This window comes from Pseudonaja textilis, chromosome 2 (assembly GCF_049901715.1).
Source record: "Pseudonaja textilis isolate UNSWEBS1 chromosome 2, rPseTex1.2, whole genome shotgun sequence".
NCBI classification, from domain to species: Eukaryota; Metazoa; Chordata; class Lepidosauria; order Squamata; family Elapidae; genus Pseudonaja; species Pseudonaja textilis.
Window position 1 is genome coordinate 127,554,067 of NC_141991.1, and position 72,089 is coordinate 127,626,155.

Sequence of the window (72,089 nt, forward strand, 5' to 3'; positions counted from 1 at the left end):
AAGTGGTGTAGGGTTTCCTGCCTAGGCGGGGGGTTGGACTAGAAGACCTCCAAGGTGCCTTCCAACTCTGTTATTCTATTGCATAAATGTTTACATTTTTCCAGATAGCTAATTTCTTTGATTTAAATGTACTTTGGAAAGGAACAGCCAAAATGAATTCAGCAAATAAAAACATATTTTTAAGTGGGCTCAGAAAAGAAAATTAAAAAGAATAGAAAAAATAACATAAGAACACAAAAATCAGAGAGAAAGCAAGCAAGACCACCAAAAACACGGCGGGGGGAGGGGGATCACTCAGCACAATATTACTCATCCTTTGACAACATGAAACAATTTTAACTTATTTTTCCATTACATCAGTGCAGGATCTCTTCATAAACAGAGAGTGAACAAATGGTAGTCTTGAGGTTGAAACTGTCTTTCCAAAATCAAGGAATAATCCTTTTTTACTGCACCCCATACTTGGTAAATATACAGTTCTTCATATAATAGTAAATTTCATATATTAAGTATACTGTATAAATAAAAATACATTCTTTTTTTTAATAAACCATATTAGTCTTTGTAATAGCATACCAGCTTATTGATATTAAACGAACAAGTGTCTGTCTCCCAGGTTGGAACAGAACCAGATGGATTTTTCTTCCAACACTTATATAAATAAAGGGTTGCTGATTAAAAACCCAAAAGGAAATTGGTTTTTTTAAAAATTAGCTTCTTCCTCTTCCATTTGCTTTATTTTCCCCCTATTTCTATAAATTTTCCAGTCAACTGAAGTACAAGGCTGTCAAGCAGCCTAAAGTTTATTTGGTCTATTTAAAAGCAGAGCATGAAAACCTTCTATTTTTGGTGCTTTAAACTTGTAAATATAAATTTAAAGTTGATTGTTTCTCTGTGACACATGTTTCTCTGCGTAAATGCGAGAGAGGTAGAGATCGATATATCAGCCTGAATCAACCCACTGCAGGATGTCCTCTTCATTGAAGGCTATGGGCCATAAACTACCAAAAGCAGGTTGGTAAACAGATGTTTTCCAATTTCCTAGTCCATAGCTGAAAGAAAGTGACTCAAAGTTGGTTTGACTTCCCTACACAGATGGGAAGGGCAGAAAACAGGGGAATGAGTGGTCAGGTTTTGCATTTGAACAAGACTGTGCACTGCAGCCCAGAGAGTGGAAAAGATTGGTGCATATACCTAAAACAAAATTTAAAAAATGCAAGAGAATGTGCCAGATCAAATCATTACAAGCAAAACAAGATCTTATAAAATAAAACAGAGCTCCATATGAGAAGAAACGACAAACGAAAAGGCAGATTTTTAAAAAATGTCCCATAGGTTTTTTTTTACACAATATGCTCAGCTTCAATCACCTTCTTTGTAGCTTCAAACTGGTATTTCTTCTGTACCTGATGCTTTCTTATTTGGGAACTAGTTTATTGCCTGTTGTGCTTTACTTTTCACAGGTCTAAACAGCATTGTCTGAGGCTATAACTTTATAATGCTAGAAGGCTAGCAACTGATAGTTGGGGAATCAACTGATATTTCTAGATGGACAGGAACAACAACCTGATAGCCAGATTCAAAAGCTTCGACTGTTAGACTTACCATACTTTTTTGAGCTACAAGGGATAAACATCAGATATAGAGCTCTTCTTGAGATTCTTACCCAATTACTTTACCTTATAAACTTATATTTGAATTTTAAGAAAGGATAACCAAAACCAAGACATCTCAAACAAAGCAACTGCAAATAATCTAGCTGGGAATTCTTTGTAAGTTTCAGAAAAAGGACTGGTGTTTACAGGATAGATGCTTGGAAAGAATTTAAGCCTAAATTTATGAGTCATACATTTTCCCCATTTTTCCCCCCATTATTATTAATTTTCAAGATGAGAATTGTGCAAGTCATGGTCCTCCACAGAAGTGAAAATTGGACTTTAAAGAAGCAGAATAGAAAGGCTATTTATATTTTTGAATCACTTAAATATGAGCCAGCAGTGTGCAGCAGCAGGCAAAAAACTCAGTGCAATCCTAGGTTGCATTGACAGATAGAATTAAGATCACATGAAGCATGAGTGCCACTTTATAAAGTCTTAGTAAGGTCACATGTAGAATACGACATCATGTTTTGATCACTGTATTATTTTGATCACTGTATTATAAAAAAGATGTAGAGTGCAGAAAAGAGCAATAAAGGTGATTGAGGGACCGGAGACTGAACATATGAAGAATAGTTTCAGAAGTTAGTTTGACTATCCATAGTATTCTCAGGAGTCTTCTTCAACACCAAAGTTCAGAATAACAGAGTTGGAAGGGACCTTGGAGGTCTTCTAGCCCAACCCTCTGTTCAGACAGGATACCATTTCAGACAAATGGCTGTCCAATTTCTTCTTGAAAACTTCCAGTGATGGAGCACCCACAATTTCTGAAGGCGAGCCATTCCATAGATTAATTGTTCTCATTGTCAGGAAATTTCTTCTTAGTTCTAGGTTGGTTCTCTCCTTGATCAGTTTCCAGCCATTGATTCTTGTTCTGCCTTCTGGTGCTTTCTGAGAATAGGTTGACCTCCTCTTCTTTTATGGCAGCCCTTTAGATATTGGAACACTTTTATCATTATCACCCCTAGTCCTTTTCATTAGACTAGACAGTTCCTGCAAAAGTTCATCATATGTTTTAGTCTCCAGCCTTCTAATCACCTGCTTCTATCTGGGAATGCAGCATGTATTGCAGAAACTTACATTCGCACCTAACCTCAATATGAAACCAACTTTTCTTCTTCTTCTGTCCACCAGGTTTTATTTCTCACACAGCCTGGTGGTACTCTCTTGCTTGCTGTTTTATTACCGTTTGATTTATTCTAACGAAGTAAGGCTCTCTTGTGGCTTTTAAAACTTGTGCCAGAAATATGTTCCTGTGTTATTTTCCTTTCAATAGTTTAATTTATGCATTTATGTTATTATAGAGATCAAAGTCACGACCAAATTTTTTAAACCTTAAAAAAATGTTCTAGCGACCATGCAAATTATAACAAGAACGCGATTTCTTCCAAACGTTTAAAAGTTCCCCGTTGTTTTTTCATACCCGCCTCCTTTTCCTTTAAAAGGAAAGGGGGCAAAAAAACCCGATCCTGGATAAAACTGTTCTCAGAGGAACACCTCCCAACTACAAAGGAATCGTTACCGTACTGGGGTGGGCGGGAGAGAAAAAGGTCAAGTATGGGCAACCGTGCTCTTGAAAAAGAAGGCGCCCCCGTTTTCAGCTTGCCTCTTCGAATAGCGATTGGCCGAGCATGCTTCCTTAACAAGAAAGAGGTGGCGGTGACGTCACGTTTGCCCTCGGCTACGCCAGTACCGCTCAGCCAATCACGATTTAGGAGAGGCCCGCGGGGGTTGCGATTCAAACTGAACGGCGGGTGGGTATATCGAAGCCGTTTCTGCTGGAGTGGATGCGGCGCCCTAACCCGGTGTTGTCCCAACGGCCTTTCCTCTCACGCGCCTCCTTGGTAAGTTAGAATGGGGGAAGTAGAAAGAAAGCGGCGCGGGACGCTGGCTGGGATTTCAGGCGGCGTTTGGGAAGAAGAAGGAAGATAGAAAGAAAACGGTTCGGTTTTTTTCCACGTGCTGCGTTGTTACGGACTTTGCAGTTTCCCTGGAGTTCCCCGGCTCTGTTAAGGGAAAAAAGCTGGGGTTGCTTTTATGGCCGTCCTGAATCTTGACGGTCAATTTTTAAATTTTATTTTACACGGTCCTCCCTCATTAAAGCACAGGGTACTGTGGTTTTTTACCGACATCGAAACTGTCAGTCTTCACAGGTTTTCTTGTCCAGCCCTCAAGGGGAGAGATTTCGAAACGGCATAACGACGACGAACCAAATACAATAATACCTTGACAGAAATATAATCTATTGTAATACTCTTTTTTTGTTGTTGCAAGATTCCTTGTCATATGCAGACTGTAATCTGCTTCATGTGGGAAAGCAACTGAAAACAGGAGTATAGAAATGGTTCTGATGAGGTTTATTCTCAGGAATGAGATCAGGTCAGAAAAATAATAGGTTTGGAGGAGGAAGTTGAAGGCGAAGGAAGCATGAGGGGAGTGAGTCATTTTTTAAAAAAAGCAGGGGCCATTTAGGTATCTAAAGGCAGCAGAACTGAAAGAGCAAAGGTTGTGTGATACGGTAGGTATATGTTGAGGGTGGTCTGATGAAAGAAAGCTTTCAGAAGACTTTGAAGGTTGGAGTAATGACCTCTTAGATTAAAGAGTAAACAAAAACTCAGGGAGGAATTTAGTGTGATCTGCTCAGGATGGGAGGTGATTATGTCATTTGACTTTGTTTAGGTGAGGTCAGTGGAAAAGGAGAAAGAACATTGGTCATAGCATGTAACATAACATGTAAGTGCTGTTGAGCATGTAATATAACATGTAACTGCCATTGGACATGGTGCAAAGAAGGAAGCAAAGATGAAATTTGGGCATTCCTTTCTTTGGGTCTAAATGACTGATTTGGTTAATACATTATATAGAAGAAGGGCTTAAGGAAAGACAATTTTGCTCTTGGTTTTAATGGCAGTGAAATATTTAAAAGGAAATATATCAGGACTTAAAGAGATTTGGGGATGAATGGCAAAGGAATGTTCTATAATTGGAGCTACAGGTAATAAATATCTAAGCCCTGATGTAGGCCTTCTAATGTAACAAATTCATTCATGGATAGGAGAGAGAATACACAGGATACAAAACACATCCTTATGAAACACCAGTGGAAGAAAGAAAAGCAAAAGCCTTCCTCTACCTAATATTAAATAAGGACAGTATTACAGCAAGCAGCTGAACGTGTCAGCTGGTACTGAAAGTGGCAGTGCTGAAAACATTGAGGTCATTGTATTTTTGATTTAGATAAGAACAGTTTCATTGGACCTTAAAAGCCAGAGTCAAATTCTGAGGACGCAAATGGAGAGGGTCAAAAGAGGTACTAGCAAAACTAAACTAAAAGGTACATTTAAGGAGCTCAGAAGCAAAGGTAAAAGGCAAAATTGGGCAGTGATTTAAATGGGTTGGTTTGCTGTGCCTCAAGTCATACTTGACTCCTGATGAATGCCTGGACTAATCCTTGCAGGATTTTGGGAAGTGGTTTGCCATTGCCACTTTCCTAGAGTTGAGAAAGAGTGACTGACCCAAAGTTATGTAGCTGGCATGCATAAGGCAAAGTTGCCTTAATGAGTACCCTAATCTGGCTTGTGCTTTAAATATATGGTACAATCATTGATAATATAATGGCATCATTAAATACATTAGAAGAATTGATAGCTGATCTTATGTTGGAGAATGATAATAGTATGGTAGATATAGAATAAAAGCTGGGAGATAAAAATCCATGGAAAGACAGTAATCAGTTTGTCTAATGTAAGCTTTGGTGCGTCTTGTTCCTATTCCTTTTCCGATCAATAACAATAATAACTCCACTTCTTTCTTACACCAAATCCCTTGGCCTAAGGGCAGCAATCTTGCTTGCAATTATTACTTTCAGTATCTGATAACTGCTACTTTTCTGTGTCTTTAGAAAACACATTCTTTAAAGTCCTTATCTAGTAGGTGCTTGAGGCTGCGAATGTAGGAATTGAAAATCATGTTTTGTCTTTGCTTCTTTATAATTGTGAAACCATGGGACATTATACTTTTAAATTTGTGATTCTCTAAATAAGTATTTAATAATAATGGATATTTCAATTATCCCCAAACCACTATGAATCTAATCTGCCAAGAGGTAAAGGTACAATAGTTCTTGCCCTCTTACCAACAACTTTATTTCTCAGAAAATGGACGACAGAACAAGGGGGTCTGCTTATTCTGGAAGTGATTCTCATCAAGGGGAGGTAATTGGTGGAAGAAATGATTAGTATCTTGGGAAAAAGACTACCTTGCGAATTTTAATTGAATATTACCTTTAAATCTGTGATATTTGTGAAGGACCTAAGGTGAGCCAAATTTATATATTGGATTTCAGAAAATAGGATTTTGATAAGCTCCAGTGGAAGGTAGGTTGAATTCAATGGTTTGAAATCCTGAAGAAGAAAAGTGTCCAGGAAGAATATGAAGAAATCTTTTGGAAAAAAAAATATTGAATACATAGTTACATTTTTAAAGAAGAAAAAATAGAAGTGATCTATAAACATACTGAGAGCCAGTTTGATGTGGTGGTGAAGGTTTCAGACTAGAAACCATGATTCCTGAGTTTGAATCACACTTAAGGCACAAAGCCAAGTGGATTCCAGCCAGCTGGCCTCCTAAGTCTCCTAAGGATATTACATCACCCCCAGCAAACTTCAACCAAACTTATCTCAGACAAACATGACTCCACATGATTCCATGGGAGTTGACAACAGCCAATGGAATACATTTTTTTACAGGAGCAGGAAGCTCAAGTTCAAAGCCCAAGAGAAGGTATAAAAACCCCTCACTCAACTCCATGTGGTCAGCTGCACCAGAACCACTTGTGCTTCATCAATAAACCATCTTTCCAATCAGCTTCCATGTTTCCAGTGTCTTTCTCCCACCTTGGAACTGAATCAGATATTTCTTCCAACACTTCTACATAACTAAATTAGTAGAAATTAATTAGGCATAAATGTCAACCAGGGGAAATTTGCAGACAGATATTAGGAAACTGGCAATGCTAATAGTGACCTAAGGTATGTTCATGTTGCATAAAATGGAAAATAACTAGCTTAAATTCTAACATATAGGTAGTGGTGGCTAACCTTTTCAGTACCAAGTGCCCAAAGCACATGTGCAACGTGCACGCCTCCGCACATGTGCCCAGCCACCCCCCCACGTATGTGCGTGCGACCCCCACATATGCAACCCCTGTGCGTGTGCCCCTCCCCCTGGCCAGCGGAAGGTGCACGCGCATGTCCGGCAAAGCTGAGCCGGGATGATGGCTCGCTTGCCCAGAGAAAGGGCTCTGCGTGCCACCTCTGGCACATGTGCCATAGGTTCCCCATCACAGATATAGGTTGTGTGTATTTTATATGACCAGATTCTGATTTAAGCTTAGAATTGTTTTGTGACCTCACAGAACCTCTGAATCTGGGCATTCCTAAAGATGTTTCTCATTTGGAAGAGAGCTACTGAGATTTTTCTCATTTGGAAGAGAGCTGAGTATTTGAGAGGTTAGTTTTGACTTGTAAAACAACTAGTTGTTAGTTACTATTCATTTTGTCTGTGTGAATATTATAGGTTTTTTTCTTTAGCTCTAAGACAGATGGATACAGTATATTATTGATAAATATCCAAATTTACATGAACAGATTTCCACATATGAAACTACTTATTGTTTTCTGTCTAAAATTTGTTTTGAACTTTTGAGTTTGAACTATTTGAAACATATTTGGAGGATGGTTAAATATTGGTTAGATTTAAGAATATTTAAAGAAGAGATGGATTAGACAAGAGGGGATTAGAGCAGCAGTCCCCAACCTTTCTGGCTTAGTGACCCTGGGATGGTTTTGTGTGAGTTGTGGGTGTGTGCAAGTGCGCACAGCTCCATTTGCAGAAACTGGCATGCATGCCTGCCACTCAAATGGAGCTTTGCACGTTAGCACTCGTCGTTCACACAAGTGGACTTAACACAGGGAGGGGGAGGGAGGGGGGGCAGGCTTCAGTCCACTGGTGGGCTGGAGCTTGGGGGCTCCTGGATTAGAGGGAGGGTGGAGCACACTCTAATGGAATGACATTGGATACTGCTATTAATAATATAAGTAGTCCTTGACTTATGATCATAATTGATCATAGTAGAATTATAGTCACAAGTCATTATGGTTTTTCAGCAGGTCACCACACGATTGTGCCCAATTATACAACCTTTTCTGCAGTTGTCATTAAGTGAATGCAGTGTTTAAGTGAATGTATCCAATGGGTATTTTGTTGTCAAGTGCACAAAACGTGATGAGAACTACAACATCGGATTGTAAATATCTTTTAAGCGGTCTGTGATAACTTTGAACAGTTGCTCAGCGATTAGTTGTTAAATGAGGACTACCTGTATAGAACTGTAAATTTATAATACTGGGTTCTGAAGCTATTAAACTGTATAAATTGCTTATGATTTGAGGTACCGAAAGAAACAGTTCAATTGTTTTTTTGGTTCATGTTTCCCAAATTATATACTTTCCAGGCAGATTTAGTAGATGTGTAAGCAGAAATTTGATTCACTGAATTTTTCTTATCTTGCAATATTTGTCTTCAGATTGATTATTAATAGACATACAAGCTGACTATATTGGTTATTTTTTTTACTTTGTTTTAAATAAGTTTTATTTCTTTTATAAGTTTTATTTGCTGGCTGTATTGGTTGTTAAAGTAGCTGTCATTCACTGCAGAGTAACAGTATATGGTAGTACATGAGTGTGTGTGTTTGTGTGTTACGGTACATGGTACATGTATGGTGCATGCAACTTTAAAATCTCTTCTTTCTTGAAGAAGCTCTTCTTCAAGAAATGTTCATTTTTAGCTACATGGGAATTTTTGAAGCAATATATTTTTTCATTTGTCAGAATCAGAAGAGTTCAGGTTTGTTATGTTGTCATTTAAAAGGCTGCAACTAGTTATGCAAGCAGAGGTGTTTTTAAATTAATACCTTAGAAGGGAAAGGTCAAATATACTTTTCTTTAAATTATTTGCCGTGCTTTGATATAATGTAGTCTTTTCCACCCTGATATTCATTGAGTGTGTTGTTTTATAGCTTGCTTATTTTCTAGCCAATATAGCAAATTAATACTTATAGGAACTGAAGTACAGAACTCTGAAGGGCAATAGATAGAGTAGGATATATTTGCAGGCTGGAAAACATTAATGGTAGTGATTCTGACTGATAGCTGTGATGGAGAGAAAACATGTTTTAGTGATGAAAAAAATAAAGGTCAGGAAAAAAAATACAAAGAAAAAGAGTGACAAAGGAATGGATCAAGACAGTTTGTGGCCTTTGAAGTTGGGTTATGTTTAAGGAATTATAATTATTAAATGTATGTATTTAGCCTGACTCCTAACTACTCTAGACGGATATGGCAATTCAATGGGGTTTAGTAACACTGTAATTTAGTAATTAATAACACTGAACAGTATTTTTATCAATGTTCATGTTAAGCCTTAGAGTCTAGAACATACTTCTGCTAAGCTCCCTTGTAATAGGTAGATCAGGGGGAGGTTTTCCTTGAGGGAGGAGAGAAGAATGCCAAGAGTGCGCCAAGAGCATAGACTCAGCAAGGTCACCAAGGTATGAAAATCATTCCAACTGTCGAGCTGAAGTAAGAAGGTACCTCTATTGGGATGTATGAAGATGATGGATGCAGATTATAAGTTTAGTGTCAGTTACACGAGCATCATTTCATACTATGCAGAAGAACGCAATGGAACAGCTTTGCCTTCAAAAGTTATGGGAGCTTCATCACTGCAATGAGTCCTTCCTTCTCATTAGGTGGCCAATGTATTTGAGTTTCATCTTCAGGATCTGGCCTTCCAAAGAGCAGTCAGGGTTGATCTCTAGGATTGACCGGTTTGATTGTCTTGTAGTCCAAGGGACTCTCAGGAGTCTTCTCCAGCAACATAGTTCAAAGGCCTAAATTCTTTGCATTCAGCCTTCCTTTTGGTCCAGCTTTCACAGCCATGCATTGCAACTGGGAAAAGCATAGCCTTGGCTGTACACACTTTTGTTGGCAGGGTCATGTCTCTGCTTTTTAGTACGCTGTCTAGATTTGCCATAGCTTTATTTATGCAACCTGTATACAGTATATATCCGTGATGGTGAACCGATGGCATGCATGCCAAAGGTGGCACACAGAGCCCTCTCAGTGGGCACATACACCATCGTCAGCTGTTCTTCTGGTTTCTGGTGACAGTTGGTCTTCATGGGCGCCGGAGCATTGAAAAATGGCCCCAAAACATGGCCGAAAACAGTCCAAAAATGGCCTGAAAATGGCAAAAAAACAAAAACCCAGGTCGTTTTCAGGCTGTTTTGGGGGCCATTTTTCAGACTGAAAACAGCTCCAAAACCCAGCAAAAAACAGGCATGTGTGCACTGGCCAGCTGATCTTCAGTTTTCCAGCACTCCAGCACGCACATTCCAATTTGGACACTTGGTGCCGAAAAGGTTCGCCACCACTGGTATATATACTGAGATCAGAAGAAGATGAGTATGATTTTAAAAGTGGAGAGAAAAATATCAATCCACTAGCATTATGCTTATGACACTACTCTGAGAGCTGAAAATGCAAATGATTCACAAACTATGTCTATAGAGATTCTTAGTCATCCAGGTCATGGTTGTCCCAAAGGTGCTTTTTCAAGAGGCAACTGGACTTCCTTGTTTTTCTTTGAAGACATTTCGCTTCTCATCCCATATGCTTCTTCAAGAAGCTTCTTGGATGAGAAGCAAAACTTACCTCTTGAAAAAGCACCTTTGGGACATTCACAAGCTCTAGTAATAAAAGTCATGGAGGACAATGAAAAATAGAGTGGTACTAAGATGAAATATAGATAGTCCTCAGTGACAATAATTGGGACTGGAATTGCCATTGCTTAGTGATGAGGTCATAAATTACTCTGGGTGTTTAAGTGAGGACATCATATGCTTGTTGTTTGCAACCTCATGCCAGCTTCCCCATGGTCTTTGCTTGTCGGAATCTGGCAAATAATGTTGCAAATGGTGACTCCATGATTGCAGGGACACCAGAACTCTGATAGGTCATATCATTTTTCAGCACCAATACAAATTTGAATGAGTGATCATTAACCAAGGACTGCCTCCATGAAGAAGACCAAACTACTGACAACAGTTCAGCAACCAATAATGATAGGATGATATGATAGCTTCTGAGTTTTAGGATCAACAACCAACATCAAATGGTCCAGCAGTCAAGATATTTGGTGTAGACTAGTTTTGGTATGATAAAAAATACCTTTGTTTTTCCATTGTTCAGGGTGCCTCTTTCTTATAAAACAAGCATCCAAGGAATTTTGTATTCCATTTTCAGACAGAATTCCACAATGCTTTGTTATGTGATTGTATGCTGTTTTCTCTGAGTAGAATAGATGACAACAGTCTTTCCTAAGTTGCTATCCCACAGAGAGGAAAACACCTTTTATCTTTTGGTCCTCTTATACTTTAAAACATTTATATTTACGTTTTGATATAGTTAAGGTACATATATTTAGTTTGTTAATAAAGTACTTTGTGAAGCTGTCTGCAACTGGCTGAAGTGACCAGGTCTTGAAACTGAATTGGAATCAGTTATGTGCAATTGAGTGTGATTTGTAACATCAATTTTTTGCAATTTAATAACTTTAACCAGTGCACAGACAGAAATATTTTAGTTTCCAACAGTGATCCATGCAAACATTGTAGACAAAATAGAAGCTAATAACCATCTCTACAGGAAATTGTGTGACCTCATTACTTTATATATAATTTGATTTGGAATAATTTTGTGTACCTGCATTGTAGTATATTGTGTACTATTTCATTAGTAGTGGCAAATATGCAAAACAGATAACATTTGATCTCTTATTTTCAGCAGGTTAAGCCAGATGTTCTTTGGGAAGACACAGCTTTTAATTCTGAGCCTCATGCAGTACAGAATTTAAGAATAAGGTATTACAGGTATTAATAATATCCATATATTTGTATACACCTACAAACTACTGTAATCTTACTCTAATCTTTATTTAAGAACAAAGGTTAGCCAAAATGTTATTAAGAAATATAACTTAGTTCTTGTCAGACTTCTCAACAAGCTCAGCCAGAACAAATAACCATTCATGCAAGAATATAAATATTTCTGATTATGTAGGAGAGATGAAAAGCCATTACAAAAATAATCCACTTGACTGTTCTCTTTGACTATAATCTATGTTATATTCTTGAAACACTTTCTCCTGCTTTATGTAAGGTTACAAGTGACGTGTTTTTGAGAAAACAGGCAGGAATCATTTATTTTTTTAAAAAGCAAAAAAGAGAGAGGGGGAAAATGATACAAAGATATACTATCTATAAGTGACAAAGAAGCTGTGAAAGTTACACCATTAAATGCTCAGTATTTCATTAATGAAATTTAACCATGAAAACTGGGACTAACTACTGAGTATGGAAGAGTTGCATACCTCTAGTTGGCATCATGAGCTAATCAAAAGATAAGCGAATTCATCTTGATAAGTCTTTCAGTTTGATGACAAGACCAATAATGTCCAATTTGGGAACAAGCTAATACTGACAAATGTAAACACCTGCACTAGAGAATCAGTTCCAGCTTTTTAAAGATCCTCCATAGTCTCCATCTTTTAATTTGATCAGTTTCAAGGAGTGGAGGGCTATCTTGGTGAATGCTATATCACATTTTTTTTGTTTATTTACCAGACTTATCAAGAATGTGGTTCAGTGCAGCATACAATAAAATTGAACAATTTAAAATAAAACTTTAAAAAACATTAAACAATTAAATCAACCACAGGAAAGTACCTTCAAGGCCTTTCATTCAATGTAGTAATTTCATGGGCTCTCCACTTAAATGGGATCCCCAAGCCTACTGACAAAACCACGTTTTAAGGAATTTCTGGAAAATCAGGGGTGCAGCTAATCTTACCTTAGTAGGGGGGTGAAAAGTCATGGTGCAGCAATGCTTAGAATGCAGTACTAGTCTTAACTCTGCCCACAGCCAGGAGTTTGATCCTGGTTGCTCAAGATTGACTCAGTCTTATATTCTTCCAAGTTCCGTAAAATGAGAACCAGATTGTTGGGCAATATGCTGACATTGTAAATCACTCTGCAAGTGCTATAAAGCACTATGGAGTGGTATATGGGTAGTCCTCCATTTAAGACTACAACTGAGCCCCAAATTTATGTTGCAAAGTAAGACAGTTGTTTAGTGAGCTTTGCCCCATTTTCTTGGCACAGTTATTAAACGAGTCATTGAAGTTGTTAGTAACATAGTTGTTAAGTGAATTTGGCTTCCCCGCTGACTTTGCTTGTGAGCACATTGCAAAAAGTTGATCCTGTGACCTAGGAACACTGCACCTGTCATAAATATGTGTCAGTTGCCAACCATCTGAATTTTGATCATGTGACTACAGGGATGCTGCAGTAGTCGTAAGTGTGAAAACTGGTCATAAGTCACTTTTTTCGGTGCCATCGTAACTTTGCATGGTCACTAAATGAGCTGTTTTATGTTGTGGACTACTTGTATAAGTCTAAGTGCTATTTGCTACAGGGTGGATGCCTCAATAGAGAAAGCTCACCTGGATCTTGTCAGATGGAATTCCTTAGCAGACAGGACCCATAATACACCCTTTCTTCTGGACCTGATGGGACAGCTAGATGGTATCTGAGAGAGGCAATCCCTCAAATAACGCTGCCCTCTGCCATGTATGACTTTAAGAGCTAAAATTAAGAGCTTGAATTGAGATCTCCCACACAAAACTTTGCAAGCAGTTTTTAAAATGGAAATGTTAAAAGCAGTTTGTTTTATGTTTTAAAACCCCTTTTTGTTCAAAAAAGTATTTTAAAAAAGCCCCCAAATGTAGCATTTTTCTTAGCTGAAGTAGTGAGGTTTTATGCCTAGATGTTTCCAGAAACAGGGGCAATATTTTCTCCATTACATGAAAATAAAATTGTATTTGTCCCGGATTGTAGTGATAACAAATATTAATAGCAATATATAAATATGCAAGACGCATAATGATTCAGGTTGGTTTCAGAGTTTTACATTAAAATGTTTATTAAAAGGTGGTTCTTACAGGGGTATGAATTTATAGATTTTAATTTAGATTTTAAACAAGTTGCTACCCAGGTTCATTATACATAGCATGTAGTATTGTTAAAATATTTTGTGTCCATTCTATTTTAAATTGAATTTATTTATTACATTTTCTTGAAAATATTTACTCCCTTAACAACTTAAGCTTTCCGCTTCGCAGCAGTACTACTATGTGTTTTCTAGAGATATTCAGATATCAAAGAGTCTGAAGTACCCCAAGGCTTGTCTGCTAAATGAAAGAAAGACAGAGTTGGTTGTGTTTATTCCTTCCTTTCTTTATGTTTGGGGATTTAAGTTTAGAGCAGCTGAAAGGATTCTCTATTTTTCCCCCCTGGGATTGAATATGGTAGTTCCTATGTCAGAAATGCAGTGCCTAACTATGTTTTTTTTAAAAGACAAGAAGAGTTTTTCCAAGGTCTGAAGTCATTATCCAGGCTTGGAGGGGAAAATTCAATCTCACATAAGTCAATCAGATTTATCAGAGATAATTGGATTGTACCTGGGTCTTCATTTCCAGCTACTGTACAGGACAATTTACATTATTTTTTGCTGGTTGGTAGCCTTTCCTATTGCCTATTTCAAACTGTAAATCCTACGTTGCTTATATAATTCCATGAATCTCTTTGTACACAGTTTTGAAGTATACTGTTCATAATTTTTGCAAGATTTCACACACACACACAGACACGCACAAAATATTGAATCAGTGGCTGAGTTATTCAAATTACAATTTTGTTATAAATCCATACATGATTATACTTGACTTTAAGATCTGAAATCATTGACAAGGATTACTATGCCTGACAGAAAAAGAAGACAAAAGTAAACTTATCTCCAAATTATTTCAGTTTCATGTGACAAAGATGGAGACGACAATTCTGAATTTACGGAATTTCTTTGACCAACTCATGTGCCAAGCAGAAATTCTAAATGAAAGCAGTGAATACCGTAAGTGATCATTTTTTTATGGATGTTATGAAGGTGAATCGTGTTAGTCACTTGCAAATGTTAGAGACATACAAATAAATATATTTGAGGGTTTCTTCCTGCTCTGTAATTTCCTTGAAAGATAGGCGTGAATTTTTCCAAATTTCTCAGATCACCTAACAAATATCTGTAAAGTAATTCAGGAAGCATGATTAATTTGTTGGATGTCTTATGTAGAAAAGTAACCTACATAACAATTAGTGAGTTTGTACAATGTGGTTTCTAGGCAACAATGTGTTTAAAATATTATGATTCCAGTAGTTACACTACATTATTGTCTCATGAAATCAGGCTACCTTGCTATATATTTTTGCGATTCTCAAGAGTCCAAATGAAGTCTATGCACTGTTAGAGTCACAACATCTGTAATGTGTTGGAAGGTTTAAGAAGAAAATATTGTTTATTGAAATAACTATCCAATGTTTTATTAATATCACTTATCAGGATAGAAAGTTTATATCCACATTAGGCAGTGTTGAGCATCTAATAGAAATTAGGGTTTTTTTTCATCTTTGGATCAATATTTAGATAATTGTCCATCAAGCTGCTAATCCAAACATCTATAATACTAGTCAATGTCAATGAAGTGTATTTTAAACTTTTTGTTGAATGTCTTCCTGATATCATAATCATTGATTATAATATAATCTGTTCACAATTTTGCTATAACTGCAGTTTTGTTTGCATGACAGTTGTCTGTTCATATTCTATAAAGTCCTTTAATAAGGTTATTGTTTCTCATCACATGATATAACTGATCATGCTTAACATGGAACTACATTGAATACCTGAACTGAAATCCTTGAATTGGATTATAGGGGGAAATGTGTTGATTGAATTCATGTTTAATCAATAAGTTCTACTGTCTTCAGCTGGATTTACTGGCAGGAAAGCTTTTCTTTTAGAGATAACTATTTCTCTTTCTGTACTGTGTTCTGATTAATTGGGGTTATTTTAGCACCTGGCATTATCTATTTAAATCAATTATCTCATCCTTTTCTCCCACATGGACCCCCTTTAAATATATTTTGTGTCCACAGACCAAGGCACCCAAATCTTAACTCAAGATTTAAATCACAATAATTATTTACTGTGATATTGCACACAAACCCCAGCGGTCCGTGGACTACAGGTTGATAACCACTGATTTAGATGATTATCAGTCCTAGAGGATATTTAAGGAGGAAATACAAAAAAAAAATATTTTAAAAATTAAGTCCAAATGGAGTAAAAGTTTATTTTTCCCAGAATTTATCCAACTGGCCAAGAACTTTGAAGAGTTTAGGAGAAAATGGCAGAAAATGGATCACGAGGTGGCCAGATACAAAGATTTACTGATGAAAACAGAAACTGAGCGTAGTGCTCTTGATGTGAAACTGAAACATGCACGCAACCAAGTAGATGTGGAGATCAAGAGAAGACAGCGAGCTGAAGCAGATTGTGAAAAGTTGGTATGTATAACATTTCTGAGCTTGTTTTTCAAAAAGTGGTATCTGATTTAGAAGAGGAATGCAACAGCTTTGTTAAATATCCTTCCATTTATGGGATAATAGATATAAGCCTTTTTTTTTAACCAGAGGGTAAAAATATATTGCAATAAAGGTATGAATGTGGGTTTATTTGGCTGATAAACTATAATTTCTTGGTTTAATAGACCTTAATTTAGTATACTTCAGATATATATATTTTTTAATCCTGCAGCACACTAAGGATTATTTGGGGCAGCAGTCTAAACAGTAGAGACTGCTTCCCTTAAAAAATGGATAAGTTTCTATTTGAATTCTAAATGAAGGAGTGAATGTACTAGGACAGGCCTGTCAAACTGGTGGCCTGGGGGCTGGATGTGTCATGTACAGGCCATGCCTGCCCCAGCTCCGCAAAGGCAAAAAATGTTACAATATGTCACGTGATGCAATCCAGTTTGACACCCATGTACTAGGGTGATTGGATTGCTAATGGAATATTCATACATTTAATATTAGAATTTTCACTGAGAAGAGAGGAATATATTACAAAGATCAGACAGCTGGGTGGGTTCACAGTGGTGGCTTAGTCAAGGGTAGGAAGCAAATGGGATAATACTGGGAAGATCAGCAAGTAGTATGCTGGGCAGTGACTGGGATAGGAAAAACCCTAGGAAGAGAAAGAAAATAAGTGTTGGGAACATTTGGATTTAATAGATAAATCTTTTACCTGAACAGTCTGTTGAATTAAAGTTTTCTTGTAATGCGATTATTTGACTGCAATGGATAAATGTGTAATTATTTTTAATTTCATTGGTGACATGGACTGTTTTCCAGTTTGTGGTACAATAAGAGCTCTTTTATGAAAGGAAACCTTTTGCTCAAGGCAAAGTAAAGAAGCTGTTTGGAAGCTTAACAATGATGAATGAATCCTTCTTCTGCACCTATTTCTTAGATCCCTCCCATCTAATGTGAATCATAGTTTTGAAGTTGGCATTTACAAGTTTATTCCACAGATACAATAGCCGCAATTACTCTTTTCTCTTTTGTGGGACTAAAATGGTGAACACTGTTGTGATTAGTCAGTGGAATTGGTAAGATACCAGCAAGTTGCTTTCTAGCTGAAAGACATCTATGTAGACTATATGAGCTTTTATCCTGGTTAGCAATTGGCTCCAACAAACTCCCTTGGCTGTTTTATTCTCATGCTGTAACTTGAGAGATCAGTGTTATGTGCCTTGCATAGGGATTAGTATGCTAGTGGCATCATGGTAGTTGTGTTTCTCAGGAGGTTTTGCATATTATGTGCTTTCTGTGCTATAAATGTAATATAAAGCTACTTTTAATGTTTCTTAATTTGTAGGAGCAACAGATTCAGCTGATCAAAGAGCTTCTCATGTGTGATTCATCAGGCAGCATACAGCTGAGCGAAGAACAGAAATCAGCACTGGCCTTTTTAAACAGGCCTCAGGTGTCCCTTGGTGGTAACAAAAGGTAGATTGTCCATGGATTATTTCAGGTGGATTAGATTGTAAAAATGTAATGGTTAATATCTTTCTTCATTTTAGTTAGGAAACATTTTCCCAGTCTGTTGATTTTTTTTTCTTAGAATCAGAAGTCAAAGATTCAAGCCTATGTTAATAGAAGATACTTAAAATAACAAGATGCAATCCTAACACATTTTTGTGCATTTTGTTATTTAAAATTTTCAAATATTGAAGTACATGGGTTGCAAGTGGCATTGTTAAACTTCATGATGTTTTTACTAGTATATTGTGGTAAGATACAGAGAAAAGTCATGGAATATATAGGCACATGAAAGAGGTAAAGAATAATTGGCAGGTAAAAGTCACCACAAAACTCTAGTTTCATTACTTGAATTATTTCCAAGAGGTTCTGTTTATCAATATGTTAAGCTTATGAGAATTGAATAGAATGGGACCAAATTGGTGGGCAAAACTCAAAAGCCCTTGAGTTGGGAAAATGGCCCGGATCTAGGCAGGGGCTGCAGAGAAAAATATCCACTAGCTATAGAAGAGGAGGAAGTTGGGCACAGCTCAGATAGTTGCTGACTGTCCCATTATTAGCTACTACCTGCTTCCTTCCTGTTCATGTAACTCATATTTTTATGGGATTGGAAAGAATTCCAGGAGCAATGTGCTATATTCTTTATCTTGTTTTTCCTGGAAAAATAGGATTTTCAGAATTACAACTTGTATCTCAGGAAATATGTATTTATATATATAGGCAGGACGAATCCATTACTGCATAACTCTGGGTATGTTTACTCATCAGCTACCCAAAATATACCCAAATTATATAAATATATTAGGGCTTTTATAGTTTTTTTTCCAATAGGCTTTTGGTGTTATTAAGACAAATTTAGGGGATTAGAGGGTACAAAGAATATGGTAAACATAGTACTTGTTTTATTGTGAAGAAAATTTGACTCCCATTGAGTTAGGCAGTGGCATAAAGGACATATTAAGTGTTATCCCGCTAAAACCACTGAAATATAATGCTTAACCTGAGCGGTTATGTTATGTTAAGTTAAGTTAGCAGTTAAGCAGTTAATTATGTTATAATATTCTTTTCAAACTATGCTAACTTATCAAATACTAGATTACTATCTATGATAAGGTGAGATTTTAAAATGTATGTGTGATTTTTATTTTAGGCTGTCAACAATAGATGAATCTGGTTCAATTTTATCCGACATCAGTTTTGACAAAACTGACGAATCATTGGTAATGTAACCATTATCTGAATTCAATTCTTGTACTGTGTTACAATAAAAAAAAGTTTAAATGATCCTTTGTAAGATGTCTGTTATTATGGGTGTATATTCAAAGTTAGGCATAAAAAATGAACAGACTGAAAATTCATGTTTGCCATCTGTTTGATACTAAAGAGGGTTTTTTTTCTAATATCTAGGATTGGGATTCCACAATGGTAAAGACTGTTAGGTTGAAAAAAAGAGAAAAAAGGGTATGTATGGGTTTTTAAAAATGTATTTGTATTATCTGATACAAAGAGCAAGTTTCATTTATTATTGAAATTTACATTAGTCATTGAAGTTATGCCTACAATGCAAATGTTTTCAGCTTGGGTACATTTAAATCATATTTCAGTGTATATAATTGTTATTTTTTCATTAGAGTTATACTCTACTTTTTTATGCTCGCAAAATGCCCTAACAGCTAGGCATTATGTAGATAACCATTTAATTGTGCAATAAGTGGGACAAATATATTTAGGAAAATCTGATGTAATAGAATAACAGAGTTAGAAGGAGCCTTAGAAATCTAGTCCCACCTCCAGCTCAAGCATTTCCAATAAATGTCCAATTTCCTATTTAAAAACTTCCTGTGTTGGATGTCGATGTGGAAATTGCCATAACAGTTTTGCTTTCAGTTAATATACAGTTGAACTTTGGAATTACTGTATTTTTCAGAGTATAAGACACACCTAGCTTTTGGGGAGGAAAACAAGGGGGAAAAAAATTGCCCTCTGCCTCCCAGCAATTTTCCTCCTTGCAGCAAACAGTCTGGTCAGCTTCAGCACAGCTTGATTAGCACAAGCAGCTGATTGTCGGTAGGATCGGCCTCCCAACAATCAGCTGTTTCAGGCTGCTATCGCCTATTGCTGTCTCCATATGCCCCATTTTTGGCCTCTGCATCCCGTTTTCAGCCTCCACGTGCCCTGTTTTTGGCCTCTGTGTACTCTATTTTCTGCCCGTTCCAGGTCAGGGCTTTGGCAACATTCGCTGTATAAGACATAAGACATTTCCACCCACTTTTGTATACACCCACGTATATATAATATATACTTGAGATAATCTACCACCCTTCCCATTTAATTCTCTTTACTTTCAACTGTATGGGTCACTAGGTAAGGTAGGCAAAAAATCGTATTGTCTCTGCATGTTCTGAGTCAGAAATGATAATTTAGATAAATTAATGACTTCATATTCTGCTTAGAACCATTATAAATAATAGAATTTAATACAGTATTTCTCTAGAATTTTCACTTCACTCAAAAATGCTGTCATGCTGTCACTCAAAAGACTTACAAATGTTTCTTTTACAGCGCTCTTCTAGACAGTTTATTGAAGGCCCACCTGGTCCTTTAAAGAAAACTCGTTCCATTGGCTCTACAGTAGATCAGGTATGTGCTTTTATAAAGACTGTTAAATTCCTTCCAGAAGTAGGTCTCTGATCTCTAAATACCACATATTTATATATATAGAGGGGGTGTTCATTAGTATTCAATGCTTCATAGCTTTTTACTCACTGCAGATTCATCAATCTCATGTTGCCAATAGGAGGGCTCTGTTTGTGTGTGTGTGTGTGTGTGTGTTTTGTTTATTGTGCCCAATTCTTGGAGAAAGCCTGGGTCAAGTCCTTGCAGTTTTTTGGACAGGGTTTTTCAGAATTGATTTACACTTGCTTCTTTCCTAGGGCTGTGAGAAAGTGACTGGCCAAATTTGGCTTTGTGCCTAAGGTGAGACTAGAACTCGCAGTCTTCCAGATTCTAGCCCTAACGTCTTAACCACTACACCAAATTGCTCTTGAGGCCAAAGTTATAAGATAGTAGTGTTCTCTAAGATGCACTTTCTAATGTGATGACAGCTATTCCTAAATACGCTTGCAGGTTTTGATTATGGTGACCGGCAATTTGGGGAGCTACAGTCTCAGTGTGTCTGGAGTATACAACTGTGAGGAATCTGTTGGAGAGTATGGGATTTATTGGGACCATGTGGAACTTTTTTTCTCATTTGAAACCAGGTTTTTTGCTGCATAGGATGGTTAATAGGTGTCCAGATTGCATTATTAAAACATACAGATCTTAACTATTCTGAAAGAAAGGGCTTTTTGCTTATGTTTCCTACATGCTTCTTGCAACTATTTTATTTCAGGGAAATGAATCAATAGTTGCAAAAACAACTCTCACAGTTCCTAATGATGGAGGCCCAATTGAAGCAGTTGCCACTATTGAGACTATACCTTACTATGTTGGAAACCAGAGAAAGGCAGGTAAATGTGTCTGTATGAAATATTATTATTTCTTTGTCACAGTTTTTAATCTGTTTTTGCCAGTAATAATGCAGATGTGGATAGAAATGAAAATAAGAGCTTCTGACAGGGTTCATCTGAATTACAGTTAAAATTTGTTATGAATCACGTAGGACCATATTTTCTTTTCATGTATAACGCTACGTACTTTTAATTGAAAGGCTTTTCCTTCATTGGATTTTATATAACAGGAAAAGAAGAAACCTGCCAGTGAAAATGTATTCATTCTGTTAAATCCATCCCACACATTGGTTCTTTAAGAAGGTTTAAAATATCCTTTAAGCCTGAGCTCTTGTGCTGAGGAAAGGATCTAAATGTAACCATTTGCTTCCCCCCCCTTCAAAAAAAGTGAAGTATTACCTAGTGTAATAGAATTGAGAAAAGAAAGCAATAACTTTTATCAGGTTAACAACACAGGTTAGAGTAGGTGTATTAGTTTAAACCTGGAGTACCTGCTGTCGGTTTAATCCTGAATCAAAACTTGATTTTTCAAATGGTCTTTTTTTCCACCCAAGCCATCCTACAGCCTTGGAACAGTGACTCAAGCCTGGGAAGCAGGAAGGTAGGAAACAAATCCGAAACAGATGGATCTAGCACTCCTGGAAGCACTGGAATGAGACTACACGAATTTGTATCAAAAACGGTGAGTGAGAAGAAACCTCTCAGTTCTGGGCCCAATTCAAAGCTCCAGTTATTTTGGGTCTAAGATACCAGTCAGCTGACTTTTTGTAGTCAGTCATACGCATTCTCTGATTGTCAACTGAGGTTATGTTCTGAAAAAAGAGAATGAAACATGGCGTTTGCTATAATAGATACTGTTCCGAACACTGCGCAAATTTGTTTAATGATTTGGTAAGATATCAAATGTGATGTAAAACCTTATTTTGGTTTGTCAAGGCTTGCCCAGAAAGCCATGTTAAGGGAGACATTTGCACATTTTTTTGCAAGAAGTCAAAGGTTGGAAGAAAACCATTTTGAAAATATTTAACCGTACAGCTGCAAACTCGTGCCCTATTTTCATTTCATTTTCATTCATTTCATTTCATTTGTTAATCAAATTACATATAAAAATATAGTTAAGGGAAAACAATCAGCTTCACATTTTGCAAAGAGTTTAAATAATGATCCCGCCAGAGGTGGGCTGCTGCCAGTTCGCACAGGTTCTGGCAGACTGGTAGATAAGATTAGGCACAGTTTGGCAAACCAGCAAATCCCACCATTGGCTGGTTTGGGGGCTGTTTTCAGGCCATTTTGGGCCCAGAAAACGGCTTGAAGAATGGCCTGAAAACGGCCCAAAAGACAGCCTGAAAACGGCCAGGGGCGAGGCCAGCCAGTGATGGGATTAGCCCCACCTGGCTGAATCCTACCTCTTCCTTTGAGGCGAGTAGCCAGGAGGCAGGGCTAGGTGTGATGAGTGACATCTCATACCCAATCACATGACCAACCGACAATGCTTACCCAGCCAGAGAATCAGTTGTTAAAAAATTTGCAGCCCATGGCTGGATCCTGCCATAGTATTATTCCTAGCTGCCAAGTACCACCAATGCCTAGGTAATGTAATATAGCAATCTTGCTGAATAAGAAGCTGGTTAAAAGAGCAGTACTGTTGCTGCTATAATTTGCTTTTGTTACTCATAACTGGGATTTTAACAGTTCAGAATTAGTTATGATTAAATTTGTGTTTCAGAGGGATAAACTGATGCACATCTATGCATACACCCCCCCCTCACACACACAGAGCCAATAATTAAACAAATTAGGGCTTGTAGTTTGGATACTATGATACCTACATTAAAGAAGCAGCATGATCTAATCATAAATACAAGTAAAAGTTATTTTACAAAACCAATATGTTTTGCTATGCCTGTAAAGAATAGAACAATAATTATAGTAAAAGAAATCAAGTCTTATTTTCTCTCTCTCATATTTCTTTCATTCACTCTCTGCTTGTGATTTATTGTAAGTTTTTGTATCAATTACTGACACTGAAATGTCTATCAGTTTTTCTCCTGGTTGCCTTTAACTCACAAATTTCTACATCCAGCATCCAAATCTCACTGTACACAACATAGTCCATCTTCCTAGTCTTTCCACACTCTCACAAACTGCTACAGAAACTGCTGGTTTTCCTCCTCGTCCTAGAACTGGCATCTCTAGGCTTGGCAGTCCAGGTCATCCCTCTGCTCAGCTCTTCATAAACCAGTTGATGTGCTCTCCAGCAGCATATTTTGCAGCATCTGAAATGTAACCCCCACCCCCTTTCTCCACTTTCCCTTTCTCTCTTTTTAAAATGTTTTATATCTAAGACATGTATATACCACTTTACAGATGCATTCTGCCATTTTCCGTTTTTTTCTGTCTACTTGTTCTTGGTCTCATGAGGGCATATACCTTTTCTAAAAAGAAAAATACATGACCTTTGTAGAGACCCAGACACTTTCCCCCAGCTGGGCATTCAACTGGTACAGATATATAATTTAAATAAAATAAACCTGTATGCATTAATGTCTTCACATTAATGTATCTTAGTGGATAGTTTCATCTACTTGTCTATGTCTATTTATTGAACTCAGTATATTTCATTGCTTATTCTCGATCAAGTTAGTTTACACATATTCTCTCTCTCTCTTCCCCCCTCCCCCCCAACCTCTCTCTCTCTAGGTTATTAAGCCCGAGTCATGTGTTCCATGCGGGAAGCGGATAAAGTTTGGAAAAATGTCCCTGAAATGCAGAGACTGTCGAGTAGTTACACATCCAGAATGTCGAGATCGCTGCCCCCTGCCCTGCACCCCTACTGTAGCAGGAACCCCTGTCAAAATTGGAGAGGTATGTTTCTAAATAAAATACCTTAGTGCTGATGATTGTATATTGGACCTCAAAAATAATAATAATATTGAAGATTTAAATAGGTGAAAGAGTCTTAGTTCGCTGTGAAAATATTTTTGACATAAGCGGCAGCAATGTCAAGTTATTTTCTGGTAAATAAGGCTAGTGTTGATACATCCACCAACGCTTATTATACTGGAATTGAAAGAAGCTTTTTAGATTCTAGATGCTGATAGAAAGAAACGTGTACACTGGAGACTGGAGTTTTAATATAAATGTAGTGTGTATGTATGTGTAAAGCTTTCTTGATATCTGTTTTTAAAGCACATTGGTATCTAGAAATAGAAAAAGAGAGGAGAACAGAAGAAAAAATGACAAAGTAACCGTGCCTGGTATTTTGGAAAGAAACTGTTTACTTATATCTTAGTATTCATTGCTCATGTCTAAGATTTTTCACAAGCATTTTATGTTCCAAATATATTCTAAGCTGGGAAGAAGTAATATGTAACATATGCTAAAAAAAACCCTTGCACAGTTACTGTTGTTATACTATTAACATATATACTCTTTTACAGCACTCAGAAATATGTTAAATTTTTATTGTTGTATCTGTTATATTGAATTACTGAACATTTCATGCCATGTTTTTTTCTTTTCGTATCAGCGCTATGGTAATTTAAAAAACTAAATTAATTTGGTTTATGAGTTAGAATCTTTACATCTAAGCTTTAGAATCTGACACTTGGTCACACAAGTTAAATGAGTTCCTTGTCTCTTGTTTTCTTGCTGTGCACTTACATGATATATTTCTCAAGTGATTCTTACTAGTTTTACTGTCAAATTATATATTAAAATTCGTGCCTTTGTTTTCCCTTTAGTGAAAATAATAATAACAAGAATAACCCTTGTTATTTCCCATTTCCCATACTTGTTCCTTTCTCTTTTTTTTAGGGAGTTCTGGGGGATTTTGTACCTCTGACGACTCCAATGATCCCCTCCATTTTAGTTCACTGTGTAAATGAGATTGAAAGACGAGGCTTGAATGAGGTAAAGTAAACTTAAAAGGTATAAATCTTATGGAATTGTTGGGATGCAGAAAATGCATATGGTTTCTGCTAAGACCTTCTATATCAGGAGTGTCAAACTGGCAACCCACATGCTGGATGTGTCATGTGCAGGCCACGCCCACGCCAGCTCCACAAAGGGAAAAAAAATGTTGCGATATATCACGTGACGTGGCGACTTTGACACCTGTGTTCCATATCTATCAAGATGTAGCTACTTTCAGAATTGCTGGGACGATGATTATGGAAGTCAAATGCTAGCATATATTACATTAAAGCTGGAGGTATTTCAGAGAAACAAGTTTGGGATCTTGCTTTAAAAATCATTGTTTCAACAGACAGGCCTCTACCGAATTTCTGGCTGTGACCGCACAGTGAAAGATTTGAAGGAGAAATTCCTTAGAGGGAAAACAGTACCTCTGCTTAGCAGAGTGGAAGATATCCATGCTATCTGTGGCCTTCTTAAAGATTTTCTCCGCAATCTTAAGGAGCCTCTTCTTACTTTCCGTCTCAATAAGGACTTTATGGAAGCAGCAGGTATGAGTAATATAACACATTTGAGTATAAATGTTGAGCACAAAACTTTTCTCCACTAGGCAAACTAAAAAGTTGATTTTTATCTTTTTCATATGTTTCATCCATGATATTAAAACATTGTTTGTATCCTGAATTTATTATTTTTACAAAGAGCCCAAGGCAGCAAGCATATCTAACATATACCCTCATTTCCCCTCAATAATCCTATGAGGCGGTTTGGACTGACAGAGTGACTGGCCCACTAGATTTATAATACAATAAACCTATAGAATAAGAAAGGAATGACAGAGAATGAGGTGGCTGGATGGAATCACTGAAGCAGTAGGCGTGAGCTTAAATGGACAGAAGATGGTAGAGGACAGGAAGGCCTGGAGGAACATTGTCCATGGGGTCACGATGGGTCGGACATGACTTTGCAACTAACAACAGCAACACATATAGTATAAATGTATAGTTCTCTTCCCCCGCCGACCCGCCCGCCAGAAAGTTTACTATGATTTAGTACTTATTTGCTAAAACTTCCTTTGAATTCCTATATATTGACTTCATTCTATTTTTTATTTTCCACACGGTCTATTTGAAAATCAGTTTTCTGTTTTTGTTAATACAGGACAGAGCCAAAGACTAAAAATATAATTATACATTAGAACAGGATTCTCCAATCCCCACACTGCGGCCCACTACTGGGCCATGGTCTGATAGAAACCAGGCCACTCTAGTGATGGGCAAGCACACACAAGAAACTTGCCTTGCACAAGCAGCAGGCAAGCGTGCATGCAAAGCTCCATTCATGCGAGTAGATGGCACTCACGCGCAAAGCTGTACGTGTGAGCCTGTTACTCAGACACACCCCATCACACTGGGCCAGGCCGCCAAGGTGGAAAGGTTGGAGATGCTGCATTAGAAGTCCCTTTCTTATTGTTTCCTATTACTCAACATACTTATTTTTGTAAATTTTGGTAGTTCAATTCTTTATTTCAAAAAAGTTTATTTTCATAGAGAGCAATAGATGTTAATGTGTTGCTGATAGAAAGATATAGAAACTTTGGTTGGGAGAAGATCTTGGAGATAAAATGCTATGTAATCTTCCAAACTAGTCTACAGACTAGTCTAATCTTCATTAACTCCCCAATACAGTTTGCAAACACAGATTAGAGGGGGACCCTGTCTCCCATGAAGACTTTTTGATCAAAAACTTTTTTCTTGCCCCAGATTTGGAGAGTTATATCATTCTTGTTTAACAATTTCTCTCCCTCGCTCCCTCCCTCCCTGCTAAAAGTTTTACTAAGAATTAAGCTATGCACCACATTACAGAATGATTTCTTTGGGATTGATTTAATGGTTGCTTGAATCCAGCAAATTGCAGTTTATTCAGCAAATAATAATTAAGCAAACAATGGCTTAGTATGATATATGAACTTACCTATATGTTAAGAAAGGCCCAATATGTTGCCATTTTAAATTAATTCCTTCTCCCTAACATGAAGTCTAAAGTCTTAGAAGCCTAAGCAGTTATAATTAAGGTACCTGCAGAAAATTCATTATTTTCTCCATTGTAATAAGTTGGAAGAGGTCATAGAAATTTCTTTATGTTTTCATTTAAAGAAATTCTAGATGAGGACAACAGTATAGCAGCCATGTATCAAACTGTTGGAGAGCTACCACAGGCTAATAGGGAAACTCTGGCGTTCCTCATGATTCACCTGCAGAGGTAAATTCAGTTATGTTACAAATTCTTGAAGAGGTGATTTAAAAAAGGATTCTTATACTATAATTCTATACATCTTGGGGATTGGGGTTGTAACAATGAAAGGAATAAGACCAAATTTATTACTCCTCTTTGCACAAATGCTCCTAGATGTCTGTCTTTTCCCTAGAGTGGCTCAAAGTCCAGACACCAGAATGGATATTTCCAACCTAGCTAAAGTCTTTGGGCCTACCATTGTTGGCCATGCTATACCAGAACCTGATCCCATGACACTACTCCAGGATACAAAAAGGCAACCTAGGGTAGGTCACAAGTGTGCATAACAGAATGGGAATGTTCAGTATTTCAAGTGGCTGGAGAATGCAGCCTATGTTTGTTTTTGTAAATGCTTAGCATTGATTTGTGCCATCAAGAAAGAAAAATATATTCTTTATATGTCAACGTGAATTTGTAGGTTGTGGAACGGTTGCTCACTTTGCCAGTGGGATACTGGAGCCAGCTCATCATGGTAGAACAGGAAAATATTGAGCCAGCTCACATCATTGAAAATGCCAATGCTTACTCCACACCCGGCACACCTGATGTTAAAGGTAATTATGCCTGTGATCCATCTGCTAGCTGAAATTTGGTAATGTGAACAATAGTGTTGCTTCTTCACACCAAATGTGAATATGAGTGATGATACCCATCCTGGATCCAGTGGGAGATGTTGTAGAAGTCCTGTCCAAGTGTCCAGAAACAGCCACAGTCTGGACGGCGGGGGGAAGATTCAAGCCAAGCAAGTTGGAGTGACTGTTAATTTGAAAGCTTCTTAACATTTGATGGGAATTCTATGGAGATTTTCAGTCATCCAGGGTCATTGTTGCCCCAAAGGTGCTTTTTCAGGAGGCAACTGGACTTTCTTGTTTGATGGGGAATTCTCCACCATTCAGTTAGAGCTGAAGAAGATTCTGGGGTGAGAAGTGAAACGTCTTCAAAAAAAAACCCCAAGAAAGTCCAGTGGCTTCCTAAAAAAGCACCTTTCGGACATTTGGTGGGAATCTGTTCCTCAGAAAGTGCAAATTTACAACACAGAGTTCCTCCCAGACTCACCATTCCTACTACATTAGTAGGGAGAAACTGTGACCAGGAGACCCTTCACATGATACCCCATTTACAACTTTGTATGGAACAGGACTGAGGAAGATCACTCATGCCTTTGTCATCTCCCAATTAGATTATTGTGATTAGTTCTACATGGGCTATCCACAAAATCCATCCAGAAAATTCACCTGGTCCAGAATGCAGCAGTTCAACATGCTCTCAGACCAATCTCTGTATTGCCGCCTTTCAATGCTGTGGGAACTATATTGGCTGTCGGTGTATTTCCAAGTGCAATTCTCGATGCTGGTTGCTCTCTTTAAAATTTGCCTGTTTGGCTCGTATCCTGTATATTTAAAGGACAGTCTTTCCACACAGTCTCTGCTCATTCCATCCTGATAACTAGAGAGAGTTTACTAAGAGTTCCCACCTATCAGTAACTTAGGTGGCAAGAGGGGGTTCAATATTGGACATTCGTAATGGCAGTTCCCCTCCTGTGGACACCTTGTCATTTGTCACAAGAATGGCCCCACATGTGTGATGGAGAATCAGTAGAAACTTGGCTTTTCTGGAAGACTTGGGGGGGCTAATTGGTGAGCCACAGATAAAAATACATACACACACACAAAAAAAGCACATAGAATGTGTGTGTATGTGGATTTGTATTTTTTTTTCTTATTTGATATTATAATTTTACTGAAATTTCAAAATGTAACTTTATGGTTATTTTAATCTCTGTAAACTGCCTAAGGTCTGTGAAGAATGACGTGATAGATAAATTGCAGAAATAAATAAATTCCACAGGGTTGCCATTCTTGGTGAAAAACCTCTCATTCTTTCCATTCATATACAATTTTATTCTCTGCTCCTGTAGTGTATAGTCCTCAACATATGGAGTGTGTCTACTCATTTTCTGTGTCTGCTACTTCAATCTGCATAAATTGTGTTTCGGTATTCGGGGATTTTGCTTGCCAAAAAAATTGCAGGACAATTGTATGGCTTGAAGTTATTTGCACTTAAGCTTTTTTTTTTTTTTTTTGAGCAAAGGCTGAAAACTTGGTGAGAATTAGATTCAGATTAATTGTGATATTGTTTGAGAGAGAGAAAGTAAGTCATTCTCATTAAGATTTTTCATCCCTTATAATGAATGCAAAGTTCTGAAGCTATTTGAAACATGGTGGCTTAAGAATATTAACTGTAATTGTTCTTATCTCATAGTGAGCATGTTGGGACCACTCACTACTCCAGAACAGCAATTGGTAAAAACTCCTTCAAGCAGCTCACTGTCTCAGAAAGTCAAGTCTACATTTAGCAAAACCACTCCCAAGTAAGTTTAATTATTTATTTGGTCTAATTAGCGAACTATCTAGTCAAATCCTTATTGAGGTCACAGACGAGAATAAATTAGCAAAGTATGTTTTTTTTTTCTATCCTTAGTATTTTGGAGCTATAAATTGAGTTTGTGTAAAAGCTGGTGAGATCAGAGCAAAATTTGGGTGGGTGGGTGGGTGGATTCTGATTCTAAATATATGATTTGGAGTACTGGGGAATGAAAATTGGTGAGACTACTTGAGATGGAACAGAATATGAGGAATAATTGAAACATATCCAGAGGGAAAATATTCTAAAGGAGCAACACATTAGTTGTGAATACTTAAAAAAACATTTCAGCTCAAATGGTTGCAATTTTTAATTTGAAATATAAGGCTATCTTATCAGTTTACCTGTGAATTGCAGGCTCCTTACATGGACTTTTTATGGGGTTGTGATTTTTCCAGAATGTGTTATATAAATGCAACACAGAATAGCCCAACTGCTTCTACTGTACAACTGTTTCTGGACTATATAGGGAAGCCAGGGGGAAGATTATTTGCATTAGTTTCAGAGAATTTGAGTTGTATGTTTTTGTATGTCATGGAAAGTAGAAATATGGATCAGAGTTCAACAGATATTAATGAATAGGTTATTTTTCTATCAAACAAATGCTAAAACATACAGATATTTGCCAGTATTACATACTGAAAACTGCTCATAATGAATCTTTCCACTTATTTCCCAGATTTGCAAGCAAAAGCAAGTCTGCAACAACCTTTGGACGGCAAGGAAACTTTTTTGCTTCTCCAATGCTGAAATGAAATATCCTGGTGTTCTGATTATCTGCTTGCAGTGCAATTATAAAGACCAGCAATAAAATCTCAAGTTGTTCCTTCACTTCCTAACAACAATGTGTAATAACCTCAGTAATATATATCTGCTTTTTAGCTTTTCTTAAATTTTAGTTGAATTTTATTCAGTGTAAGATGTCTAGTCATATCACATTTATTGTAGGGTATAACTGGCATATAACCCACTCAGCGTGTAAGTAGGGAATTTGCAAGTTTGCTTGTTTCTGAAAATATGTCTCTAGTTGGGAAGGTGCCATCATTGGAAAGGAATGTAGTTTGAAAACCTAGTAATTTTCTTCATTTTACAAGCTTTGGATAAAGTAAGTGCTGATCCATTACAAAGGTATCTGCTTGAAACTATATATATTCAAAATGTGGTCATATGAAAAATTGAAACCATGGTCCATTAGTGCATGTACACATTGTATAAGATATTTCTTTTGATATCAAAGGAGGATATAATAAATGTGATAAGTAATTGAGTAAATGATATAATAGTATGTTGTCACTTTACTCTCACTTAGATTATTTGAATTATATACGCTTATTAAAGTCATGTGCTTAGCATTGGGAAGACTTAAGGTTACAGTCATGTGAATTTATTTTTGAATGTATATCTATAAAGCTTTCTGACAAAGGGAATTCTTGAAAGAGCTGTCATTAAATAGGAGTTGAATGTAATATCCGTTGATAGATGTATGGGATAAATCTGTCCATTTGACTTTTTAATTAATTTCAATCGTATGTTAAAAACCACTCTATTTAAAAGCATGTTACTTTGCAGCATCAAAACAGCATAGATAAAAGTGACTTAGATTTGAACAAGGAAATTAGTAAGCTTAGATAATCTTCCCAAACAAGGAAAGAACGGGTGCAAGAAAATTTATTGCACAACTTCCATTCCATGTGACTCCATTCTATACATGTTTCAAATTGAGGCATTTTCTGCCACAGTAAATACTGTTGCTATCAGGAACTTCTATACAATTGGAATGTGGACATGGGTGTCAAAATTCTCCGAAGTATCTGGATGGGAGGGGGGAACACTTTTGCCTTTATTTAGGGATATTTGATCGGAATTTCTGGTACCTGGTTGTAGATAACTTTGGATAGATAAGGGGAAAAATAGCCAGGGATCATTCTCTCAAAATTGTGTAAATTATGAGGAAGGATTACTATAGGGTTTTATCTTTGAGGATAGCCTCACTATATTGGGTATCCAGAAAGTTCTATTGACTCTAATGGATTACCGTGTCTACTACCGTACTTAAATGAGATTTTGATATAATGTTAGGACAACAGTTCCTAGACAATGTACATACAATTTTAATTTATTTGAAAGAGCACAGAAAAGAATATGTTAAAACTGCAATGTCTAGAGCATTTGGATATACTGTAGTTCTGGACACTAGCCAAGTCAAGATTTTTCTGAATACAAAGATTATTGCAGGTTGGTGTCTTCCATTCTGACATATAGCTGATGTATATAATGGCCTTCAGGGTAGGATGAGGTAACAAGGTCTGGGTTTTTTTGGTCTTGGTTATCAGGATCAAGAAAAGAGTCAAAAGGGTTTTGAAAAAGTGGCAGTGATTTGTTCTAAGGCTTATCCATTTATTATTTAGAAAGTAAATTGGACTTCATTTTGGGGGTTTCCCCTTTGAGCTCTACTTGCACTTAATCTAAATTTTTGTACTTGGGAGAGTATGACAAAAGTGTGCAAGTTGGGAATACCACCACCATAGGAGCATCAAAGCACATTCAGAGGTTGCAGCTTCAGCAACTTTTGAGAGGAATTCTTTTAATAGAAAAAATTTGTAGAAATGTGATTTGGAAGTCAGTACATATCTTTACTAAACATTATAAAACCAATAAGAGTACAAATGGGTTTTCCAGTAATAATGTAGTCAGCAATTTTAGAAGTCTTCCTGTGGGGATATTGCTCTGATATATCCTTAGGTAAGAAATGTTGTAAACAACTGCTACCCTCTACGAACGTTTTCTTGCATATTATTTCCAGGGCAGCATCCCATCTGTACTAGTAGATTTATTTTCTGCTTCTTAAGTGAGGTTTATATTTATGTTAAATTTTATTCTATAATATTTGATCCATTTTAACTGAACAATAGTATTTCAAATTTTTTAGATGATTTTGTGTTAACAAAATTCAATAGACATTCTCTGTAACCTTTGCATCCAAGCTACTAATATACATTTTGAAGAGTATGACTGAATGTTAGCATCTATTCAATGTCTCACTCCACACATGAAATTTTTGAGCTATCAATATATCTACGAGTTATTGGTATTCATCCCACATTCAGCTAGCTTCCTGATTACAATGCTATATTTTATGGTAGTCTGCTCAGGTGTGTACTAACATCAAGATAGGTTATGTAGCCCTCCCATGATATATTAGGAAGATTATCTAGTTCTTTAAAAATTGATCAAGTTAGTTCATTAGGATTTCTCTCTTTCATTTATGATATGGCCAGACCACCAGCATTCTAAAATGGCAATTGATGTAATCTGGAAATTCAAATTAAAAAAGTATTCCATAGTTTGAATCCTACCTCTTATTCTGTTCATGTGTTTTTTATTATTCTTAACATCCTTTAGCAACTTACTTCTGAAGTTCAGCTTTCCTTACTTTAAGTTTAAGGATATCTATAAGTACTTATTAAGGAATAACCTGGACTTTTCCTATGTGTCTCTTTTTTTTGGTCCAAATTATTGATAATATTTTTTGTGTGCAGCCATATTGATTTCTTCTGCCCCCTGTCCCCCCCAGAATTGTTTGTAATTATGCTTTAATATCTTCTTCTTGCCTTCTTTGAGTGCTTCCCCCAAAAAAAAATCCTCTGCCATGAAATCCTACCTGTCATTGCACTTACCTTGTTCACATTTAGAAAAAGATATATGTTGATCTTAAGCCATCTTAAAGTCTGTAGAGATTTTCAGTCATGCAGGGCATGGTTGTCCCAAAGGTGCTTTTTCAGGAGGCAACTGGACTTTCTGGTTTTTTCTTTTGAAGACATTTCACTTCTCATCCGAGAAGCTTCTTCAGCCCTGACAGGATAGTGGGGAATGGAAGGATTTATATCTGTCTGCAAGGAATATAAAATCCTTCCATCCCCCACTATCCTGTCAGAGCTGAAGAAGCTTCTCGGATGAGAAGTGAAATGTCTTCAAGGAAAAACAAAGTCTAGTTGCCTCCTGAAAAAGCACCTTTGGGACTTAAGCCAGCTTTCATTTCCCCTAAAATCAAGAAGCCCAATGTTACATTGTCAGTTTCCCCCCAATGTTCCTTCTATTTCCACATCATTGATTAAGTCTTGCAGGATAGAATAAACCCTGTGATTTCCTCAGTTGTGTGAAGGTAAAAATAGCAACATAGGAATTCCTGTTAAAGATCTTATTTGGCAAAAGGTTTCTCCCTTCAGAATCAGGACACTTAAAATCTCCCCACTCCCCCCCCTCCTCTTATTTATTCATGCCTATTTTGCTTGTGGAAAGCATGTGTGGTATTCCTATCTGAAGGATATCTTGAATTGTTCTAGTATACATATGAAAACCTAGCATGATCTTATAAAAAAAAAGACTAGCTAGAATCTTCTGCACCTGTCACTTGTCAGGGGAATACGTAACTCATTCAGTCATGGTTGGTGAAGCAACTCTTAAAAAGACGATGGCTTTGTCAAAAATGAAAAAGGCAGGATTTACAAGCTTGACTTTCACCAAAGAGAATAAAGACTTTTCTATGAAATTAGAAGAAACAATTGTTCCATAACAACTACCACACTCTGTTATTAACCTCACTCTAGCAAGGAACATTTATGTTTCTTTCTACAAAAGCTCAATATACTGGCTATCATCTCTTGTAAATGCACTGGATTATTGGGAGGAACACCTTAGGCAAGTAGACAAAAGGCACCCATTTACCAGAAAGTGACCAAAGCCCTCCAGCTACTTGATGCAATTGAACTTAAAAGGCCAGCACAGCCTTCTAATTTCAGAGCAGTGTTTTATACCAAACCTATGTCTGTTTCAGGCAGTGAGAGAAATCCTACTGATGTGTTGATTGGTAACCAGTCTGCATGTAGAAACATTTTTGAAAAGCTATGCATTAGAAGTAGATGCCTCAAGGTGCTTTTGTGGTTCCTTCTACATGGCAAGCCATTTTTCCTATATAATATTGGTGGTTGTAGATTATATTTGGGTCAGAAGAACCACTGCATACCAAACAGTTCGCAGAATTAGCTCTTTTTGTGTCCAGTATTTCATCCCCTAATACATTTATTTTAGCTCTCTTGAAAAAATGTGGCTATGTGCTATGTAGCATTTTTGGTGAATATAGATGTAGAAATGTAATTCAGTTCTGCATTTTCCTGGACTTGCTCAATCCTCTTGTCATTTAATTGTTCAGTCTTTTCCCTAGCGAGTTATTGCTGATACTGTTCCTTAAAATCATTTTTATAATTCCTGTTCTGCTCCATTTCTTTAATGGAAATGTGGATTCCTTTTTTCAAACATTTTCTTTTAATTTTTTTTTTTCTGACGTAATTTTGTCAATTGTGGAAGTGGCTTCTAGGACAGCTATTTTACCCCTAACATATTATATGCATTCTTTTAGAGTTCCTATTAGCAGCTTTCAGGCATCCTAAAACTTCCTGGAGAATTTTTATCCTTTTGGTTTTTGTCTTTAATCTCTTCCACTACTCCCTTGTAAGCATTCTTTTTTGTTTAGTATATAGTATTTATATCACTGTTTGGGAAGTCATGTCAGCAGACTGGAACTTCTGAAAGCCCTAAATATTTTTTGACTTTCAAGAGTATTTTCATCCATAAAACTGTTTAGATTATCTTGGACAAAATTTCAATAATATACCGTATCAACTAACATGGCAAACCATATTCTAGGATCCATTTGATTTGTTGCTGATTTAATGGAATTGTTTTCCTACTTTTATGAAGCACTTTTAAATGATCTAGCCACCCATCTTTGTCACATAGAGACTAAGAAAAATAAGTTAATTTTAACTATGGTTTGCTGAATATTCAGCTCATAATCAAACTATTTACTTTCTCCATATTCTGATTGTCTTGGTACTTCTTGGCTCATTTCATGGCCATGTTTATAATTTGTTTAATGTTTAAAGCCATAAACCCAACATCTAATTGCTACTTTCACTAGGATATACTGTATTTTTATGACCTTTGGTTTTTATTACTTAACCTGGTTTTAGTATTGTTGGTTTCCAAATCCTTTATAACTTAAATGTTTTCAATATAGAGAGAATGTTTGAATTACCGTATGTTTATCTTTTGATTGCTTTGCCATGTTGCTGTCTGTACCTCTATGTATTTTCCAAAAGATTTTGCCTTTTTTATTATGCTTCATAAACACAATAGTATGTTATTAGTGCTATGAATGATGCAAGAGGTACTAAATGATCTTTGGGAATAGCACAGATAATATGAGAAGGTGGTTAATTATTTTATACTCAGTGAAATATGTCAGCTTTATATTTCTTTAAAAGTAATAACTCTATAGAGCCGTTTTAAGGATCTATTTGTCTTTGAGAATCAGGCCAGGAGAAAGATTCCTAATCGTACCATTTCAAGATTGTTGCCCTTCCCTGAGCTTATTCATTACATTATGTTACCCAAAAGATACCTGTGACGCCTAATCTCTTAAATATAACAACACACCAAGAGAATATGAGTTGTGGTATCTGTTAACACCTCTGTTGCACTATTATGGTGTTTTTAGATTAATTACTGTTTAAAGCTGTAAATACAGACTTGTTGTGTATAATCACAATTCCCAAAGGTTCAGCTTTAAACATCTGCTAATACAACACAAGGATTTCACACAATATGTCAAGCCAGTCAGTTAATTTCTAAAGAGAAAGAAAGAAAACACCGAAAGAGACCCTGATAGGTTTTTATTTCAGGGTTGTGAGGCTGATAAAAGAAACAGCATGGTGGAGAGTAAAGTTGCTTGATCCTCTGTTGTGCATTGACTTTCTAGCTAAATCCAGCACTTTGATGTGAGTCCATGCAATATATACACAATCTTTAAGTAAACTGTTCAGTACCCATAGTCTACTTCACCAAGCTGAGATCTGTTTCCAAATTGCTTCTTACTCCAGAAAAGGAAGAAAGTACCTGCGTTTTTTTTTCTCACATCATAGAAACATTATACCCTTTAATGATTATAGGAAGATGGAGACTCAGAATAGGAGAGAAAATTGGACAGGCTTTTTCAAATTGCTTAACTGTTTTATTAAAAAATGGTTTCTTTTGGCAGCTGCCATTATGATTTCTTTCAGAAACACTTGGGCAAAGAATAGAAAATATATTTTCTGATGTAGACATCAGCCATGAGAAAATCTATGTTTAAAAATCAACATTTACCAAATGCAAACTATTAATAGACAGTTATTTTATTAAGCATAATTTATTCTGTACCCTTATAATAAAAATGGTGGTTTTGTAAGTGAGCAGACAGCATAAATAACTACAACAAAGTATTCAAACTCTGCCAATACTGGATTTCTTAAACAGCCCATTTGATTTTATGCTAACATCTTTCTTGCAAATATAACAACTCATATCACAAAAAATGAAATGTGTTTCATTTTGGCTTAGAGTTTTGTGTGATGAACCCCACCAGTTGTGATTTATTCAAGGACAAATCATGACTTAGACATGATGTGTGAATACAATCAATAACAAAACATAACTGGGAAGCTTATTGTCATACTACTTCTATATTTTATTGGAATCATGTCATAAATTAAACAGCATGTGGGAACCATAGCAGGAGCTGCAGTTGTAGTTTTGGAGAGAAGTTTAGTTACAAGCAGTTGAAGAGTGAGAAACATTAATTATATTACCACATTTCAAAGGCAATATTTTAAATTCATACTGAAGCATCAAATAGCAAACAGAGCAATATTCACTGGTCATTCCAAATAGACCCCTCGGCAGCAATGTAGTAAGGTGCCAAAGACATAATCCCTTTAGTAATTGGCAAAGGCATCAATACATGCTGCAAGGGAGAAGGCAATGGGACAATTTTGTTTTAGCAAGAAACCACACAGGAAGAATTAATGATATGTGCAAACTATTGCACAATATTTGTAATTTTACATAGCAGACAATGCTTAGGATCACCCCACAGAGCTCTGCGGAAAAATAAATGCCAAATGTTTATGCTGCCTGAGAAAGAATTATTGTGATACTGCCTAGATAATTGAGAAAGCAAAGGTGGTTTTTCATTCATTATAGAAAGTTAGGTCAAGCTGTGGAACTATCTTAGGAAAATGGGAATCCCACAGCATGTTTACTACCCACATGTGAAACCTATACATTGGACAGAAATCCATAGACCAGAGAATAATCAACAAGCTCTCGTGAAAGTCAAGGACCACAGTGAAAATGAAATTCAGTTTAAATATGGAGAAGACCAAACTAATCTGAACAGGTTCAGCAACCAGATTAAAATTGATAAGATACTGAAGTGGTGGGTCGTTTCTGCCTTCTGGATCAACTGTCAACAGTAAAGGAACAACAATTAAGAAATATGTCACCCACTGACTGTAGAGTAGCAATGAAACCCCTGGATAATATAGATGCTATGATAAGTCTGCGTACATAGTTCAAAATAGTGCAGATAAGGCTTTTCTCTGACAGTCAGTGGGCAGAAAATTACTTTGAAGAAGCAGAATAGAAAGTGTATTGAAACTGGGTGTCAGAGAAGACTCTTGAGAAGACTGGTTTAGCAGGGAAACACATGGATCATTGACCAAACCCAGAGTTCATAAATGACCAGGCTTAATTTATCATACTTTGAACACATTGTTCAAAGTACACTGCTCAAAAAAAATAAAGGGAACACAAAAATAAGACATCCTAGATCTGAATGAATGAAATATTAAATACTTTGTTCATTACATAGTTGAATGTGCTGACAACAAAATCACACAAAAATTATCAATGGAAATCAAATTTAGCAACCCATGGAGGTCTGGATTTGGAGTTACACTCAAAATTAAAGTGGAAAAAAACACGACAGACTGATCCAACTTTGATGTAATGTCCTTAAAACAAGTCAAAATGAGGCTCAGTAGTTTGTGTGGCCTCCATGTGCCTGTATGACCTCCCTACAACGTCTGGGCATGCTCCTGATGAGGTGGTGGATGGTCTCCTGAGGGATCTCCTCCCACACCTGGACTAAGCATCCCCCAACTCTTGGACAGTCTGTGGTGCAACATGGTGTTGGTGGATGGACTCATGATGTCCCAAATGTGCTCAATTGGATTCAGGTCGGGTACGGGCGGGCCAGTCCATAGCATCAATGCCTTCATCTTGCAGGAACTGCTGACACACTCCAGCCACATGAGGTTTAGCATTGTCGTGCATTAGGAGGAACCCAGGGCCAACCGTGCCACCGTATGGTCTCACAAGGGGTCTGAGGATCTCATCTTGGTACCTAATGGCCGTCAGGCTACCTCTGGCGAGCACATGGAGGGCTGTGCGGCCCCCTAAAGAAATGCCACCCCACACCATTACTGACCCACTGCCAAACCGGTCATGTTGGAGGATGTTGCAGGCAGCAGAGCGTTCTCCACGGCATCTCCAGACCCTGTCACCTCTGTCACATGAGCTTAGTGTGAACCTGCTTTCATCTGTGAAGAGCACAGGGCGCCAGTGGTGAATTTGCCAATCTTGATGTTCTCTGGCAAACGCCAAACATCCTGCACGGTATTGGGCTGTAAGCACAACCCCCACCTGTGGATGTCGGGCCCGCATACCACCCTCATGGAGTGTGTTTCTGACAGTTTGAGCAGCCACATGCACATTTGTGGCCCGCTGGAGGTCATTTTGCAGGGTTCTGGCAGTGCTCCTCTTGTCCCTCCTTGCATAAAGGCGGAGGTAGCGGTCCTGATGCTGGGTTGTTGCCTCCTCCACGTCTCCTGATGTACTGGCCTGTCTCCTGGTAGTGCCTCCATGCTCTGGACACTACGCTGACAGACACAGCAAACCTTCTTGCCACAGCTCGCATTGATGTGCCATCCTGGATGAGCTGCACTACCTGAGCCACCTGTGTGGGTTGTAGACTCCATCTCATGCTACCACTAGAGTGACAGCACCGCCAGCATTCAAAAGTGACCAAACCCTCAGCCAGAAAGCATAGGAACTGAGAAGTGGTCTGTGGTCACCACTTGCAGAACCACTCCTTTATTGGGGATGTCTTGCTAACTCCCTATGCTTTCCACCTGTTGTCTATTCCATTTGCACAACAGCATGTGAAATTGATTGACAATCAGTGTTGCTACCTAAGTGGACAGTTTGATTTCACAGAAGTGTGATTGACTTGGAGTTACATTGTGTTGCTTAAGTGTTCCCTTTATTTTTTTGAGCAGTATATATTATTCACATTACTCATTGCAGAATACCTTATGCCACCAGACTTGAAACTCTAGACTTAGAAAACCTAAAACTACACCACCTCTGATCTAAATATAGTATATAAAATCATACATTGCAATGTCCTACCTGCAAATGAATACTTCAGCTTCAATCATAACAATACAAGAGCACACAATAGATACAAACTCAAGGTTAACCGCACCAAACTTGATTGCAGGAAATACGACTTCAGCAACAGAGTGGTCAATGTTTGGAATACTCTACCTGACTCTGGTTTCTTCTCCAAATTCCAAAAACTTTAACCTTAGACTGTCTACTATTGACTTCACCCCCTTCCTAAGAGGCCTGTAGGGGGCGTGCATAAGTGCACTAATGTGCCTATCATCCCCATCCTATTGTTTTTTATTTTTCTTATAAGTACCTATCTCATGTATTCCAAATTATATTTATACTTATACCTGTATCTTGTAAGCGATTGACAAATCAAATAAATACTAAAAAAAATACTAAAATACATGCAAAGACTTAACTCTCTGGAGGATTATAATGTTGGGAGAAGTAGAAAAAGAGAGAATGAGGATGAGCAGTGACAAGGTGGATGGACTCCATTACAGCAGTAATGGATGCAACATTGGAGGATATGAAGAAGCAAGCTAGAAACGGAACATCCTGGAAAAAAATCTATCTGTGTGGTTGCTAAGAATCACTGCCAAGATGATGGTACGTAATCATAAATATTTAAGTGGAGAAAACTGTCCTTTCCTCACTAGTAAGCTTAATAGTTGCAAGGGAAGAAAAATAGGGAAGGGGTCTTTCCAACTCCTGCTTGCAAGCGCCCCAGAGACACCTGGCTGGCCTCTGTGAGCATTTAGGTCTTAGCCTGCTCAACCAAAGCTGTGCTTATCAATGCTTTTCATATTGCCTCATTAATTTTTGGTTTATTTTGCAGCATCTTGCCTCCTGGAAATATATTTACCTAATCTTTGCTCTCAGAAGCAATTCTGTTTGTTTGTTTTTACCATCCCTTTCCTACTTTTTTTTTTTATCACCCTGCCCCAATACTGTACATAACTTTACACTTAAAGAACCCTTCTCAGATTACATCAGATGTAATAGCCATGATCCACAAAACCTAGTGCATTCATATAATTGTTAGCCTTTTAGGTTTGACGTAGGTCAACAGGACCGCTGCTCTGAGGATTCTTTTAACCTTTATTGCATAAAGAACTACACCCAATTAGATCTGTCAATATTTTTAAAACATTTGTGCACCATAAACATGTACATACATGCATGCCTGTTGTGACAGGTACACAAAATCCAGAAAAGCAAGGCTATACATGATGCAGGAAAAGAGCAATCCAGATAAGAGCAAAGGAAAGGAAACAATCTAATTCAAGCATTAAGATTTGCTTTTCAAAACAAAACTAAACTAAATCCAACCTGTAGTCCCTTATTCAAAGGTAGAATCAAAACTGCAGGAGATTCGTTCAAAGGCAAGGCGTTTCGCAAGATGTTTTGAAAATATACAAGAGATGATCACAAAATCTGAGCAGCAGAGGGTGGCTTCATGGCCTCAAAGGTGATGTTCAGACCAAATGTTGCTCTTTATCGCATCACTAAGAATGTATGAATGTGAGAAAGTTTGGAATGTGGAATCTTTGCAAATGTTGAAGGTAGGTGACTGAATGGAATGAGTGGAATATGATGAAATGAAAGCATGGGTGGAAATAAATAGAATGTATATTCAGAGCTGATCTAAGGAAGAAGAAGGGCCAATCTTGTCCAATTGTCAGTGTAAGCCATGATCTTAAGCAACAGGGCAGCATGTCTTGAGGGTGTTTTGCAATCCGAATTAGGTAGACAAGTTCCATTAGATCCCTTTCAAGGGTATGAAAGATCCAGCCCAGTGAGATTCCTGATTTTGGAAGAACACTGTAGAAAGACTGCAGATTGTATTCCTCTCACCATGTTATCTATCCATTGTTGTGGGTATTCAGAGATGAATAGGCCAGTTAGATCAAGATTCTGTTAAAACAAATCTGCTCTGAACATGTTTAGCAAAAATGCTTTGCCTAGGTTTTCACTTTGTTATTTCTTGCTTTGTGTTTAATAAAAGGCTGTAGTTTCTTATTAGAAGTCACTACATCAGGCAGAGACGTATGCACTGAAAACACCTCTGAAATTCAAAGCAGCTGGTAAAAATGGGGGAAGTATTTAGAGAGTGTCTTCTTAAATTACAATTGTCTCTAGATCACATTTCTTTAAGCCCTTCAAAGGAGCCAAAATCCCAGCTCTGCTGACAGTGTATTCTGCAAGTAGTCTTCAATTGGAAATAAAGCTCTCCTGTGCTTTAGTCTGATTCCCAGAGATTCTCCCAGTACTTTGAATACAGTTCGTTTTGGGCCATAAATATGTTATTTTACGTGGATATCTGGGCTTATGTAGTGAAACATACTTAAAGCAGTCAATGGGTTCCTCATCTTTGATGTGGCTAAAAACACAACAGAAACCACCATGTGCTGAGCTGAAGTAAATAGGCAAACTTCCCTTCAGCGTGTAATAGAATCAAGAATGAAAAGAGCAGAATTAATGCGACTGAATACTAAAGTGTGTTATGAGCCATAGTACATGAGGTTGTTTCATCATATAAAAAGAATGGAGGTAGACTGAATCACAAATCAACTACATGGAGAAAGAATGGAGGGTTGAAAGAAAGATGAAGAAAGTTATGGCTGAATAGAGTTGATGATAATCACCAAAAGAGGGAAGTTTGAAGAAGAAAAAGCAGTGATAGGCTCATAAAAAGGAGAAAACATTCACAAGAAGTATCTTATATGACAGTAAGTCCCATGAATCTGCAAAGTCATTGTGACTTCTAATTATTTATATTGTATTTACATATATAGTTCAAAGTGAACTTTCTGTAAAAGTTGAAACCAAGTCAAATTTTAGTCTTTCAAGCAGTTCTTAAGTTTGAGATGATTGGCAGTGATAGATATCAACCCAACATTTATTAAGTATACTGGGCTTTTTAAGTACACAAAAATACAAATCCCAATAATTACTATAAACATATCCCACACAAACAAACTATATATAGAAATTATAAGAAATAAAAAAAACATACAATTAATTTGTTACCCTTAACAATTTGCTAAATTATAGCTCCCAGCATCCTTCATTGCTGGCCATATTGCCTGAGGATATTGGAAGCTGACCAACAGCTTTCAGAAGCCTGCACATTTCCTGTTTCTGTCCATTTGGGGGTAAGGAAATACCAAATACTACAACAACTAAGGGAAGTTAGTTTGGTGCACTGCCTAAGACCTGCCAAACAGAAAGCTGGATATCAATCCTTGCTCTGTCTTGAAACTCTGATTCTCTTTAATCTTCATGTATGTAATGTCATTGCCATGTCAAATGAGGGCGTTCAATTTGCCCTACGTTTCTTAACCTGCAGAGAGTTATTGCTAAGTAAATGCTTCGTGTTCATTACAACAGGTCATGCTGCTGAAGCTAATTGGTGTTGGGACTCCAAGGATATCGACCTGGAAGATGGCAAGCTTCCTGTTGCTGCCATAGAGAACAGTGAATAAGAGCCTAATCCATACATTAATAATACGTTCATTGTGTTTATCCCCATAGGAAAAAAAAAATTACACTCTTCTATCTAGAAAATTCAACAAGGACCTGTGAAGGAGATGGAATTTAAACTACTGGATGTTGGCGTTGCTCTGCGTTGAAATGGAATGATAAGCGTAAACTGGGTGCTTGGCTGCTTCTGCATTCTGTCTCCTTAGGTGGATAATTTGGGCCTTCAGTCATTCTCATACTTGAGATGAGGATAGTCTTATTGCAAGGCAATGGTCATTGTAAAAATGCTGAAAGCTTTGATGAGAATCTGGGGTTACAGAACTAATCTACTATTAACAATTTACACTGGGGCATGATTGATGATCAAAGGTTCCCAGCAGACTGATTTTAAAGTACAGGTGAATAAAACCAACTGTGAGTCTTTGTTTTTGGGTTTTTTTAGTGATTAGCTAAATTCAAGCTGGGGTGCTCAGTTTTTTATTATCCTGCCACTTTTTTCCTAGGCAGCATCCTGTACTAAAAGAAAAGTTCTAGAATAAAGATCTTAGAACTCATACATTGGATGCTTTGTTCCTAGAACCCCATTTCCCCCCAATAATTGCCTCAACAATCTGTTTAACCCTATACTGTCAAATAAAAGCCATTCTTAAACTTAAAACCATGATTGGGGGTGGAGGGGTTGCCCATTAAAGATAAAGGCTACAATTTTACTCAAATACAGGCACATGTCGCTATTGCTGATACCATGCATTGCATAAAAAACTTGCCTATTAAAGGTCTGAAAAGAAGGAATAAAAGCCAAGTTATTGCTCTGACATAATTTCCATTCCTTCCTGTATTTGCTTAAGGAGGAAAAAAAATCCAAAGGATCCATTATTGTTGAAATACATCTTATTGAATGCTCTTTGCCTTGAGTCAGTGGTAAATAGCAAGGTCACAGAAAATGGAAAAAGGGATGAAAAGAAGAATGTTTGGCGAAGAAGAATGTTTTGGTTAAAAAAGGCCAAACACTTTTGGCATCATATTTATTAAGAATCCTGCACCTCTGGTGCCCCAGGAAACAAAAAATGAATAGATTTCTCCCACTCAGAAAAAATAACTTGGAAAGGGAAACTCAAACCATTTAGACTGCTTTGTGTGTTTCTTTTGTATGCTGTTTTCATTTAAAAATATTATTAATAATAGCAATAATAGCAAGGAAAAAACCCAACCAAAACCATCTGCACAAGACAAAAGAGATTGGAAAGTAGGAGAGAAAGTGAATGCTCCAGCTCATAGACAACTAGCATTTGGTAAACTTCCCTTATTCATCACTATTATAAGTAGTCCTCAACTTACAGCCATTCATTTAGTGTCCTTTTGAAGGTACAAAGGCAGTGAAAGTGGTGGCTCATAACCAGTTCTTGTACTTACAACCGTTGAAGCATTCCCGTGGTCATAAGATCAAAATTAACCAGCATCTATTTACAGTGGTTGCAGTTTTCCAGGGTTACATGATCTACATTTGCAATCTTCCCAACCATCTTCCAACAAGCAAAGTTACACACACACACATATGGCTTCCCCCTTCATCACAATAAATGCAAACCATTTCAGTACGTTATCATTTTCATCAATAATACAACAAAAGCTCTTTTCCCTTATCTCATCTCTTATCTATAAACAGATTCTCAAAGCCTCATCATTTAATCTTAATCAGCAAAATTCCATTAAGTTACCAGAGATAACAACATGTGTATTTTAAGCGTAAATAAACCAATACGCCTTTCTCTTACTTTTAAAATAGTAATTTATCACTTTCTCTAAAAACACAACAAAGAATCCCTTCTTCCCATATCTCATCTCTGACCTATAAATAAATCTTTAAACTCTCTTCATTGGTCCTGGTCAGCAAAAATCCATTTAAAAGTTACCAGAAATAACATATGTATTTTAATCTTGATGAAACAAACCTTTATATTCCTTCTCCTTGCTTTTCTTAATCTTAACTTTTAATCCTTTTAAATCATGTCCTAATACATGTCCCATGTAAATCCAAAATAAAAAAGTATCCAAGCTACTCTTCTGGTTTGCATATCCTTTTTAATTATTTTTGCATATCCTTTTTAATTATTAAGTCATCAACCGGTTTTATTTGTAAATTGAATATAACAATCTTTTCCATGTCATTCTCATAATCTGTCATTTTTAAATTCATATTTGAATCAGCCTCAGTTTTATCTAGTAAAGCATGTTCCTTTTCCATAGCCTCTTGAATCCAGTTTTATGATAATAGACAGTTTTAAGAGTGACTTCTGAATACATCGTTCCTAAATACCCCTGAATTCATTCCAAGTTATAGTTAGTATTTTGCTCCATTCTGTATTTGTGGATCTTTTCTCCTGTAATCTTTATTTGTTTATGGTACCCTCTAGTGTCCAGCCCTCAAATTCTCATCTTACCATGTTTTTCCCCCTAATCAACAGAATTTTCCCACAGGAACACTTCTTATAGTTAATTTCAAAACGTTAGTTTTTAAATAAAATTCCAAACAGCAACATTTTCCAGCAGGAAGGATTTTTATAATTAATCTCATCTTATTTCAAGTTCATCTGGCCTATTTATTTATTTGTAACTTTCCAAACTCAATATTGAAATAAACCTTTAATAAGGTTAAAGTCCTACACAAGTCCTTAAACTTGTGTAAACCTTCCTGCCCTTTTTTTGGTCAAGGATAAGAAGGAAATACCTTTTCTGAAGGTTCTTACAATCCAAAAAGCCATTAGCAAGAAATTTCCAGAAGTAAATTAAGAAAGGAAATGTGAGAATCCAGTGTCCCTTTAAAGGTGTCAAATGACAGCTTGAGCAAAGGTGGCGATCCTTCAATTCCCAGAGCTTTAAACTTGCCAGAAATCACTGTTTTACAGTCTCCTTGGGATGTATGTGTGTGTCACTGTCTGGAGTGCTTGCAGATGATCCCACACCCTCTCCATGCTTAGAGAGGAATTCTGATCCATTTACTGATCCTCTTTCTGGCACAGTTGTTGGCTTCACTGTCAGCGGAGCTGTTTTCAGTTTGCCATTGCTTCCCTGGTATGTGGAACACTTTGTTGCCTATATGGTGTTTTAAAATATTGGCAAGTCACTTCCCCCCCGAGCCTAGAATATCCTGACATGCATAATGCCTTGTACATTACCTGTCCATTTAGAGATAATGGAGAAGGATCTTTATTTGTCTCGGCATAATTGCTTTGCTGGCCAGAGCCAGGCTTTAATCTTAATAAAGGGCTTGTCTCATCACCTCTTAGGCTGCCACTCTTATGTACAAATGTTTCATTTGTGACAAAATGTCCCCCGTGTTCCTCACCCTCTTCAGATCCAAGGCAACTTTTCTTGTCTACTGTAGAGGTTAGGGAATTCACCATGACCAGAGTTGGGGGGGAGTGTGTGTCAAAGAATCTGGCTGGATTCATTGGACAATTGGGTAATAGACCTAAGAAAATGCAAAGAGGCAAATGAGGCAAGTCATGTAATTTTCACAACATGAAACTCGTTTTATTTGGCACTAAACTTTTCTGCTCCGGCTGGGAAGGAGGGTCATATTGAACACATTTCTATTAGCCCATGACAGCATGAAATATACATCTGCCATGTTCTGATCAACCATGTCATGTAGGAACAGAAAGGTAACCTTTACGCTAGTATATCAAGTGCCTACCATATTCCATATTTTTCTCCCAAGGCTTACATAGTTAGGTTTTCTTCTGTTTATTCAAACGTTTCCAAATATATTTATTAATATAGCCACTTTTCTTCATGAAACATTTTTTTGTCTGCCTGTGTACCTACTTTTAGGAATAGTAACTGGACATGCTTTTTCAAAAGTACTCAAGCAGTAATCAGTGATAGATGGCCATAGTACACTTTAACATAACAACAGAATCGGAATCATACAGAGATAACAGACTAACAGAGTTGGAAGGGACTTTGCAGGTCTTCTAATCCAAGTAAGAGACCCTATGCCATTCCAGACAAATAGCCATCCAATCTCTTCTTGAAAGGCTCCAGTGATGGAGTACCCACAACTTCCAAAGGCAAGCCATTCTACCAGCTAATTGTTCTTGCTGTTAGGAAATTTCTCCTAAGTTCTAGGTTGTTTCTCTCCTTGATTAGTTTCCATCCATTGATTCTTGTCTTTACTTCAGATGCTTTGGAGAATAGGTTGACTCCCTTGCGGCAGCCCTTCAAATATTGGGACACTGCTATCAGGTCACCTCTACTCAGGGGTGGGATATGACAGGTTTAACTACCGGTTCGGGATTTACGAGCTTCCAGCCGCATGCCTGTTAATCATCATCAGCATGCTGTGTGCCGAGACGCAGCCTTTGAAACAGCCCCCTTTTCTTGTTTTTTTTAACTGCAGCTGTGCCTTGTTCGGCAGCTAAAGTTGAAAAATCAGGAAATAAAGATCAGGTAAGAGCAGACATAGAACCGGTTCTACAGAGGTGGACAGAACCGGTAGAAACCCACCCCTGTCTCTACTCTACTAATCTTGCCTGTCAACAACTTCTTCAGCTTCAATCAAAACAATCAATACAAACACAAGGTAAACTGCTCCAAACTCGATTGCAGAAAATACGACTTCAGCAACAGAGTGGTCAGTATCTGGAACACCCTACCCAACTCCGTTGTTACAGCCTCCACCCCTCACAGCTTCAACCTCAAACTGTCTACAGTGGACCTCACCCATTCCTAAGAGGTTGTTAAACCAGCGTGCCTACCGTCCCTGTCTTACTGTCCCCATTTATCTGTATTTACTTCCTTTGTTCTTATTTATGTTCATACATATACTTGTTATCTTGCATATGTTTGATAAACAAACAAACAAATAAATAAATAAATCACCTATAATAATAAATAAATCACCTTCTTTTCACTAGACTAGAAAAATCCAATTTTATTATGAGAAATTTTCAAATCGAGAAGCAAACTTTTTAGAATAGGAGTAAGGACTTTCCTCTTCTTCCTGCACAAAGGTTTTTTTCTTAATTCCTCTTTTTATTCTTTCTGGTTCAGCGGAAGAGTAAACCAGCATGCAATTTGCTGTCTCCACCACCAATCCATTTACTTATACTAAGTATCTCCTTTGGCTTGTCATTAGATGGCAGTATCTTGATTTTTCCAATGTAAGACATGCTAAGCAAAGTGGTGAGTTAAATTCTCTGACTTTGATGCCTCCCCGTTTCTGAATATCACCAGCCAGGGGGAAATCATCTGTGAATCACAACACAGCTGTGATTAGCAGATCATTTTGACAGCTGGCCAAACCCAGGGGCTTAGCCATCTGCCCAAACCGTCACATTTGCCAGATAGTTGATTCACTGAGTGGGTGGATTATCCAGTCATGTATTTTGAGCAAAGAAGTCATCTTTACAATCACCCATGCCTTCATCATTTAACAGATAGATTAGTGAAGTGTGTTCTACATGGGACTGCCCTTGAATACCACGTTGAAACTGCGGTGATGTGCAAAGTTCACTAAGGCTAGTTAACACCAGGGGTGGGATTCTACCAGTTCAGACCAGTTCTATAGAACCAGTTGTTATGATTCTGCACAGTTCGGAGAACCGGCAAATCGCACCACTGGCCTGAGAGCAAAGCTGAACCTTCCTTAGGACTGAAGCTTCTATTTTTCAGTGCAGACTCAGGCAGCAGATTGCAGAAAGGTAGATCTGCGAGTGACTTTGTCATTCTGCAAGCAACTCAATCTGCCTGCCTGCTTTGCCTCATTTGGGGTAAAAGCTGCTCTTTTTTAAAATAAAAAATTCAACATTTACATAAATATTTACAGTATTTACATACAAGCCATGCCCATCCAGTCACATGACCATCAAGCCACGCCCAGTCAGCAAGCCATGACCATCCAGTCACATGACCATGAAGCTACACCCACAAATTAGGGCACGCCCACAGAACCGGTTGTTAAGAAATTTGAATCCCACCCCTGGTTAACACTTCTGCTCCATGAGCTGCAACAGTTACGAGTAAGCTTCTAGGTGCAAGTCAAGGTGTTAACTATTAATACCTTTAAAGCCTCCCATGAGGTAGGGTCAGGTTATCAGAGGAACTGTCTGCCTCTTTTAGATCTGTTTAGTTTAAAGAAAAGAAGGATTAGGGATGACATAATAGTAGTGTTCCAATATCTCAGGGGCTGCCACAAAGAAGAGGGAGTCAAGCTATTCTCCAAAGCACCTGAGGACAGGACAAGAAGCAATGAGTGGAAACTAATCAGGGAGAGAAGCAACTTAGAACTAAGGAGAAATTTCCTGATAGTTAAAACAATTAATCAGCGGAACAATTTGCCTCCGGAACTTGTGGGTGCTCCAACACTGGAGATTTTAAAGACAGCCATTTGTCTGAAATGGCATAGGGTTTCCTGCTTAAGCAAGGGGTTGGACTAAAAGACCTCCAAAGTCCCTTCCAATTATATTATCTCTGTCTGGTTCCTGCAGAACCGGCTTGCTTTAGGTCCCATTAATCAAACAATGTCATCCAACAGCTTCCGGAAAATGAGCCTTCTCTCTTGTTCCCCCTCGCAACAGCAATCCTGTCCTTCTGTGATTCATATGCAGTAATCCCACCTGCCTTAAAACAAGACTAAAAGCCTGGCTGTTTCCCCAGGCCTTTGCTAGTGTGTGATCAGGCCCCTTTTAAGTTAGGGGTGATCTTTTTTTATTTGTTCCTTAGGAGCAACAGCTTCTCTTTTCTTCCTTGAAGATTTCCATCTATTTAATTGTGAAGCCACTCAGAGCTGTTTCTGGAATCAGATGGCCTGGAAATGGAATCGATGAATGAAGGAATGACTCTAATGCAGGGGTCTTCAACCTTGACACCTTTAAGACTTGTGGACTTCAACTCCCAGAATTCCTCCTCCAGTCATGTTAGCTCAGGAATTCTGGGACTTGAAGTCCACAAGTCTTAAACTTGCCAAGTTTGAGGACCCTTGGTCTCATGCAACACCAGGCAGCACCCTCCCATTTGCAGAGCAGCTGCCAACATGCCAGCTGCCAATTTTCAGAGCTACAGACCTTCTGTTTGATCACCCAGGTCACCTCTCCTGCCAAGGAGCTATCCAGAAGGCCTGATTTGACAGTGGAAAAAAACTGTTCTGGAACTGTTTGATGATTTTGGAAAATTTGAACATTGGATTATTACTGGATACAATTGAAATTTATTCTGGGAAGCAATCTCATAGAATTTGGTTGTCTTAAAGTATTGGGAAGTGTTGAAAGATGGCAGAACTTTATTTGGAACTGAAAATGGAATTTAAAAATATGAAGGAACAATTCCAACTAAAAGGAGAATCATTTGGCTTTGTTCTGCAATTTCTGGAAATGGTGGTCTTCCGGAAATGGACGATGAGGATCAGCAAAAAAACTTCAGAGGAAGAAAAAGACTTGAATAAAGGAGAGGCCATCTTTAATAAAAATTGGGACAATGAGGTTTGAAACTCAAAAAGGGGGAAAGGGACTTCAAAATTGGAGATTAAGTAATCAGAAAAAGGAACAGTGTGAGAAATAAACAAAACATAAGGAAAGAGCAGAAGGGAGGATTACAGAAGGAAGCATTAAAGAGGGAGGGGACAAAAAGTGGAGTGGGAAAAAGAGGGAGAAAATAAAAGGGAAAAGAAATTATAAAAAACAGAATCAGGAAATAAAGAAATATGGGGAATGAACAAGGATTAAAGGAAATAATTTGATTGATACATAGAGATAATGGCTGAAAATACATCTAAAACAGAGGATTTTGCATGGTGATAAGGGATTCTATAAACATTTTAGAAATAAGAAATTAGGTAGAAAACAGAAAATATACATAATTAAAATGGAAGATGAAACGGGGATTGTTACTTAATGGAATGCTTGATAACAGATCAAATAAAAAACAAAAATATGTAAATTGAAATGAATTATGAGATGGATTGTAAGGGAAATAATACCACTCTTTCCTTCTTTTTAAGATGAATTTGAACTGATTATCTTCTTCCTTCTTATTTTTTTATTTTTTATTTCTTTTAAACTTAAATTTTTTTTTGAGGTAATTTAAAGGGGAAGTACCGTGTGGAATCTGACTAAAAGGGAATTTATGCTATAATATAGCTATTAGGTGAGAGGAATTATAATCATTTAATGGGATATTTAGAAGTAGAATTTTTAATGGGATGTGAAAGGGAATCAACTATATGAAAATAACACACTTTGATTGGCAAATATAGGGGAAACCTTGTTTTGTAATGTTTGAAATGTGGAAATGGATTGAAATTATACACAGGACAGATAAAAGTATAATTATTTTGAAAATATGAAACCCTTGAAAAGGATATGTAATAGATTTAGAAATGAATAAGAGAGTTATAAAATAAGCCCGAGGGAAGTAGTTGAGGGGAAACATTAATAAAGAATATTTAAAGTAGTGATAAGACATGCAATTGAATGTGAAAGATAAAAGATGAATACGTAACTGAGTTTATATCTGTATGGAGATTTGAAAAGCTGGAACCAAGCTGTTCACTTAAAAAAAGATGTTTTATTTTTCTTTGTTTTGTGAAAACTAAAATAAAATTCTTTTTTTTTTTAAAAGTGCAAGGTTCTGCTCCTCCAGTCACTAATCTCTGTTTGTGGCAAACCACAGCAAGCTTTGCAGAATGGCAGTGGGTGCTCCTATCCAGCTTCTTTCTTTCAACTGGAAAAAAAAAGCAAAACAAAAATATGCAGGGGGGTATTGCCCAAGACCATACAGATGCCAGCTTGAAATGGCCACTAGGCTCTGGGTTAACCCACTCACTAGAGGGTCACCTGATTGCAGCTGACAGAATAGTTAGGAAAGCACATCAGAAACTGTCTGTGCTGTTGTTACCGTAGGTTACTGCCAGCTTTAGGGGTGAAATGCAAATGGAACATCTTTATAACTGCAGACAACTGCAGCCTTTCTTACTCACAGGCTGAGGACAACTTGGAGGCGGCAAACATAAGGAAATGGCGGAATAAAGGGATGGTTCGTGGGGAAAGGCTCTTGGATTCTACTCTTGAACAAAATATACCAGGGTTTGGTTCAAAAAAGAGGAAACTTGGTCTCATCTCATGGTTTGGTTTGGAGAGGCATTTGTGAGTTGGCCAAGGGCCATGTGTGAATTGCAGATTGTTGGTGATCGAGTGAGGCTGTAATTCAAAAGGGGCTCAAAAGTGGAGGGTTTTTTTGTGCCTCTAAACTTCGCCACTTATTGTGTCCCATATCTTGCCTTGCATAATGCAAAGAAAGTTCTCCTGTGGGAGAGAGTCACAAAAACTGATCACATGACCTTGAGACACTACAACCGTCATAAATACAGGCCAGTTGCCAAGCATCTGAATTTTGATCACGTGGCCATGGGGATGCTGCAATGGTTATAAGTGTGAAAAACAGTCATAAGTCACTTTTTTTCTGTGCCGTTGTAACTTTGAACGGTTACTAAATGAAAGGTTGTAAGTTGAGGATGACTTGTATACCATTCTGCACAAAATATGCAGTAAGGTATTTTTGAAAATATTTGCATAACAAGGTATCTCTGAGGACAGTTGAATAAGGTTGAGGGGGAGGGAGGAACTGTGCTGCCATGATCAGGGCAGTTCGTCATCTCTTTTAACTCTCACACACAAAGAGGTGTCTCTCCTGGCTAAACAGCCAATGGACAGAATCAGGAAGCCCATAATTCCAGCCCTGCAGCTATTTGTGGAGCTGCAAAGATTTAGAGGACCATCTGGTTAGTGAGGATCAGCTGAGCGATCACCATCTGTCCTGCTGAGGTGCGGCTTTGGGGCTAGAAAAATTGGAAATGTCTCCCTGTACTATAAATTTCCTGCTGAAAGCACCTTCAGATGAGTGCATTATGAATGTATCCCCCCCATTTCTCCAAAAATAAGTCCTATCCCTGAAAATAAGCCCTAGCATGTTTTTGTGTGTGCACCTAATATAAGCCCTACTCCCAAAGTAAGCCTTACTTAAGAGCCTGCACAGTCTGCACACTCGTTTTGTCTGATTGCTCAAGGTGCTGTGGCCACAAGGCGAGGCAGAGTGGTGGTGGAGCTGCCAGGCCACCTATGCACCAATACCTGTCTCGTGGCAACAGCACCAGCAGCCATGAGCTGCAGAAGCCCACGTGGCCACTGGCTGACTTCTTCTGCTTGCCTGTGGCCACAACAGATCAGGAGGCCAAGTGGTGTGTTGGTGCCGTGGCTGCAAGGCAGGTGTCGGTGTGGATAGCCCTGGCTGTAGTGCCTCTGAGTTAAGCTGGTGTGGGGCATGTGTGGTAGCTCCATCATCCACCTCTCTTCGTGGCCACAACATGGGTGCATTGCACAGCCACCTATTTTGTTGTGGTCATGAGCAAGCAGAAAAAGTGGACCAGCAATCTTGCAGGACAGGGCTGCCAGAGCCGCTGTTGCAAGGTGAGGCAAGTATTGGGGCATGGTTGGCTCTGGGGGCTCTGAGGTAAACTGGTGCAGGGCGTGTGGGGCAGCCCCAGCCCCCTGCCTCACCGCGGTGGCACTAGAGTGCCACGGAGCCTCCTGCCCTGAAGTAAGCAAGCAGAAGTGGACCTCCTGTACACAGAGAAAGAAAGAAACCCCTGAAAATAAGCCCTAGTGCTCATTTTTCTCATTTTGGGGCCCAAAAGAAAATAAGACCCAGTCTTATTTTCAGGGAAACACATAAACAGATAAACAATGTAAGCTGCACAAAGAAACAACATTTATGTTATTTATTATTGTTATTATTTATTTTATTTATTATTTTATTTTGGAAATCTATTTGCTGTCCATCTGGTATGCAACAGTGACATGGAAACTGTTTCTTGCAATGCAGAGGGCTATGGTGTCTAACACACGTGTTATTACCAAAATTTTCATAAATATCAAATGTTAAATTCTGCATTGCCATTTCGACTGAGCTTGAATTTGACCCAGGTCTCATTTCTAGAAAAATAGGGCCAGGATTCAAGAAGGAAAGAAGCCTATTTGAAAAAGGTAGGTGTAGCTTTATCTGATGCATATTATCATACACTGAGAAAAGGGAATCTCTTCCTTTTATCTTCTCCTTTAGCAACACTTAAATTATCTCTTCTCGATAACCGTGTTTGAAGTGACATGAACAGGAGAAAAAAACAAAGCAAAACAAAAATCAACAGTGGAAGAGTAAAACAACAAATACCAATATTAAGAAATGCGGAGACAGAAATACAGCAAAGATTTGAGGGAAGGGTTCACAAATCATTGCCATGCAGTTCAAAATGAAAGCAGAGTTAAGCCTGGACCATTTTTGGCTATCCAAAAAAACCCCCAAAAACCCCGTTTTATATTCCTTAATTTAGAATTGCTGCTTCCTCTCAACAAATTTTCTTGACAGTGCAAAAATTTTTCTTCTTCTATGGTGATTGTGATTTGCATATTCCGGAATGGGTTCAACTGTTTGATCGTCCTTTTTGTTCCAAAGGTTTTAATGTGACCTGGGATTTGCCTGGGAAATTCTTCCTCCAGTGTGTGCTCTCCAGAGGTTTGAGATGACAAACCCCAGGCAATACGCTAATACTGTATTGGACTGAAGATCTGGGGAATGTCATTCAGTATGTATCAAGAAATCATTCGGTTAGGGATGTCAGCCAATTTTTCCTGCCTTTATCACTACAGTGCAACCCAAGAATCACTGACCTTACAATCAATGTTTCAAATCCATCAAACAGCTATCACAATTCAAAGGATAATGGGTGATGGTGTGTGTATGTGTGTGCATGCAAGTGCCCGCACAGAGATGAGACTAGTTGTATTTCAGACCATAAATCCAGGTCACTTATTGTTCTCTCCACTTCAGTTCCTGCCCAAATGCTGGCATTCAAGCAGTATTTGCTCTCTTTCCTTATCCCAGACTGACAGTAGCATTCAACGAAGCTACCCATTTCTATTGTTAAAACTGGAGAAAAACAACTCTGCAAAAGCTGCCACCATAAATAAAAAAAATGCACCTCTTTCTTCTGTGAAGATGGCTTCTCAGCAATATACAGAGCCCCAATGTAGACACCTAACCTGTCAAATTTACAAAATGTCTTCCTCTAGAAGAAAATCACTTCTACTTTAACAGCTGTAGAAGTGTTGGAAAAAGAGGGGGAGCCAATTCAGTGCTGCCTACACATCCAGTAAATTTTCTCCTGTCCAGAGATTTCTGAAATACAAAGGACTAAAAGGACAAGGACATAGTCAAGGTAACCAAGAGATTTGCAGCCTTTTCATCATGAATCAATTTATCACATCATAAACTTTGGTGGAAAACAGTCTGTTTGGTCAGATGCATGGCGTTTGAGCTGTAGAAAACCGTATACTACTTCACGCATTTGATAAAATCGTTAAGTCTTGAAAGTGCCACTATTGTCTTGGCGTGAATTTGTGTTTTGCTACAACTCTAGACTAATGTCAATAGGGTTGCAAACCAAAGAGAAAAGGTGCAAATTCCAGCTTACAAGGGGGATAGCAATTATTGAGCCAACCAAATGGGTACAAAGGATAACGTGGATTATTTATTGTTTAGAATTCTCTCTGGCCCTTTCTTCCTGGAGCAATAGATGGGATTTAGAGCATCTCCTCTTCCACTCCCTTCCACAGCCATCACTCTTTGGGGTAGGTTGCTCTAACAGAAAACACCTGACCCAAACTCACTCAGGGAGCAGGTTCTGACCAGTTCTTCCAGTAGTGGAAATTTTGAGTCGTTTGGAGAACCGGCAAATACCCCCTCTGACTGGAGATTTTACAGTCTCCTTCCCCTGCCACGCCCACCAAGCCACGCCCACCAAACCAGTAATAAAAAAAAAAGAATCCTACTTTTGGGTGGGTTTGAATCTGGATCTCCTCAGTGCCAGTCCTACTCCTTCACCACTACACCACAATGTAGTGATCAGTTAGATCAGTGGTCCCCAACCTTTGTGGCTTGGTGGCCTGGCCAGCACACACAGCTCAACTTACATGAGCGGCAGTCTGGCACACAGATCCATGCACACACAGTCAAGCTCTGTAAATGTGTGTGTGTGTGTGTGTGTGTGTGTGTGTGTGTACTGACCCACTGCTTGTGTGATCTAATTGCAAATAGGCCACAGCCTGGTGGTGGGCCATGGCCCAGGGGCTGGGGACCCCTGGCTTAGATCACTAAATGGGTACAATGTCTAATTGCCTTTCTTTGTGGTCAGTCTCACAAAAACATCTTCAACTATTATTTTCCTCATTTTAAAATGAGGAAAGCAGTGAAAGAAAGAGAATGAAAGGCCTGAACAAATGGCAATTTGAACCACAATCCTGCTTACAATGAAGTAGTAGTCAGCCTCTCTTGTGTATGATGGCCCGTAACTGGAAACACACCAAGGCCTTTAGCCATATAAACCAAAGGATGAAGAGACATCCTTTCTCCAGTCCATCTGCACTGTTACTAGGTTTATAGTTGATGGGACGGCTTCCTCCAATAAAAGTGAGCATCTGGCTAATTCCAGGAATTCAGGATAGACAAGATATAGAAAAAGCACATAGGGACACAGGAGGAAAAATCTGGCTGGGGGCTGCACATGCCACAATCTTTGCTGCCTTTAGTGGTTAGCTTCATTCTGTCAAATAATTGGACCAGCCCTGAAATACAGGATACAGACACACCACATTGATCTGCAAGCCTCAGCATTCCAGTCACTATATCTTCATACTGCCAATGGGAATTCTCATTTAAGGTCCAAGCTAAAAACAAGGTACCCTGCTTTGATCAAATTCCTTATGCAATTCAAAATATCAACAGAGGCTGTCAACACCTGAAAAAAAATGAATTATCTCCTCCTACTGGCATAAACACACCTCAAAGCATCCTGTCCCAAGGGCCGTGTATTTTCAGAAAGGAAAATTCATTGTCAGAACTCTCCAGCTGTCTGGATCTCGGTGTATGTATTTGCTTTAAAGCAAGAGTAGGGAACCTTGGCCCTTTTATAACTTGTGGACTTCAATTCCCAGAATTCATTTAAGCAATGCATGTTGGCCCAGGAATTCTGGGAGCTGAAATCCACAAGACATAAAAGAGCCAAGGATCCCCAGCCTTGCTTTAAAACAACGGAGGACTGGGCTTAGGTCTCAGGGGACAGAGCATGGATAAACTATTAAGCAAAATAAGTGTGCTTGGGGGGCATCAAGGGAAGTGGGGGCATCACAGATTTTTTCCCCCCACTTATCCCCCACTTAATCTTTGCACTGCCATGCTTGGCTTTAGTTTTCCTTTTATATATATATATATATATATACACACATACACACACACATATACATATACACATACATACATACATACATACTTATATATATATACATACATATATGTTGTGGCTCCGGGCTTGGATTCAGCTCCTGAGATTGATATGAGTTCAAGTGAAGAGGTTACGTCCGAACAATTTGAACCAGCCTGGCTTTCTGATTGGACTGATAACCAGGATGAGGAGGTGGACGTGACAAAGGACGACAGACCTGATGTATTAGAATTGTCAGGACCTTTGATCTCCTCTGGTTCTTTATCTGATCAACAGCCGGGAATGGCTGACAGGGAAGTTTTGAGAGAGTCTTCTAGTGGAGATGAGAACTTGGAAAATTTGTGGTTAAATGTAAAAAATAGAAGACGGTTGAAAAGGCAAAATCAGCTGAAGCAAATGAGAAGAGCAAGTCAGTAAATTAGCACGTTGCCTTAATGTGTATAAAAGGACACAGCTGGGCTGGCGCATTTTCGCCAGGAACAAAATGTCTATTTGAGTGAGGACGTTACAGCAAAGAGCTCTGAGGTTGAGAATTTATTGCCAGGACTGGTTTGCCGGACAGAGTAAGACTTATGCTGTGGTTTCTGCCAGCCGTTATTTATTAAGACTTTTTCACGTTTGATTTAATTGTGAAGCGACTGCTTATCGTTTTGTTCGTTTGAATTTCGAAGGGGAGTCATAACATTATTGTTCCTGGCCAAAACAAACCATCTTTAAAGCAAGATGGATTCAAATCAACTGCAGCGTTTGGTAGAGCAGCAACAACAGCAAATTAATCAGCTACTGCAAAGCAATGTGACGCTTCAAAATCAGGTAACACAATTGCTGAATTATGTTTCCAGCTTACCAAGCCCTGCTGCTGTTCCCCCTGCCCCTCCTGTGAGGAAAAGCCCAGTTTCCATGCCGGAGAAATTTTCTGGGCAAATGGACAGGTTCCCGGCATTTATGGGTCAATGCCAATTGTTTATCTCTCTGAGGCCTGAAGACTTCCCAACTGACCGGTCTAAAGTAGGATTTATGATCAGTTTATTAACCGGGCAGGCTGCTAATTGGGCTACTCCCTTGTTGGTTCAAGATAGCCCGTTGTTGAATAATTTCCAGGGTTTTCTTCAGCAAATGAGAGTGATGTTTGAGAACCCAATTAAGATACAAACTGTGGATAGACGGTTACGGGACATCACTCAGGGAAAACGTTCTCTGCAGGATTACGTGGCAGAATTTTGTTTGCTGTGTATGGACTCCAACTGGAACGAACCGGCTCATATGGCTGCATTCCAGGAAGGCTTGTCTGATACCATCAAAGATGAGCTGGTCCATGCAGAGAGGGCTTTAACTTTGGATGCATTGATAGTTCAGTGCTTACGAATTGAAGCTCGTTTACAACAACGTGGATGCAAACGGCTCGGTATGGAACCATCTTCGTTTTCTCATGCACAACCCACGCCACCGAGAGTTTTCCAACCTACGGTTAATGTTGAGGAGCCGATGGAGTTAGGCGCACTCCGCCCTCGCTTAACAGTGCGAGAACATTCGAGAAGGTTCCAGGAAGGCTTGTGCCTTTATTGCGGGGGTCCGGGACATTTTGCAAATTCCTGCACTCGGAGAAGGACTCACCGACCTGTGTCTGAAACCATTCCTGGCCCGTCGGGAAACGGGGTAAGCCCGACCTCAGGGAAACCTTAGGTCGGGTACATCCTCCACCCCCATCCCAAATTGCCGAAGTAAATCCTGGTCCTCCTCGGCATTTACTTTTGGACACTTGTATCTTCCTACAGTCCCAGAAGGAAGGAATTCCTGCCGTTGCGCTGGTGGATTCAGGGGCTACAACCAGCTTTATGGACTGTGCTTTTGTTAAACATTTTGGAATTTCTTTGATTCCTGTGAACCCACCCATTAAGGTGGAAACCGTAGATGGGCGTGAACTCAAGTCGGGACCCATTCGCTGTGCTACTCAGCCAGTGCGTATGCGTATTGGGGATCATGAGGAGGCGATAAGTTTTTAGGTCACCTCGAACCTTCATCTCCCTTTGGTGCTCAGAATGTCCTGGTTGTGTTTGCACGATCCGTTGGTGGCTTGGTCGCAGAACGCCATTTCTTTTCCAGGCCTACAATGTGTGGACCACCTGAGGCATGTTTGCGCTGGCCAAGATATCACCGCTCCTACTGTCTCGATTCCTTCGGAGCTGTCGGACTTCTCCGATGTTTTCAGCGAACAGGAGGCAGATCGATTACCCCCACATCGTGCTTATGATTGTCCCGTGGATCTGATACCGGACGCTCCATTGCCAAAGGGGAGATTATACTCCATGTCGGGCCGAGTTGGTTGCACTCCGAGAGTTTTTGGATAAAAACTTAGCTCGGGATTTATTCGACCCACGTCGTCCCCTCTTTCGGCTCCCGTTCTTTTTGTTAAGAAGAAGTCAGGAGAATTGCGTCTCTGTTGTGATTATAGAGGACTAAACTCTATCACCGTGAGGAATAGCTATCCCTTACCGCTCATTCCGGAATTGATGGAGCGGTTGCGGGAGGCTACTATCTTTACTAAACTCGATCTGCGTGGGGCTTACAACCTGGTTCGGATGCGCAAGAGGATGAGTGGAAGACGGCATTGGCACTCGTTATGGTCATTTCGAGTACACCGTCATGCCATTTGGTCTAACCAACGCTCCGCTGTATTCCAGCATTTGATGAGCGACATTTTTAGGGACATGCTGGATCGGTTTGTCGTGGTGTATCTGGATGATATTTTAATCTACTCTTGATCCAGGGATCACCACCTTCATCAGGTCCGTCAAGTGCTGCAGCGTCTTCGGGAGCATAAGCTCTATGCGAAACTGGAGAAGTGTCTCTTTTTTCAATCGTCGATAGAGTTTTTAGGGCACATCATTTCTCCCGAGGGCATTGCTATGGACCCTAAAAGGTTGAAGCATTGTGTAGTTGGGAAGCCCTCGTCGAGTCAAGGGCGTCCAACGTCTTTGGGATTCGCCAACTACTATCGGACTTTTATCCCGGACTTTGCTAAAGTAATGGTCCCCATAACTCAGCTTCTCCGTAAGAAGGTTCCGTTTGTGTGGGGGGCCCCACAACAACAGGCTTTTGACATTTTAAAGAAAGCGTTTGTAGCCGAGCCGATATTGAGGCATCCTGATCCGAATCGTCCATTTGTGGTCGAGACAGATGCCTCTAACATCGCTATCGGAGCGGTTCTGTTACAAGCTTCGAAAGATGGCGTGCCTCTTTTCCCGTGCGCATACTATTCTAGGAAGCTCACAGCATCAGAGTGCAATTACACCATCTGGGAAAAGAAGTTGTTGGCCATTAAGGCTGCTTTTGAGACCTGGAGACATCATTTAGAGGGGGCTCGACACAAGACAGAGGTTCGGACAGATCACCGAAACTTGGAACATTTGACCACAGCTAAGAAATTGAACCAACGCCAGATTCGGTGGTCCTTGTTTTTTGCCAGGTTCAATTTCTCTGTTACTTATGTTCCGAGTGGACATAATCGGAGGGCAGACGCGCTGTCTCAGAAGCCTGAGTATATCGGGCCCGAGAATCCTCTTCCTCTACGAACGGTGTTACCACCAGAATCCTTGGCCGTACTGCAAGATCCAGTAGACTTGCGGGCTCGCATACGAGAGGCACAACGATTGGATGCGTGGACGCAGCAGAGACGGGGGGACGTCGGACCTGATTCTCCATGGTCCATTGAAGAGGATTTGCTCCGACATCGGGGTTTATTATACATACCTACCAGGTCGTTGAGAGCTCTCATCATGACACAATGTCATGATAACCCCGCTGCTGGCCATTTTGGATTTTATAAAACCTTGCATTTGGTCACCCGGACTTTTTGGTGGCCTCGGGTTTGTCACGATGTGTTCTCTTACATCGCTTCTTGCGTCCAGTGTAGGCAAGCGAAAGCGGCGTCGGGTGCGCCCCCTGGACTCCTCCAACCATTGCCGACTCCGAGCAGACCATGGGGAGCAATCTCCATGGACTTTCTCACGCATTTACCATCTTCGTCGGGCTTCATGACGGTACTCGTGGTAGTTGATATGTTGACTAAAATGGCTCATTACATTCCCTGTAGGCGATTACCTTCATCCCGCATTACGGCTCAGCTATTTTTACAGCATATCTTTCGTCTGCATGGACTGCCAGATAGAGTGGTTTCTGATCGTGGGGTTCAGTTTACTGCGCAGTTTTGGAAACAGTTAATGGCAGCGCTACAAGTTCAGGTGTGCTTAGCGTCAGCGCACCATCCGGAAACTGATGGCGGGACTGAGAAGGTGATTGGCATTCTTATCCAATATTTGAGATGTTTTGTTAATCAGCGACAAAACGATTGGGCGAAATACCTCCCATTGGCAGAATTCGCTTTTAATAACTCGCAGCACACCTCCACTCGGGTAACGCCATTTTTCGCGAATGTAGGTTATCATCTGCGCTTCTTCCCATTAACTTGGATGGATTCACCGGTTCCTGAGACACAAGATTTTCTGGAGGAACTACAAGCAGTCCACCGTTTAGTAAGACAACAACTTGAACAAGCGAAAGAGGACTATAAACGGTTTGCGGACCGATCACGTCGAGCATCGCCTCCGTTAGCTGTGGGTGACAAGGTGTGGTTGTCCACGAAACACCTTTGGATCGATTGCCCAATTAGGAAATTGGACCATCGTTTCATCGGTCCATTCCCGATTGAGGCAGTTATCAACCCTGTGGCATACCGGCTCATCTTACCGCGCTCCATGCGTATTCACCCTGTATTCCATCGCTCTCTTTTAGTTCCTGACTCCCTGGACTGTCCTCTGCGTGCTCCAGCTGGTACGACTTCCCCATCAACACCCCGTGAGGAGGCGGAGGTTGATGACACGGTGGTCAGCGTTACTGATTCGCGTTGGCTCAAGGGTCGTTTTCAGTATTTAGTCGGGAGGAGAGTGGATGACTCGGAAATTTGCTCATGGACGGATGCGTCTGCAGTTCATGCTCCAGACATCATTCGGGACTTTCATGCACGTTTCCCTTCGAAACCGCATCCGGATCGTCAGACCCGGGGGAAGGGCCCTGCGGTGAGGGATAGTGTTGTGGCTCCGGGGTTGGATTCAGCTCCTGAGATTGATATGAGTTCAAGTGAAGAGATTACGTCTGAACAATTTGAACCAGCCTGGCTTTCTGATTGGACTGATAACCAGGATGAGGAGGTGGACGTGACAAAGGACGACAGACCTGATGTATTAGAATTGTCAGGACCTTTGATCTCCTCTGGTTCTTTATCTGATCAACAGCCGGGAATGGCTGACAGGGAAGTTTTGAGAGAGTCTTCTAGTGGAGATGAGAACTTGGAAAATTTGTGGTTAAATGTAAAAAATAGAAGACGGTTGAAAAGGCAAAATCAGCTGAAGCAAATGAGAAGAGCAAGTCAGTAAATTAGCACGTTGCCTTAATGTGTATAAAAGGACACAGCTGGGCTGGCGCATTTTCGCCAGGAACAAAATGTCTATTTGAGTGAGGACGTTACAGCAAAGAGCTCTGAGGTTGAGAATTTATTGCCAGGACTGGTTTGCCGGACAGAGTAAGACTTATGCTGTGGTTTCTGCTAGCCCTTATTTATTAAGACTTTTTCACGTTTGATTTAATTGTGAAGCGACTGCTTATCGTTTTGTTCGTTTGAATTTCGAAGGGGAGTCATAACACACACACACACACACATATATATAATTTAACAAATGCAAAGATGAAAGCAATCTGAGAAAAAGGTTTGTAATCTATAACCTGATCTTTCAAAGTTTCACAGATGTCTCCTGTTCATTCCCCATTGCTGCTTGCCTTCCTTCATTTGCACTGACCTCCCCCTTCCTCTTTTTTTTTTTTTTGAAATTTTTATTTGGGTTTTCACAAAAACAAAATACAGATAAAACATCTTTTTTGAAAATAGCATGGTCCCAGGTTATCACTTCTTCATACAGACACGAAACTCAATTTCATGCTCATTTTTATATTCTATTCCATATCTTATTACCATTTTATATTTTCTACATAATTTTTCCCCTCTTTTAATTTTCTCAACTTTGTTTTAATTATCTCAATTCAAATCATTATATTTATACTTTTGTCTGTCCTGTTACAATTTCACATTATCTTTTCTTATTAAGCAAAATTTTCCCTGTAGTTACCAATTTGAGTATGACACCTTTACATCCTTTAATTTTATCCATTCAAGCTCTTATTTAAGCTTCAATGTATAGCTTTAAGATAATAGCATTCAATATAATACATAACTTCCAATCGAATTCTGCTTGGTACATTCTTAAAATAAACACTATATTCTTAAAAAGAAAAAATTATATATATATGTAAATAAAACACATTCCATTCCAATTCAATTCTATCATTAATATGCATTAAAATCTTAACATCTTTAACATTTCTTTTCAATTGAATATCATACTTCCTTGGGAACACTCTCAATCATTTTAATTCATTTATTTATTAACAAACATCCCACTGCATTACAATAAATATTTTATTCATCATCGTATTTTCTAGTTATTTCTATTTGTAATATAACAAAGCTATCTTATGTACCTTTGCAGAATACCTTTTACAATTAAATTTTCACCCATTATCTCTAAACAAACTTATGGTTACAATCCTTATATCTTTTCCCTGTTTTTCCATTTCTTGTTTCTCTTTTACAGCTTCTTTTCCTTGCCTTCTTCCCCCTCTTCTTCTCCCTCCCCTTTTTACCCCCTCGTCTCTCTACTTCTAACTCTCTCATCTTTAATCCCCTCTTCTGTTGCTTTCTAATATTATACTTATCTTTCAAATTGTTCTTTTTCTTTTTGGTTGTTTTTCTAATCTTAAAACTTTCACTCTCTTTCCCCCCTTTTCTTTTTTAAAATTATTTGATCATTAAATATGGCTTCTTCTTTGTCCCAATCTTCTTGTCCGCAAGCATCTCTTGTTGCTTCTCATAGTTCCAGATCTCCATTTCTAAGAATTGAAACACGAAGCCAAAAGAACTTCTCCCTTCTTGTGTGTCTTCTTTCCATTTTTAAAGTTCTGTTTTCAGTTCTTCTAAGAGTGATACTATTTTAAAAGCTTTTAAACAACCACCCAGTTAATTTTAGTCATCTAGATGCAAAAACCAAAAATCACTAAGTAATCCAAATAATCCAAGGCTGTTTCTACTTGCTTCTTTTTTCCACTTTCTCTTCCTGGGGTTCTATTATTTTGTTACCAAGTTTCCATTAAAATGTATCTTTGAGGAATCTTGTTAAAATTTCACTGTAAGTTCTTTTTAATTACAGTTCCATTCCTTAATTCCAGGCAGTCTCCTCCATTTTTCCAAATCCTGCCCTTCTATTCTTTTTTTTTTCTCCTTTCCAACTTTTAAAAACTTTTAAATGTCCAGAAATCTTTATTACCCTTTGACTTTTATTTTCAGCTTAGATGCCTATTAATGTCAAAGTGGATTTTTTTTCCAGTTTCTTGCTTAAGTCTCTTAGCTGTCAGTATAAGGAAGGGAAGAAAAAAAACCTAATCCTTTTCTTTCTCTCTCTCCTTCACAGCTTCAAAATCTTCTTTGGGAACAATGTTGTTAAGTTTAAATTCCAGGGTACCTTATTTGTTGCTTGTGCTGTTTGACCCGGTCAACCAAAACTTTCTCCTCTTATCTTCCTCCTGCACATTCTTTTCCAGTCGAATTCTTCTTTGTGGTGCCCATTTCTGACCACCGCTACAACCGCCTTCGGGAAAGGGAGTAATGGCCAGCTGGGGAGGAGAGATGTGGCTCTCCTCAACTCTGCAGGCAGTCTCCCCCCTCTTCACCACCTCTATGGGGTGGCTTAGCCCCAAAACCAGCTGGCTCGGGGCACTCCAGCGGCAAGCATGGATCGAAGCCTCGGAGAGACAAGATTTCGGTCTGTCACCGAAGAAGCTCAAACTGGAAGATCCACCTCCCCCTTCCTCTTTGTTACCAAATTTCTACCTTAACTTTAAGACTAGTAACTTCCTCCTTATTTCCTAATGCTTTTCTTCTCCCTGCTGCAATCAAAATTCAGAGAATTCAGGCAATTAGTTTGCCAAGCAGTTAATAAAAATAAAATCGAAATATGAAAGTGGAGGAACAATTTATTTAAAGATGGATGGGGAAGGCAATTAATTTTAAAAGTAGAGCTAGCTTGTAGGAGGACGTCAGCGCATGTTAAAGATGCATGAGGGAGAACTTTTCTTTTTAAAGGTAGATTTTTAAAAGCATGACTATGCGGCATATAAAAAATATGGGCCTTTGGGAGCAACATATGAACATTGTATACATTGACCATCCTAGTGCTCTTGTTGTGCCCACTTTTCCAATTATCCTTATACACATTTCCCAAGAATCAAATTCAAAAGACTACGCAGAATGAAGAAATGTCAGCTAAAGCTGTAGAGCAGTGCTTATTTCAACACAGGCAACTTTAAGATATGTGGACTTCAGCTTCCAGAATTCCTCAGCCAGCCAGCATTGCTTAACCGACAAGATATTAAGGCTTAATAAGTGCTAACTTGTAAGGAAGAAATGGAGAACTGAAAATGACTCTGTCAGAAGTAGAGCCAGCAAGTAGGCTGCCTCTTTGTAATTCCTCTCTGGATAAGGAGAGAACTTGAGATTGCCCACAAGGGTTTCAGACAGTTGCTTCTCACGAGAAGACCCACTGTCCGCAAGACAGCAGTGTCCAGCAGGTTTAGAGCTCCGAGAGGTGAGGGAATAGCCAATTTTCTGCTCAAACTGCAATTGTCCGGTTGGAAGAAATGCCAACTTCCTATAACTCGCCTTCAAAAGCACACTGAATGCACACACCTCCTTTTCTAATCACTTTCAGAAACTGCTTGTTAATGGCATTTTTAGCTATTAGGAAACTTTGGATCAATAGATTTTTTTTTTAACAGCACAGGATGGGTTTTTTTCAATTAGCATTAGCAAAAGAAGTTTTAAATACAAATTTAAGACTTATTTTTTTTTTCTGGAATAAACAGGAAAGGAATGATTAAAACTTTGATTTTAGAAAATTAGTGAAATATTTTATTGCCCTATTTATGTGAGACTATATCTGCTTTCCAAATTTAAACTAAATTACCACACTTCTTCCTCAGGTCTCAAGGTTATTTCAGGCAGTGCACATTTTTTAGATTGTTTATGTCTTTATTATTATTTTTATTATGCCTTTATTATTTTTATAAATAACTCTAGGAGGCAAACATACCTAATACTCCTTCCTCCTTCTATTTTCCCCGCAATAACAACCCTGTGAGGTGAGTTGGGTAGAGAAAGAGAGAGTGACTGACTAGAAATAATTGGTTGGGTGCAGAATAAGTACTTCTTAATATGATGCCTACTCTGAAAGAAAATTATCACGCCAACTACCAAATATGTAAGCACTTTTCAAATTAATATATTGACCATTTAAAAACAACCTAGTAGTTGCGTAACTGGGGATGGAGTAGGGAAAGTCTACATAGTATTGAAAGTGGAGATTCTCAGTCATCCAGGTCATGGTTGTCCCAAAGGTGCTTTTTCAAGAGGCAACTGGACTTTCTTGTTTTTCTTTGAAGATCTTTCGCTTCTCATCAGCTGGTTAGAGCAGAAGAAGCTTCTTGGATGAGAAGAGAAATGTCTTCAAAGTAAAACAGGAAAGTCCAGTTGCTTCTTGAAAAAGCCCCTTTGTAGTATTGAAAGTTGTTCTTATCCAAACATAGTTTGGAGGACCATGGCATTTTTAGTAAGAGTATGAAAAGCTTTCCCTTCTTCGATTTTACAGACATCACTGCTTTTACAGGTTCATAGAGAAGCTTTAGAGATGACATAAAATACGGAGCCATTCTTTCCAATCATTTTCAAACAATGTGTAGTCCTAATTTGTAAGTGTGTGTGTATTTATGTGTGTCTACATTTACCCATTGTACTATTTTGCCACATCTTCCTGGTGAACCCCTCAGTTTAGATAGCAATAATGAATCTACTGCTAACAAGTTCAGAAAGAACATCAGACAGTACAACTGCCTCTTCCAAATGACATCCTTTGGTGCCAAAGAAGTCCTTCCAATGAGGAACAGACGGAACCCTTGTGTGATTATCCCAGGACAAATCCATCATTACATCAGACATTTAATCCCAGACCCCAACCAGCAAGCCAATTTTCCCCCCAAATGTACTTCATGAATGCTCAGGACAGTGCAGAATTGAGAAGGGGTATACTCCACAATGACGTGGGATGGTTGAATTTTTGGAGAAACTATGGTGACAATGAAGCCCATACATGGCACCCTTTCAATTTGCAGAAGAACAAATTCAAGACATGTCAGATGTTCCCACTGTCATTATCAATCAAATGACTGGAGACCAGCATTTGAACACGAGAGATGATTTAATGTACACATTACCAAGAAAGCTGCTGTCATTATACCAAACAACACTGAAAATGAATCAACACCAGAGCACATTACGATGAAAGAATGAGGAGATGGTGGTTTGCAAGCAATTTCAGAGAGTCTCATCGCTCCTATGACTGCTTTCAATACATACTTTTCTTTCCCCTTGGAGATGATGGCTGGTATCATCAGCTCCAAGTGATGAACAACAAGAAAATAATGGCAATGCGTTTCTATGTATATTGGATAATGAAGCATGAGAATGAATTTAAGACAATAGCAGTCCCCCTGTGGTTTCTGTTTCTTTGTTTAGAGAAGGAAATATCTCCGAAAGGATAACCCAATAAGTCATGGGTTGTCTAGCCTCAATTAATCCCATTGCTTTTAAAGAACTGAACTGCAGTACTGTAGCTACTTGTTAAATTGTGGCCAATGACTCACTGCTGACAATGACAATTACGTCTTGATTATTATAACCACAGACCAAACTTACTTAGTAAATATGTTTGCAAGAAAGTCCGTTTTAATTGCTCTCAGCTCATACCTCTCTTCTAACTGTTTGGTTTGTTTAAAAAGTATGCTGCTATCTATTTTAAAAATCTCAAGTCTTCCAAAGGCCTGGTACCTCAAGTTTGGTCAATATGGATGCACCCCTTTCATCCTAGAGAAGATACCCCAAGTCCGGGAGCTACCACTGAGAAGGCCACTCTAGATAGTCACAACTGTGCCTCAAAGGGGAAGATACCCACACTAAGTTCTCTGAGGATAACTTTTGGGGTATGAGTAGCAACACACATATGGTAAGTTATGAGTGATAGGCAACAGGAGTAGGCTTGGTCTGGTGTAAGGTGGCATGAGAATAGCGACCCAACTTCCACCTTCTTTTCTTTGTTACCCCTGAAGCTTAAAACCACTTCCCAGAAAATTACCATGTAGTTGTTTCATTTACTTATTTACTTATCTTACTTCTTCAAAAGGTATTTTTTCTCTCTCTCTAGTTTTCAGCCTTGGCAGGGACTGATGCTATGGATGCAAAATGAAAACGAGTAAATATTCCACCTATGTTTATCCCGAGGACCTAGACTTTGTCTTCTCTTTCTTTTTCTTTATAATTTCCCCCAAATGGTGTGTTAGGTTGTATGTTTCTTAAATTAGAGATTTGTCCCCCTCTTTTCTATATTGTGTCACATACTGATGATGGTGATTCATCAACTGATTATATGCTGTGATGTCATTACCTTCTCTTAACAAAGACACAGATTTTCTCTGTGACAATCTGTCTCTAACCTGATCTTTCAGGTCTTGTTTTTCAGGTTTTCGAATGCTGCACTGATCATACTGTTAATGAATCCATTTACCTAGTGAGAATAGCAAGACAGATTATTAAGGGACTGGAGGCTAAAACATATAAAGAATGGTTGCTGGAACTGGGTATGTCTAGTCTAATGAAAAGAAGGACTAGGGGAGACATGATTGCAGTGTTCCACTATCTCAGGGCTGCCACAGAGAAGAGGGAGTCAAGCTATTCTCCAAAGCATCTGAAGGCAGGACAAGAAACAGTGGATGGAAACTAATCAAGGAGAGAAACAATCTAGAATTAAGGAGAGTTTTCCTGACAGAACAATTAATCAGTGGAACAACTTGCCTCCAGAAGTTGTGGATGCTCCAACACTGGTTTTAAAGAAGAGATTGGACAACCATTTGTCTGAAATAGTGTAGTATAGGGTTCCCTGCCCGAGGAGGGGGTTGGACTAGAAGACCTCTCAGGTCCCTTCCAACACTATTATTCTAATTCTAATTCTACCTTGCTGTTGTTCTCTTTTCTTACCTTTCACCTTTCTCACTGTTAGAGGCTTATTGAGAGAACCAAGTCCTTGCATAATATTTTTGAAGAGTGGTAATTTGAACCTTATCATTTGTACCTCAAATGAAAACTGTGGGCTGATTTGTTAAATGAACCATTGCTTTGTTTTCTTGGTCTTCTCCAACATCAAAGTTCAAATATTTCCTATCCTGCTTCTTCAAAGTCCCACTTTCGTTTCCAAAGAGTGTCAAAGGGAATGCCATGGCTTGCCAGATTCTGATCTTTGTAGGTATGGACACATCACAATATTGGATAGACCTTCGAGGCTGCTCTACCAAGTTTTAGTCTATGGTGTATTTCCTGACAATAACCAATGATAATAAGCAATATATATATATATACTGCTCAAAAAAATAAACGGAACACTTGAACAACACAATGTAACTCCAAGTCAATCACACTTCTGTGAAATCAAACTGTCCACTTAGGTAGCAACACTGATTGACAATCAATTTCACATGCTGTTGTGCAAATGGAATAGACAACAGGTGGGAAGCATAGGCAGGTAGCAAGACATCCCCAACAAAGGAGTGGTTCTGCAGGTGGTGACCACAGACCAATTCTCAGTTCCTATGTTTTCTGGCTGATGGTTTGGTCACTTTTGAATGCTGGCGGTGCTTTCATTCTAGTGGTAGCATGAGACGGAGTCTACAACCCACGCAAGTGGCTCAGGTAGTGCAGCTCATCCAGGATGGCACATCAATGCGAGCTGTGGCAAGAAGGTTTGCTGTGTCTGTCAGCGTAGTGTCCAGAGCATGGAGGTGCTACCAAGAGAAAGGCCAGTACATCAGGAGAGATGGAGGAGGCCGCTGGAGGGCAACAACCCAGAATCAGGACTGCTACCTCCGCCTTTGTGCAAGGAGGGACAGGAGGAGCAGTGCCAGAGCCCTGCAAAATGATCTCCAGCGGGCCACAAATGTGAATGTGGCTGCTCAAACGGTCAGAAACAGACTCCATGAGGGTAGTATGAGGGCCCAACGTCCACAGGTGGGGGTTGTGCTTACAGCCCAACACTGTGCAGGACGTTTGGCATTTGCCAGAGAACACCAAGATTTGCAAATTCGCCACTGGTGCCCTGTGCTCTTCACAGATGAAAGCAGGTTCACACTGAGCACATGTGACAGACGTGGCAGGGTCTGGAGACAACGTGGAGAATGTTCTGCTGCCTGCAACATCCTCCAGCATGACCGGTTTGGCAGTGGGTCAGTAATGGTGTGGGGTGGCATTTCTTTAGGGGGCCGCACATCCCTCCATGTGCTCGCCAGAGGTAGCCTGACGGCCATTAGGTACCAAGATGAGATCCTCAGACCCCTTGTGAGACCATACGGTGGCACGGTTGGCCCTGGGTTCCTCCTAATGCACGACAATGCTAAACCTCATGTGGCTGGAGTGTGTCAGCAGTTCCTGCAAGATGAAGGCATTGATGCTATGGACTGGCCCGCCCGTACCCGACCTGAATCCAATTGAGCACATTTGGGACATCATGAGTCCATCCACCAACACCATGTTGCACCACAGACTGTCCAAGAGTTGGGGGATGCTTAGTCCAGGTGTGGGAGGAGATCTCTCAGGAGACCATCCACCACCTCATCAGGAGCATGCCCAGATGTTGTAGGGAGGTCATACAGGCACATGGAGGCCACACACACTACTGAGCCTCATTTTGACTTGTTTTAAGGACATTACATCAAAGTTGGATCAGCCTGTTGTGCTTTTTTTCCACTTTAATTTTGAG

General features: G+C 38.8%; 1 protein-coding gene across 6 annotated transcripts; it reads left to right on the forward strand.

The window, feature by feature from the left end:
• Positions 1 to 3,366: 3,366 nt before the first annotated feature.
• RACGAP1 (Rac GTPase activating protein 1) lies at positions 3,367 to 31,196 on the forward strand. 6 transcript variants are annotated; one of them, XM_087925176.1, is made up of 18 exons: positions 3,367 to 3,502; positions 11,567 to 11,643; positions 14,650 to 14,749; positions 16,037 to 16,239; positions 17,615 to 17,745; positions 18,929 to 18,998; positions 19,186 to 19,239; positions 20,341 to 20,418; positions 21,170 to 21,287; positions 21,842 to 21,969; positions 23,988 to 24,152; positions 25,104 to 25,199; positions 25,555 to 25,753; positions 27,359 to 27,464; positions 27,631 to 27,763; positions 27,916 to 28,051; positions 29,760 to 29,868; positions 30,601 to 31,196. In XM_087925176.1, exons 3-18 carry the CDS (start codon positions 14,665 to 14,667, stop codon positions 30,674 to 30,676), a joined length of 1,887 nt encoding a protein of 628 aa, XP_087781302.1. In that variant the 5' UTR covers positions 3,367 to 3,502; positions 11,567 to 11,643; positions 14,650 to 14,664; the 3' UTR covers positions 30,677 to 31,196. The 6 variants fall into 6 exon arrangements, with proteins under 6 accessions (XP_087781302.1, XP_087781304.1, XP_087781307.1 ...); XM_087925178.1 differs by having other exon boundaries at positions 3,385 to 3,502; positions 11,567 to 11,652; XM_087925181.1 differs by having other exon boundaries at positions 3,399 to 3,502; positions 11,570 to 11,652.
• The last annotated feature ends 40,893 nt before the right edge of the window (positions 31,197 to 72,089 follow it).

What these genes read in the sequence shown, in the direction of transcription:
- RACGAP1 (XM_026717392.2), top strand. Translation starts at nt 3,446, where the DNA reads ATGCGGCGCCCTAACCCGGTGTTGTCCCAACGGCCTTTCCTCTCACGC. An exon ending in ACAAAACTGACGAATCATTG is followed by an intron (nt 18,999 to 19,185) that starts GTAATGTAACCA and finishes TCTAATATCTAG; the next exon opens with GATTGGGATTCCACAATGGT. An exon ending in CTCATGATTCACCTGCAGAG is followed by an intron (nt 27,465 to 27,630) that starts GTAAATTCAGTT and finishes TCTTTTCCCTAG; the next exon opens with AGTGGCTCAAAGTCCAGACA.